The sequence below is a fragment of the Lactuca serriola genome, chromosome 3 (assembly GCF_051521515.1).
Source record: "Lactuca serriola cultivar US96UC23 chromosome 3, Lser_US96UC23_V15, whole genome shotgun sequence".
Taxonomy (NCBI): domain Eukaryota; kingdom Viridiplantae; phylum Streptophyta; class Magnoliopsida; order Asterales; family Asteraceae; genus Lactuca; species Lactuca serriola.
The window spans coordinates 35,515,480-35,587,568 of NC_136410.1; the positions used below are offsets into that span (position 1 = coordinate 35,515,480).

At 40.9% G+C, this 72,089-nt stretch overlaps 3 protein-coding genes and 1 non-coding gene across 4 annotated transcripts; 2 read left to right on the top strand and 2 right to left on the bottom strand.

Annotated features, from left to right (window-relative positions):
* The first annotated feature begins 19,255 nt into the window (after window positions 1–19,255).
* LOC145091874 (uncharacterized) lies at window positions 19,256–20,795 on the top strand. Its single transcript, XM_079029695.1, has one exon. The coding sequence runs from the start codon at window positions 19,335–19,337 to the stop codon at window positions 20,616–20,618; it is 1,284 nt and encodes a 427-aa protein (XP_078885821.1). The 5' UTR covers window positions 19,256–19,334; the 3' UTR covers window positions 20,619–20,795.
* A 1,403-nt stretch (window positions 20,796–22,198) lies between these two features.
* Window positions 22,199–25,119, bottom strand: LOC145091873 (putative serine/threonine-protein kinase At1g54610). Its single transcript, XM_079029694.1, has 7 exons — window positions 24,210–25,119; window positions 23,830–24,114; window positions 23,432–23,749; window positions 23,107–23,334; window positions 22,923–23,023; window positions 22,725–22,842; window positions 22,199–22,657 (listed from the first exon to the last, which is right to left on the bottom strand). The coding sequence occupies exons 1-7, from the start codon at window positions 24,591–24,593 to the stop codon at window positions 22,397–22,399; spliced, it is 1,695 nt and encodes a 564-aa protein (XP_078885820.1). The 5' UTR covers window positions 24,594–25,119; the 3' UTR covers window positions 22,199–22,396.
* Window positions 25,120–30,264: 5,145 nt separating this feature from the next.
* LOC145091875 (CASP-like protein 1E2) lies at window positions 30,265–32,110 on the bottom strand. The gene is made up of 2 exons (XM_079029696.1): window positions 31,693–32,110; window positions 30,265–30,752 (listed from the first exon to the last, which is right to left on the bottom strand). The coding sequence occupies exons 1-2, from the start codon at window positions 31,929–31,931 to the stop codon at window positions 30,416–30,418; spliced, it is 576 nt and encodes a 191-aa protein (XP_078885822.1). The 5' UTR covers window positions 31,932–32,110; the 3' UTR covers window positions 30,265–30,415.
* Window positions 32,111–69,549: 37,439 nt separating this feature from the next.
* Window positions 69,550–69,656, top strand: LOC145096581 (small nucleolar RNA R71). The gene has a single exon (XR_013703956.1). It is a non-coding gene; the product is annotated as a small nucleolar RNA R71 (small nucleolar RNA).
* The last annotated feature ends 2,433 nt before the right edge of the window (window positions 69,657–72,089 follow it).

Below are 72,089 nucleotides of genomic sequence, written 5' to 3' on the forward strand. Positions count from 1 at the left end.
ACTCACGATGACATCTTTCCATAAGCTATCTTTTTCATTTATCAACCTCCACCACCATTTGATTAAAAAACTTACAAATATAGCCAAAACCGTTGATTACTTTGTAGAAAATAGCAAAAAAAAACCCAAATTACAAAAATAGTCATCAAAATCGCAGATGGATTAAGCCTATCTGTGATTTGACAAAGCCATCTGCAAACGTACAAGTCGCTAAAGCACATTTGTGCTTTATCGACTTGTATGTTCGCAGATGGACTAGTCCATCTGCGATTTCACCTTTTTTGCAGGTATAAAAACGTAATTTATTTTTGTTTCATTTTTCACACTTTTCATTGGAGAACTCTCTCTCTAGAAATGTCACACCCCCAAACCGAAATAGCGGAAACGTTCGGGGGTGGAGGACATCATGTATAGTATCACAACAATTGCATCATAGTAATCAAAGTAGACACAACCATTACATTGAATAAGTAAAATATTTACATCTATTGGATACATAATTTGTATTCATCAAAAGTATAACAAAAGTATAAAAGACGAAACACTATAAGCTCCGTCTTCTCAAAAGCCTGCGGGAGTACTTGTCTACTGATTTCCTGAGAATACAAGCGATTTTGAAAGAGTATCAGCATTAAAGCTGGTGAGTTCATAAGTATGTTTTTGAAAAGAAAACCTGTCTGTGAATCTGTAAAAAATGTTTACATGCTCTCAAGAAAATCCAATATTCTCTTTAGTTTTGAAAAGTAGTCTTTAACCCTAAGACCGAAGTGTATGTTCATTATTGTGTACTATAATTATATATGAAAGTGTTAGTATATATGTCTGAATGCCACCAGACGTATCATATAGTATTGTTTTACATGAAAACTATATTATGAAATCCATGGCTATCACAGTAATGTATAGTATGTTACGAAAACCCTGGAATCCTCTAGTATGTATAGTAGTTCTATTACTTTTAAAATAAAACTAATTGAAGTTGTTACCATTCATACATTAATCGTATTATTTAGTACCAAATTTATGAGTTGTTATAACCATACTTGATCATTGAATTGCCAGAACGATGTTCTTCAGGTGTCAGAATCGAAATGAATTTGTCACCCAAGCCTGCCGGCCTAACTGTAGCTAACAGTTGTGGTGCAGGATTGTCAATCCCGTATAGATCTATACACAAACTCACATTCTCCCTCAAGGAGACTTTGGTTATAATCTCAGGACTTTTGTTAGTACTTAAGTACGTGAAGATGCTCACTCATAAAATGTTATACTAACGATTAGGTGTAGAATAAAATGAATCTCTTGAATTTAAATGACTGTCTATATGACCCATAAACTATACCCTATATAGCTTATATGTTCGTTCACATTGAATCTATGTTTCGTGCATTGATAAGGTAAATGTTCCATAAACTATATCTACTATAGTTTATATGTTTGTTAATGTATTCAATTCGTGTTTTACATTGAAAACTCTACAATTATGTTGAAATCTTCCCTTATGCTCAACATTTTACAAAAGGGATAAATATCTAAATGTTTTATAAAATGTAATAATCTTTGGTTTGAATCAACCGCATAAGTTTTAATCCTCTTTAAATCCTTTATATAAATCACAAAATTTATTTGTGTCTTGCTTGTATCCTCCCCCTAAAAACGTTAAAAACAGTAAAGGTATATGGGTATGAACTCATAGTTGGTTGCGTGTATGTGCCGGACAACGAGACTGGAAATGAGGACCCTCAAGTTGATGCACGCGGAAATTAACGGAATCCTAATGATAATTAAACACATATTTGTGTTTAAATTAGCGAGCCCGTTAGTTTAAGTGTTAGAAAAACACTTGCTTTTGGTTAAGGAATGTTACCGAGACTCGATCGAAGAGGAAAAGTGGGTTCGCAGCCAAGATTCACAGTGTAGGGCTGATTGCGGCCGTGAAGGAATTACGACCGTGAACTGTTCTCGCCCGTGAACGGTTCTCTGCCTTTGAAGGGTTTACGGTCTTTGAATGGTTTACAGCCTGTTCTTGGTGTTCTTGGTGAAATATGAAGATTTAAAGGGTTTACGGTTGTGAACTCAAGAACAACCAGGCTTGATTTGATGAAAAGACGGGTGTTTGATGCTCCTAAAACGAATTCCAAGGCGGATTAAGTGATAGATGAAGAGAAAACTTGGGATTTTGGGTGATGGTTTTTAGAGAGAGAAAGTGTGTTTGCAGTCAGAAAAGTATAAATGAGGGTAGGAACACATATATATAGGCTGGATGCATGGTCGGTGGTGGGGTCCACCAGCCGTGAACGATTTACGGTCGTGATCGGGTTCATGGCCGTGAACACCAATCAGACCGGATTTTGCTGATTTTCGAAGAAAAACTCGGGTTTTCGCGTTAATTTGGTTCCAACTCTTATATAAAATTTATTTATATAAATAAAACAATTTTCTAATCCATAAGAATTTAATGGAACAAATAAAATTCGAAATTATATTTAACGAAATTTGATTAACGTTGACGAAAAAAGGTTCGGGTTGTCACAGAAAGCACTATGGACGATTTCATGAGCAATCCCGAGAATACGTAAACCAAATATTCATTCATTCTATTAGAGATGTTTTAAACAATTTTTCCAAAGAAATAATAACAAAAGTGATAAATTTTTGCAAGATACTATATATAATATGGTTATTTCGTAGTTAAACCCTATCAATTTCGTAGTAAAAAAAATTACAAAATCGCAGATGAACTGAGAGGAAATCGTAGATGAACTTAGTTCATTTGTGATTTTAGTCACTTGTATCCCTATTTATACCATAAAAAATCAATATATATATATATATATATATATATATATATATATATATATATATATATATATATATATATATATATCTGCGAACATACAAGTTGTTAAAACACGTATGTGTTTTAGCAATTTGTACATTCGCAGATGGCTTGGTGAAATCGCAGATGGACTTAATCCATTTGTGATTTTGATGGCTATTTTTGTAATTTGAGTTTTTTTTGGACAAAATTGTAACAATGGTCCCTGTGGTATGTCAAACTAGCATGTTTTGGCCAAAATGGTTTGGGCTAGCATCAATAGTCCAAAAGTTTCATTTTCTTGCAAGTTTGGTCTAATTTATTTTGATTTTTTTGTAAAGACGATTTTGCCCTTATTATTTAATTTTCCATTTTGTTTTATTACTAGTAATTAAAAATAAAACAAAATAAATTACTCTCTCTCTCTCTCTCTCTCTCTCTCCCTCTCTGTTTAATATTACCACAAACAAAATTAACACATGTCTAAAAGTGGATTTGCAAAACGAAGAACCTTCACTTTTATCGATTTTGTTCAATTTATTAGATTAAGTTTACAAATGTTCCAGAATCTAAACACACACATACATAGTTACACATACATCAAGATTAATTTGATTTAAACAAAGAAAACAAAGCTCACTCTCATTAGTTGTGAAGTCAATTAGAACTAAAAACATACACACACAAATATGAATATGAATCTCAAGGACACTCATTTTTTCTTGAGTTCAAGAACAAGAACATCACATTCATAAACCCATAAATCATCCACAAACCCATAAATCATTTTTTTCTAAAATGATTGAACTGCCCTTCACCACCACTTGAATCGATATCAAGAAATATTTAAAACCAAACAACAACAATCGAGATAGACGAAGAAAAAGGAAAGAAACATAAAAAACACAAGAATAACAATCTCAACCCTAGATCACGATTTCAGTTGTTTTCTATGGCACATTCACTCAAAACAGTCACTAGAGGAACAAAGTAGGGGATTTCCTACCCTCTTAGAAAAAGAAAACTTAGGAGATAGATGAGCAATCGATGAAATCCGTAAGGATAGTTATGGCTCTAGAAATCGCCGCCTGAAGCACCACCACCACCACCTGAAGCCTGGAGGAGGGATTTGAAGAGACACAGGCGAAGATGAAAAGAGATAGAAACGTAGATCGAATATTGGTGCTACAACCATTCACAAATGTAGATCAAACAAATATGGCATCGTCAAAAAACCCTTCGTTGACCAGCCCTTCATTGGAGAAGGCGGAGGGACGTCTCTAGTGGTGGGCAACGCCATCGTCTTCGTCGGATGAACAAATCTGGATTCCACCTTGATCGTTTAGGACAACTCCGATAGAAATGGTAGATTTAAGGGTAATAAGTGATTGGTGGGCAAAGACGGAGATGGAATATTTAAGGGTAAGAGACGTTTCTCCGGTGGATTTGCGATTTTCCGGTGAATAAAGATTGAGCACATCTGAGAGAAAATGGAAGAAGATGAATAGGGAGAGAGAGAGAGAGAGAGAGAGAGAGAGTAAGTGAGGTATTGTAAAATCCCAAAATTCAAGGCAAAAAATTTCATTTTTAAATAAGTTATTATATAAAACCATCAATATAAAAACATTCATTATAATATCTCGTGACAAACCAAAGTGTCGGTAATCAAAACATATTATCATAATACCATATCAGAGTGTAATCCCAAAGATCTCATGTGCGGAAAACATAGTGTGATGTGCTACGATCGAGCCGACTCCTTTCCTTCTTGAAAACAAAGTACCTGAAACCAAAACTGAAAACCGTAAGCACGAAGCTAAGTGAGTTCCCCAGATACCACATACCATACAAACCAACTGATCCATACATGCCATACATAGCCAAGAGCCATACATAACCAACATATCCATAATCAAGTAAGGTGCTATGTGCCAAACATAGTCTTGCTAAGGTGCTATGTGCCAAACATAGTCTTGTGGTTATGCCACAGGCCGCACGTGGTCTTCCTGGTCAAGACTAAGGCCACTCCCTGGGTCTTATAGACAAGTGCCAAGGGCCACCTCCTGGTCTTTCATGAAAGTATCACAAAGACAACTATACATACTACTCTACTAGGCTACTCCACATATAGTGTTCCAAGAGCCACCTCCTGGTCTTTCATACATAATGACATACAGTGGGACAGGAGCCACCTACTGGTCTTTCATACATATTGCCTAGGGCTAACCCCCGAGTCTTCCTATCATACATAATAATATATTGTGTGCCAGGAGCCGCCTCCTGGTCTTTCATGCATTATGCCTAGGGCTAACCCCTGGGTCTTCCTATTATACATAACATACTGTGTGCCAGGAGCCGCCTCCTAGTCTTTCATGCATAATGCCTAAGGCTAACCCCCGGGTCTTCCTATCATACGTAATAACTAAATGGGCCGGCATTGTGGCTGTAGACCCATACAAACAGTGAGGAGACTCACCTCGCACTGCTGAACTTTGCTGATAATCCTCTGGCTGCTGTCCAACAACTCTCTGAACCGCTGCTCCACTAGCTCCTCGAGCTACTAATATCAATATAACACTTAGTTCCAAACTGAAATCTAGAAGTCAAACTAATTCAACTCTGGTTAAAGTCAAAGTCTTGGTCAAAGTCAACCTTCCATTTGACTCGACTTGCCGAGTCAACCCGCAGACTCGTCGAGTCCTTAAACTTAGAAGCTCTCAAAATACGAACCAACTCGCCGAGTCACCCCAGGACTTGTCGATTTCAACGATCTCTGAGTCCCATCCTGTCCAACTCACTGAGTCACCACTCAACTCACAGATCTGGGTCTTAACCAGAAGAGGTTGGGGGTTCTGCGACCTGACTCGTCGAGTCCAAGAACAGACTCGCCGAGTTGTTCTTCCAACTCGCCGAGTCCATGCACATATTCATACAACTCGTCAAGTACACCCATGTGACTCGCCGAGTCTCTCCAGTTCTCAATCCAGACAATGGCTTTACGAGCCATGCAGGGGCTCCAATCCATAGATCCACTCTTCTACAGTCTAACCCTCACATAAAGTTGCAAAATTTACGTGAAACCAAGGAGATATAGGCCCAAAACACTCTAGGACTAGGGTTTAAGATAAAGGGGCTTCACCAATCACTCATTGACTGCTGCTTTAAGACATTCTGGACCATCACAACCCTAGATTTGAAGTAGAAACCTCAGATCTAAGCCCCAAACCCGAAATAGACCTTAATCTTGCCAAAATAGCCCCAAATCTCATTCAAGAATAGATCTAGATGCAAAAAGGGTGAAAGTAACAACTTATTACATCCAAGATGACCTCCTACTGAAGAATAATCCAAATCTCTGTAAACCCCCTTGATCCAAGCTTCTTGATCTTCGAGATCTCTTCACAAAAACCACTTATCTAAGCTCCAAATTGCTTCCAAGGACTCTCACTCATGATTTAGGGTTTATGGATCTCAAAAGGGTAGTAAAGAGGCTGGGGAAGGGATATAACGTTCTTTAAATAGGGCACAACCCCCAGGATTAGGGTTTTTCTCGTCCAGACCAGACTCGCCGAGCCGGTCACTTACTCTATGCCCCGGATCCCGCTCCGACTCGTCGAGTTCCACCCTGGACTCGACGAGTTGACTCTTGACTTAGAGCCTTTCCTTTCTTTTCTTGGTCTTTCTGATTCTGGGTGTTACAGGTATTTTATTTTTGTTATATTTTTAATTGTTTTTTTTATGTGCATGAAAGTACCCACTAATTTTATAATTTATAACCTAACTAACTAACTAACTAAAATGCACCCAGGCAGTGTACCTAGTCGAATTATAGAATAGTTTGGTAAGTCGGGTGTCGATCATAGGGAACGGTGTTGACTATTAATTTATTTACTACTAAACTAACCTAATTACTAATGAGATAAAAAGGGGTTTTTATCTGATTTTACAAGATCAGACTAACTTAATTATTTAACAAAAACTCAATCAATAACAAAACACTTCTGTTAGTTCGAATCCGCTTTCACTCAATGGTTATACATTAGCTAGGACTATTAATGTTGGTTACCAATTAAAGAAGTATTAGCAATTTAGTTCTAAATCTACTAATTATTAATCAATTCATGTAAATCAATGTATGGTCACACAATAGTTAACACATAATCAATTATTAAATAAGATTGGAGCCATGAAAGATTGATTAATCAAAACACAATTACAGTCATAATATGAGTTCTCTAACACGGCTTAATTCAATGATTCAATTACTTATCTAAGATTGGTTTGATCTTAGCTCTAATAAAATAGTGTTCACTATATTATTAGGTATTCAAATTCATCCAGATTTGTGTTCACTAACTACACAGAACAAGAATTTAAAACAATTAAATAATTAATTAAAGCATGCTAGGTAAAATCAATCAACACAAGCGTATCACCAACAAGTAAAGTCAAGTCTAATGCATTAAAACCATGAGTTCCAGCTTCATCTAGCTAACAGAAGCAACTAGATTTAGCTGGACATTCTAACAGCTAAACAAACAAAAACTATAATCAAAGACATGTTTAAGTGTACCAATCTATAAACCAAATTATGAACTTCTTCTTCTTTGGTGTTAAAACCAGCTTCCAATTCTTCTTTTCTTCTGAATTTCACCTCCAGGAACCCTTCTAAGCCAGCCAAAAGTCCCTCCAATTGTAATGGGCAAAGATATTTATATTCTCTTCAAATTTACCGTTCACGTCGTGAGAATTTAAAACTCACGTCGTGAACTCGAGGTAATCGTGATCGGCAAGGATTCCTTCACTCGGATGCTTATCTTCTAACTCTTTCTACTCACGTTGTGAACCATCACCTATTCACGTCGTGAGTACGTATTTTTTTGGGTGTTTTTCTTGTCTTTCAAGCCTTCAACCTCCAAAGTTCCACTCTTTAACGCTTTTAGTCAATTTTCTTCAAAATGTCTTCTTTTTAGCTGCAAAATATAATTTAACCTTATAAGTATCATTATTCTATGCAAATGACCAAAAAATATATAAAAATGTACTTAAATATTGCCTAAAAATATGTATAAATATGATAATATCAAAATACCCCACACTTAGGCTTTGCTTGCCCTCAAGCAAATCTACTTATTTAAACTAAAACCTTCATCACTAGTATTACATAGAACAATCCAATTCCAGCTCAGCCATTATGCCAAGACCTCAACGCAGCATTTGTGTCTAATTTTTTTTCCCTAAATGACCCCCATACTTTAAATACTCACAATCTTCATAAACAATTACCTACTTCTTTCGAACAATGCTCATTTTATGCAACCCTCTGAATCCATCCTCAAAAAGCTTTCTAACTTCAAGATATTTTTGTAAAGCGACCCAAGCGTACATAAACTAGAGAATTACAACTTTTTAGAAGATACCACAATGGAGCTCTCTTGGAATTCTTCACTTCTTTGATTGCTTTGGATTCACCACTTTTTTGTGTGATTTTTGGTATCTTCAACTTTTGATTTTTTGGAATTTTGATCTTTTGATCTTCATAATTTGATAGCTCCAAAATTCTTCAAGAATTTTTTCGGTAATTTCTCTCTCTCTTTTTTTTACATGTATAACTCACTTCTTTATATATATATATATATATATATATATATATATATATATATATATATATATATATATATAAACCTACATGCTTAAGCAGGGGCGCTTAACTTCAACCTTTATTGGTTAAGACATATCTTTCCTGGATACATTTCAGGTTCGGGCGGCTAAACATTTTGCACTCCTCAAATTAAGCAGAGTCATGTTTTTGTTCCATGATTTCACTAAAATAAGGGAGGCCACAAATGCACTATAACGTGTATTGGCTCAACTAAACATTCGAGCTCTTATCGGATCATTCCATATAACACTAGCAACTACAGTCCAAATTATTATTACTAGATTTAATTATTAAAAATTTCAAAATTTACCAAATTATCTAGCAATTTACTTTTTCTACCCCCTACCCCACACTTATTTCATACAATGCCCTCATTGTATGCTTAAAATAATATAAAAATTAAGAGAAGGGAGAAAAAGGAACAGACCCTGGGATAGTGACGTGATCATCTCCAAAAGTGCGGATAGAATGTGCATCTTGAATACAAACTTTGAGAAATAGAAACTTGGATATAGAACACGCGAGATAAGTAATGTATCGGCAAAATATGGAATCGAGTCTTCAATCTTCAACAAATGTGGTGTAGAAAAATGTGCAAAATGGACAAAACAATGTGGGAAAACATACGCCACATAGCATGGTAGAGAAAATGAGCCATGATTATCTTCATAATAATTCCAAAAAGAATGGTGGTGAACCACATAATAAATATGGAAAAATAAGACTCCTTTTGTGAAAATTACAAAGTCACGACGTGAGTTGTAACGTCCCAAAATTCAAGACTAAAAATTTCATTTGATAAAACATTACGTTAAGCAAATTCATCATTTTCAAACATAAACAAAGTGTTAGTTTCCAAAATACATATTCGTTATCAGAGTAAACATTCCCAGACTGTCTAAGCTATGGTGTGTGCCATGCGATCATCCCGAGCTCCATCATCCGCTACCGGAGGTACCTGAAACCAAAACTGAAAACCGTAAGCACGAAGCTTAGTGAGTTCCCCACCCTACCACATACCATGCATAACCACATACTTCACATACTGGGCCGCGCCCGCTATCCTGGGCCTCGCCCGCTACAACGGCCCCGCCGCTCCAGGCCCCGCCTGGCTTCAAGCCCCGCTCGGATACATATCTGTTTCACTTAGGCCTCGCCTGTCACAGGGCCCCGCCCACTAACATATAATAGCACATAAACATCTCACATAAGCTAAACACATACTAACGGATCTTGTCCTAAGGCCTCGCCTATCTCTGGGCCCCGCCCCTGACCTGCTACTGATGAGTCACGGAACCCTGTCCATGCTCCTACTGGTAGTGAGATACGGGCCCAACCCACACTCACTCCCTTCCTGACTTGGGCCTCGCCCCTGCTCTGCTGCTACTGAGATGTGGAACACCATCCACACTCTGCTATTGGTGAGATACGGGACCTCGCCCACACCCACCTCCCTACCAGGCACATACAAGTATCACACAGACAACAAGTATAAACTATCACATAAACCATTCCTTGGGCACCCGCCCGCTAACATTGGACCTCGTCCTGGACAACATTCTAGCATACGATGCCTAGGGCTAACCCCCGGGTCTTCTACTCATGTCTACATGGGCCGGCATTGTGGCCGTAGACCCATTCACACAAAGGGAAACTCACCTGATACTGCTGAACTGCTGCTGCTAATCCCTTTGACCGCTACCTGACCACTGACTTCGAACTGCTGCTCCACTAGCTCCCCAAGCTACCAATATCAACATAACACTTAGTCTAACTGACCTTCAAAGGTCAACCAAGTCAACTCTTTCCAAAGTCAAAGTCCTGGTCAAAGTCAACCTTCCAAGTCAACCCTACTCGTCGAGTCCACTTACTGACTCGCCGAGTCCCTATGCTCAAATTCCTTCCAATCACGACTTGACTCGCCGAGTTAGCCCCTGACTCGCCGAGTCTACAGATTCCTGAATCATGTCCTGACCAACTCACTGAGTCCTTGCTCGGCTCGCTGACTCGAGTCTTAACTCGAAGGGTTTGGGGACTACGCGACCTGACTCGCCGAGTCTAAGAACAGACTCGCCGAGCACACGACAATCTTCATCCAACTCGCCGAGTTGTTCATCCAACTCGTCGAGTTCATGCCTATCTTCATCCGACTCGACGAGCTGTTCATCCCACTCGTCGAGTTCCTCCTCATCTTCAAGCTACTCGTCGAGTCCACTCGAAGGACTCGCCGAGTCCATTCGGATCTACTTACATGCAGAGGACTTTCGAGTCATGCATGGACTCCAAACTGTAGATCTATCCTTCCCAAGCCTATTCCCCACGTAAAGTTGCAAACTTTACGTGTAGAGAAGGAGATCTAGGCACAATCCACCATAAACTAGGGTTTAAGACCAAGAGGCTCCAAAATCCACCCAATGGATGATACTTTACGGGATTCTAAACCAAAACAAGCATGGATCTGAGGTAGCAACCTCAGATCTGGACCCCAAGCTTGAACTTGATCTTAGACATGGCTTAAAAGCCCCAAAACTCATAACCAAAGAAGATCTAAAGGAGGGAAACGAATTAATACCTTCAAATGCTCATAAATGTTCCCCAAACTTCGGATCCAAGGCCACTCCTTGATGCTTCAACAATTCCCACTTCTTCTTCTTCCTCAAAACCACTCAAAAATGGCTAAAAGCTTGAATGAGCACAATGGAGGCTTAGGGTGCGGCGTTCTGGGAGTGAGAGGCAGTAAAGGAGCCCTAGGAAGAAGAATAAGGCAATTAAATAGGCTCCAAGCCCAGGATTTAGGGTTTTCCTTGCACAGACCAGACTCGCCGAGTCACCTTAGCCAACTCGCCGAGTCGGTCACTTACTCCTCGACTCGGATCCCGCTCGGACGCGCCGAGTCCTTCCTTGGACTCGCCGAGTCCCTCCTTGGACTCGCCGAGTCGACCCCTAAACTTAGGGTTTTCTTTCCTTTCTTGGCCTTCAAAACTTTGGGTGTTACAACTCTCTCCCACTTAAATTAAACTTCGTCCTCGAAGTTTGCCATGGCCCACCGCCTGCGATCTCCCTCTAATACCCAACCAATTATTCCAATACCAGCTGCCTACCCTCGCTGGCCTCTCGCTTGGTCATTCCGACTAACATTAGTCCTTGCAGACAATCATCTCGGGTCAACCCTGACCCTGAACATCCTGGAAACACAACTTACTCAACCGGAAATCCTTCTGGTACCCTCTGATTACTGCGCTGAACCCATAGGGGTTCTCCACTTCCTTCCTTGCGTGATTTCCTTGCCTCCCCAAGGCAATGCTCCATAACCAACTATCCTCTCTGCCACTGTGAAGACCCTGTCTTCACCGATTCTATTACTCCCGCTACTTCCAATACGGGTCATTATCGCCAGTATCCACTGGGCATTTCTTTCTACTACAATTTGGTGTCGAGCACCACATGATCAGCTAACTGAATTCCACCATATGCTGCATACTCGCACTGCCACTGACTGGCAATTCTACTATTCCTCGTCTGACTTCCGGATGAACTGAGACCACCCTGGCCCCTACCAACCTATCAATGACTGGATTACCAGCCCCCACCGGTAGCTAGTCCCAACACCACCACTAGTCGCTCCCAGCGACTTCCAAAGAACTTCAACCACCTATAACTGCTCAATCTACCCTGCCATTTGGGCACTACACACCTGGGATTCTCGATCCCCTAACTTGACACTAAGGTCCCTACCAGGTCCCACCTATGCTGCTAAAACTCACAGGCCTCGCCCACGGGTCCCACCCGCATCTATCCTTCTATTCCCACTAGTCTAATCACTCTCGCTCGGGCCTCGCCCACGGGTCTCACCCAACCATACTACTGAGCAACCCTGCTCCCAGGTCTCATCTACACTGCTAATCTCATACGGGCCTCGCCCACGGGTCTCACCCAACTATATCCTGGAGCGGCCTCTCCCAATGTCTCACCTCTCTAGGGCTATACAGGCAAACTCCATATCATTCTCGTCCACAACCCATTTCTGATCCCTATCTGATCACTAGGAGATAAGGGCCTCGCCACAACTCCGCTAACAAAACTACTAAGGAATGCTACGGCTTACCCATAGTCTTATATCACCATCCATTGCTGACTGCTAGAACGAAGGCACCCATGTGCCATTAGCTATCAAGATCCTCATTCCGACTCCCTCGAGTCCTACGGGCGATCCACAACCTGAATTCTCAACCATAACTAACCATTACCATCACACGCACTAGCTGATGGGGAGTTTCTCAAACTCCCAACCCTGAAATCCTTAATCCATCAAACGCTGAACTACTTCTCTTCCTTCTCGGAGGTCACGTACTCATTCTGGGTCTGCGTGCTCCTCTCTGGGCACACCCGGAGGATTCTCCCCCACTTCGATCCTGCTTACCCCTTGCTGCTCAATACTCAAAAGAGATCCCGATCTTTGCTACCATTCCATAACCCATCTACTGAGGAACCCAAGCCCGCCATAGCTAGGGATTTAGCCAATCCATCACATTCGCTGTACCACTCCGAACTTAGCGAGACGTACCAAATCTCTCCCAAGCATGCTACAGTTACTGCATCCTTCGAAACCTTCTTCATTAGAGAACATCCCCTAACTACCATACAATATCCAAGGTATGCTGATGGCATATAACTCGATCACAATCAACCACTCAAAATAAAATACTTTTACCGATAATGATGCAGAACCATAACAATAAAATCATGCACAAATAAAAGAACTGAAAATGGGAAATTGCATACCTGCAACGTCCGGCGTTGCTCGCGTCTCCAAGGTCGTCATTTGAAAAGCCCTGCTCCCTGCCGCAGGTGCCTCTACTCGGCCCTGACGGCCATCCGTGATCCTCAAAGTTGCAGGAGCAGGTGCCATCACCCGTCCTGCTGAAAACAAACTGGGGCACTGAGCCTTCTTGTGGCCCCGCTGGTTGCAATGAAAACATAATAGGTCTGATCCCTGTGAGGTGGTAACAGTACAATCCCTGCTGAAATGACCAGTCCGACCGCACTTGAAACAACCAGACTCACCACCGCTACCACTCCTGCACGCGCCCCCGTGCGCCCTGCCACACTTTCCGTACCGACTGCGGTCCTGATGATCCCTCGATCTCGAATCCGATCCCTTGGGCCTTTTTCCCGAACCCGCAACTACCTGAACCTCATCCGGCTTCCTCTTCCGGATTTGCTCCAAATCAATTTCCCTCTCTCTAGCCCGAGAAATCATATCTTCCAGCGTCTTACAGCTGGATCTGCTCACGAACTCCCTGATGTCATCCCTCAACATCTCATGGTATCGGGCCTTCTTCATCTCCTCATCCGCGACATATTGTGGTACAAGAAGAGCCCTCTCCCTGAACTTAGCGGTGATCTCCGCCACAATCTCAGTGGTCTGCGTCAAATCCTGAAACTCTCGTGCCAACTGCTGCACCTCAATAATTGGCGAAAACTCCGCCCTGAACCTGGCCGAGAAATTGATCCAAGTCATCGCGTCCAACGCGGCATCATCCCCCAAAGCATGGCCAATCTCCTCTCACCAATCCCTCGCTCTGTCCTTCAGAAGACAGGAAGCGAGTCTGACCTTGTCCCCCTCAGGACACCGGCTCGTACGGAATGCGTTGGCAACATCAGCCAACCATCTGCTGCTAGTGATGGGGTCCCTAGCCCCATGATAATCTGGTGCCCCGCAAGCCCTGAACTCCCGAAATGTCAAGGTACGCGCTCCCATCAAAGCCATCATCTCAGTACGGAAGGCTCCCAGCCTCTCATCCAAAATCTCCAATATACCCTCCTTGACTGTGCCAAAGATCACAGGAGTCTGACTCAAAATACTGCGCGTAACCTCGGCGGATATCAACTTCCTCATTCGCTCCTCGAGCTGCTCGGCCCCTGAACCCGAGCCTGATCCCTCTCTGGCGCCTGATCCGCCCGCTGGTCTCTCTCGCCACGTCACCATACTGAAAATATAATACATCCACTATCAGAAAACTCATCACTGCTGCGAGACCAAACACACTCCCTACTAGGTTCCCGGTCTTGTCTTGGCCCCTCCCGAATCAAGTACGGATCCTCTGCTTTCAGTAATACGGGCCCATACTACCTTCCACATCTATCCGTACTTTCCTCAGGAATTGCTTTGACTCCACCAGGTCCCTTATCCACTACTACTGCTCCCAACACTATCTCATCCTAGGCTTACCCTAGGGAAACCTCTGACTCAACTCAACCAGTCCTCAGCTGTTGAAGGTCTCCTTGTGATGCCAATTAGCCATCACCTGGATACAATCACATGTGACGAGGCTCAGATAATCCTTCAAGTAAAAGACTCGTCCCTACAACGGTTGGACTCAAACAAGAGCTGCGCAATAGGGCCAAATCCAGCACTCCGAGATTATTCAACCCTGATCACATGTGACGTGACATATCCACCTAATGGCTAACTCCCATCACTCAAAATCCCACAATGCACAAAGCAAGCAACATTCGGACAAGGGGAAAATCTAACCACAACATACTCAAGCAATCATATCCAAACAACAAGAATCTGAACTAGCATGCAACACAAACTCATAAACTCAGGCATAACCTAAACAGGCTATCATACTACTGTCTAATCAGCACTTTCATGCAGCTCAAACACGTATAATAGGCACATAAGGCATCATTCCTAGATCCTTAGTCCTAATCTAGCATGCTGTTCTATCAACTGTTAATCGTAACATAAACTTGTATGAGTATTTTGTGGTACTTACTTGAGCTCGGTTGATTGCATGCACCACACCCTTTTTCTCTTTTCAAAGTTCTTTTCTTTCTGAATTGTTTTTGCCTTTCTAAAACTGTTTTCTTTCCCAAAACTCTCTTTTTACAAAACTGTCTTTTCATTTTGAAAACTTCTATACCAATCCCTCAGTTTGAGTTCAGACACGCTCGAGAGCATGTCCGAATCCCTCAAACCAAGACTCTGATACCAACTTGTAACGTCCCAAAATTCAAGACTAAAAATTTCATTTGATAAAACATTACGTTAAGCAAATTCATCGTTTTCAAACATAAACAAAGTGTTAGTTTCCAAAATACATATTCGTTATCAGAGTAAACATTCCCAAGCTGTCTAAGCTATGGTGTGTGCCATGCGATCATCACGAGCTCCATCATCTGCTACCGGAGGTACCTGAAACCAAAACTGAAAACCGTAAGCACGAAGCTTAGTGAGTTCCCCACCCTACCACATACCATGCATAACCACATACTTCACATACTGGGCCGCGCCCGCTATCCTGGGCCTCGCCCCCTACCTCGGGCCTCGCCTGCTACAACGACCCCGCCGCTCCAGGCCCCGCCTGGCTTCGAGCCCCGCTCGGATACATATCTGTTTCACTTAGGCCTCGCCTGTCATAGGGCCCCGCCCACTAACATATAATAGCACATAAACATCTCACATAAGCTAAACACATACTAACGGATCTTGTCCTAAGGCCTCGCCTATCTTTGGGCCCCGCCCCTGACCTGCTACTGATGAGTCACGGAACCCCGTCCATGCTCCTACTGGTAGTGAGATAGGGGCCCAACCCACACTCACTCCCTTCCTGACTTGGGCCTCGCCCCTGCTCTGCTGCTACTGAGATGTGGAACACCATCCACACTCTGCTATTGGTGAGATACGGGACCTCACCCACACCCACCTCCCTACCAGGTACATACAAGTATCACACAGACAACAAGTATAAACTATCACATAAACCATTCCTTGGGCACCCGCCCGCTAACATTGGACCTCGTCCTGGACAACATTCTAGCATACGATGCCTAGGGCTAACCCCCGGGTCTTCTACTCATGTCTACATGGGCCGGCATTGTGGCCGTAGACCCATTCACACAAAGGGAAACTCACCTGATACTGCTGAACTGCTGCTGCTAATCCCTTTGACCGCTACCTGACCACTGACTTCGAACTGCTGCTCCACTAGCTCCCCGAGCTACCAATATCAACATAACACTTAGTCTAACTGACCTTCAAAGGTCAACCAAGTCAAATCTTGCCAAAGTCAAAGTCCTGGTCAAAGTCAACCTTCCAGGTCAACCCTACTCGCCGAGTCCACTTACTGACTCGCCGAGTCCCTATGCTCAAAGTCCTTCCAATCACGACTTGACTCGCCGAGTCAGCCCCTGACTCGCCGAGTCTACAAATTCCCGAATCCTGTCCTGACCAACTCACTGAGTCCTTGCTCGGCTCGCTGACTCGAGTCTTAACTCGAAGGGTTTGGGGACTACGCGACCTGACTCGCCGAGTCTAAGAACAGACTCGCCGAGCACACGACAATCTTCATCCAACTCGCCGAGTTCATGCCTATCTTCATCCGACTCGACGAGCTGTTCATCCCACTCGTCGAGTTCCTCCTCATCTTCAAGCTACTCGTCGAGTCCACTCGAAGGACTCGCCGAGTCCATTCGGATCTACTTACATGCAGAGGACTTTCGAGTCATGCATGGACTCCAAAATGTAGATCTATCCTTCCCAAGCCTATTCCCCACGTAAAGTTGCAAACTTTACGTGTAGAGAAGGAGATCTAGGCACAATCCACCATAAACTAGGGTTTAAGACCAAGAGGCTCCAAAATCCACCCAATGGATGATACTTTACGGGATTCTAAACCAAAACAAGCATGGATCTGAGGTAGCAACCTCAGATCTGGACCTCAAGCTTGAAATTGATCTTAGACATGGCTTAAAAGCCCCAAAACTCATAACCAAAGAAGATCTGAAGGAGGGAAACGAATTAATACCTTCCAATGCTCTGAAATGTTCCCCAAACTTCGGATCCAAGGCCACTCCTTGATGCTTCAAAGATTCCCACTTCTTCTTCTTCTTCTAAATCACTCAAAAATGGCTAGAAGCTTGAATGAGCACAATGGAGGCTTAGGGTGCGGCGTTCTGGGAGTGAGAGGCAGTAAAGGAGCCCTAGGAAGAAGAATAAGGCGATTAAATAGGCTCCAAGCCCAGGATTTAGGGTTTTCCTTGCACAGACCAGACTCGCCGAGTCACCTTGGCCGACTCGCCGAGTCGGTCACTTACTCCTCGACTCGGATCCCGCTCGGACTCGTCGAGTCCCTCCTTGGACTCGCCGAGTCGACCCCTAAACTTAGGGTTTTCTTTCCTTTCTTGGCCTTCAAAACTTTGAGTGTTACATGAGTGCATCAAAATTCACGACGTGAATTCAATGTGAAGCGGGTTCTGAAAAATCACCATATACTGACTCACAAGGTGAATAACAAAAGAGTCACGACGTGAAAACTGGAATCCCAGAAATATATTTCTTCTAACCTTTCTTTCAATTCTTATATTCAACCCCATGTCTTAATGGATTAAGACTCTTCTAACCCTATTAATTTTGACTCTTCTCTCTAACTTTCTTCTCACTTGACTCACCCCACACTTAATTTAAATTATGGGTCTCGACTCTCGACTTTAAACACTCCCGGCTAAACACATACGCACTCATATCTCGACATCCTTTGTATGCGCTCCTAGCAATTCTGAAAAATAACTACCAAAGAAGAAAAATAACATAATATCTTAATAGTTTTACAATCCCAAACAAAATAAAACCAAACCAAACAAAACTAAAATAAACGATCAGTCATCCTCATCATCCTCGTTCACCCCGCTAGTGCCCTCCCCGTCGCCTCTTGGCATCTACAATTCCTCCCACGTAGGAATATAAGGGCATTGAGGTGCCATGGTGGGTGGTCTCACCACATTCGTATGAGAGAACATGGCTTCAATCATTTGGGTGTTATAAGTCATCCCACCACGTAAATTATCCAAGTAAGAACCCACCCGGCTTTGGAACGGGTCGGTGGGTATTCCACCCTCATATGGTTGGGATCGCCCCATCTCCCCCTGGGCTCTCACGTTCCTTCTTCGAGGCCTCGGTTGTTGTTCGGGCTCTTCGGTCGGTTGGTCCTCACCCTCACTATCGTTGTGCGGTATCACATAATGCGTCCCATATGGTCTCAAGATATCCCATAGAAAATCCGTTCCCTTGTTTACACGTAAGTGTCCGTGTAACCGTAGGGACGAGCACGCCATAAGACTTGGCTAAGCGGGTAACAAAATGGCCACCACAGATTGGGCTCCCGGGTCGTGAAATTACTGCATATTCTGCCAAGTAACGAGCTAAAAAGCAAGGAAGATTGCAACAAAACCCCAGTTGCTAAAAAGCAGGGAAGACTGCATATCCTGGTGACCTTATCTCCAAATTTTTTATGGTGGATGGAGAATGTGATCAGCCTGTGCAGCAAACGGTGAATGAGTGATTTGATGCTGCTTTCTGGTGACACACCGGAGTTGAAAACACCAAAAGCGATATTGCTCCAAAACTCATATCCCGTCATTCCCACGGAATAAGTACGGGTAGCCTCCCGTAAGAACATAGAAAACTCGGGGGTCACGGTCTCGTGGGCCTCGTATAAACTCATCCTCCATGAGAATTCTACCAAACTGCACTCTCTATATTCTCCATCCAAACAAAAGACCAATATTGTGTACGAATCATTTTCCATTTTTTAAAACCTTTTTTAGAAACCACTAAGATAACCCGAATCAATTTTGGAAAACTTTGGACTCAAATAAATGTAAACAACAAAGACCAAAATTTTACTTTACTCTGCTATAAAATATAACCAGATAATTTTTTTGTTTTTTACACCATTTTTAAAATAGAAAAAGAAAATCCTCCACTCGCAAGCAAAGGAGCGGTAATTGTCAAATCTCTGATTTCTGTTCAAAACCCCACCTCCACCTCTGCCACTCCATTTCGCCATGAATTTCTTCCAATCCGTGTTCTCCGACGATCCAGACTCTTCCGATCTGGATGCAACCGAAGCTCACAGCCCGCAGTCTCTTCCTCAAAACCCTGGACCGAGCATCCCAACCATCACTTCCGCATGGACCTTCGGTAGTAGCTTGATGAAAACCCTAGCCTCCAAATCCGAGTCCGTCATTGAAACATACCGCCGTGATCTAGAGGAATTCAGTTCCGGGATCAAGAAAGAAACGGCCGTAATCCGAGAAGCAGCCGCCAAAGCCGTAAAGGACCTGCCGACCTCACTCGAAGCTGGTGCTGGCTTGGCTCAGGAGTCGCTCGAGTCGGTCGGCCAAGCCATCGACGATCTAGGTACTACCGTTACCGAAATCATAGCTCAAGGTAAAGATACGCTGCTGGCCGTTGATTATTCTGATAGCGATAGTGATCTCACCGATGCTAATATTAGTCAGAGAATCACCAGTAGCGAGAATCTGCGGTTTTCCAAACCTTATAGTAGACTCGATGCTCAAATTCTAACGATTCAAAGTGATATGAACACGTATTTGAATGATCCTGAGGACCTTATGGAATATAATGAATGGAAACTAGGGTTTAAATTTGATGAAAAGGCGGAGGAGATTAATGATATCATGAATGCATACAATGGGGTAGTTGGGGAGATCTACAAAGAGATTGTTCCCGCAAGAGTTGATGAAGATTCTTTCTGGAGTCGATATTTTTATAGGGTTTATAAGATTAAGAAGACAGAAGAGGCGAGGGTTAAGCTTGTGAACAGAGCAATTTCAGGGGAGGAAGATGAAGACTTGAGTTGGGATGTGGATGAAGATGATTATGAAGAAAACGCAGAGTCTGGTTTGAAGGTTGAAGAGAAGGAATCTGTAGAAAACTCACAAATCGAAGATGATGATAATGAGAAGATATGTGTTTCTGAAACAAAAACTGAGGATCAAAATGAAACAAAAACTGAGGATCAAAATGAATCAAAAGCTGATAGCATGGAAGCCAAATCTGATGTGAAAACAGGATCAGAGGGGAAGACGGATAGAGATAGTGATATTTCTATTGTTTCTAGTCAACCATCACCTGAAGAAGATGGGTGGGATGAGATTGAAGATATAGGGAGCAGTGATGAGAACAAGGAAAAGGTGGTCACCCATGGCAATGCCAGCCCTGTTAGAGAGGAGTTGCGAAAACGATTGAGCATTGCTGAGGAAGAAGAAGATCTTACATGGGATATTGAAGATGATGATGATGATGATGTGCCTGTTAAAGCATAAGAACCCTAAAGTAATTTCAAATTTGATTCATCAATATTGTCTTACCCCTCCTTTGGGGGGAGATTTATCTGGTAAGTATTTGGATCATGTTCCTTAGTTCTCATGTTCTTTATTGCGTGTGTTGTACAAATCATGATTTTATCTTTTAAAGAAAGCAGATTGCAATTTATTACCTCACTTTATAGTACTAGTAGTACACAACTCTTGCAAATTTACATTTTGGTGTCAAAATCAACTTGATTCGATCTTAGGCATAACACAGTTACGATTTGTTTGGTAAAATTAGTGTATATGCTCAAATCAGATCTTTGATATATTTGTTTGGTTGTTTCCACTATCAGCTTTATATATTGAACATTTGAGGGTTGTTTACATTGTACTGGACTAGATTGAATCAGTTGTTTTTAGTGTTTGATAAGACTAAGGGATTGTTTGTCTGTTTTTTCTTATGAAGTCGTGTATAAATGAATTGTTTAATGGAATGTATGTTTGGATAAAATGTTTCATAAAAAGTCTTTCTATTTTTTACCCTGAATAAACTCTTTGAATGTGATTTAATGATCATTTTTTGGTTCTCTTCAAATCATTTAACAGTTTGAACAAATTTCAGCAAAACCAGTTATCAACATGAGTATTAGAAGATAGTTATGACTTATGATGGTATAAAGCCTAACCTCAATTCCGTAACAATTAACAGATGGAATATGACAAACTGATTTCATCTTTTTGCATAAACACCAACTTTAATTGCAAAAGGGAGGAAATATAAGAAACATATTGAGATCAATATGTTGGTTTTCTATAGAAATATGGTCGAAGAGAAAAGAAAAAGAAAATAACAAAATGATACCCATGTCATTAACTCATCTTTCGAGTAGCTTGGTTCACCAGAGGCTTTATATAATATACATAAAAAAAAATGAGATTAATTCCATCATTCAACAATTTACTTAATAATACATCGGACGTTAGAAAATTAATTTTGCAAGTTGGACTTCATATATAGAAGATACTATTGCAAAATTCAAAGATATGTTAAGAATTGGGTTAAAAAACAAGATACCACTAATAAGTATTTAAAATTTTGAAGCCCTTATGTCTTTCTAGATTTGGATGTACATGTTATTATGTGGAATTCAATAGTTTTTGAGCTTGATAATATGTTTATACAACTCAATATACATAAAGAAACTTAAATACATTTTTTGCATACATTGGGCCTACATGTGGACAAATTAAAGGAATAGTTGGTCTTTGTTGACCACCCAAACAGTCTCGGAAAAACCAACAGCATAGCTTTTTCTTTTATACAAAAAAAAAAAAAAAAAAAAAAAAAAAAAAAAAACTATTTATGGACCCATACCAAAACTGATAAATGGATAACAATTGATGACCTTGGTCTATACCATGCATCAAATAGTGTATGCAATACATGTCAAATTATTTATTCCCAATTATACATAAACCTCCAAAACCTACTGAATCGAAACTAAAATTAGCATTAAGAATCAAAATAAACATGCACATAAACAAAGCATGAAATGGAGGTATTGCTATCAGCAGATGTTGACACCAAAAAAGAAAGAAAGAGTTTTGAATAATAATAATAATGTTTATTTAAAAGTAGGCCGACTTGAGAGTATCATTTACAATGCTTTCGAGACTAAGGAACGAGCTTCTTCTCACCATTCCAAAAAAAAAAAAAAAAAAACAATGCAACAACAATATAAAATAACAACAAAATCCTTTACCTTTTTTGGGTTTCCAAATTCCAAATATCACTTTTCCTTGCTCTTGTTCTTGGATGATTTTGATGTATTCTTTCTTGATGAATCAACCAATGGTCCAGACCATGTCTGAATAGGAGCTTTCCCATATGAAAAATTAGAACTGAATGGCACGTCTGGAGGGTCAAAAGCTGGATCCATATGCATGTGATGTGAGGATCCCAACGGGTACCCGAGTGTCCCATCTTGATGAGGTGGCGGAAACTTCTCACTCTTGCTCTTTGCATTTGCATGTGTGATCAACCGTCGTCTCTGCCAACCAAATCAAATCTTTGTTAAAACAAACAAATCTATTAAAAAAAAAAAACGTATTTCATACATCAAGATTCATTTGCATCTCAGCATTTGCTTCAGGTGCAGGAATTGCCCTTGCAGGTCTTTCACGTGTGCGTGTCTTCTTCACACCATCAGCATTTGATTTACCAGCAGCTCTCAATCTACAAAAAAATAAAAATAAAAACAATTTCATATAATACTCTCATAAATTGTGACTCGGTGGAAAGTTCACAACACACACCTTCTAGCTTCTTCATCGCGTAATTTAGCATCCATCTCTTTGCTTGGTGGATATTTTGGAAGGCTTGAAGGATCACAAGCGTAAGGTTTTGTTGTAAAGAACTAAAAAAAACGAAAAAATTAACATTAAGAACGCACAACACAACGGATAATAAGAAATTTTGATATAAACATGAAACACTCACTTCACTTCCCAAAGCATCCGTTGCAGTTAGACGCTGAGCTGGATCAATAGAAAGAAGGGTATCAATTAATGGTAAAGAAGATGCTGGAAATTCTTTAAATGTCTCTGCAATGCATCTTCTATACGACTGTTGCGGCTTAAATATCGTTGCATGTGGAAGCTTAGATTTTTTCCAATATTCATCAGAAGGAGAACCACATAGCTTAAAAATCTTATGAAGCTGCTCCACCTATTTACAAAGGATCAAACAGTCATTTCACATCCCACAAACTCAAAATAAATAAATAAATAAAATAATTATATTTTATCATTAACTAATTAATTACCTCTGTTCGACCAGGCATGATAGGTTTCCCAGCCAATAACTCTGCTAAAATGCAGCCTGCACTCCATAGATCAATACCCACACCATAATCAGTAGCCCCAAGAAGAAGCTCTGGTGGTCTATACCACAATGTAACCACCCGACTTGTCATTGGTTGCTTGTGATTAGGATCAAAAAAGGAAGCCAAACCAAAATCAGCAATCTTTAAAACGCCACCATTGTCAAGAAGAAGATTTGACCCTTTAATATCGCGATGTAACACATGGCGATTGTGACAGTGTTCAAGGCCTGACAATAGTTGATTCATGTAACACTTCACCTACAACATCCATAAATGCAATTCTGTGAATCCAATTTTTGTGAGGAAAGTAATACTAGAATGATTAGAAAGAATCTAACCTGGGGTTCTGTGAATTTGATTGTGGGACTTGCTGCAAGTCCAGCTAAATCATGCTCCATGTACTCAAAAACAAGGTATAAACTACATGACATTCTTGATGTCACTAATCCTTCTAATTTCACAACATTTGGATGATCTAGTCTGCGTAGTATCAAAATCTCACGCGCCATGAATTTCACACTTTCAGGCTCCAAATTGTCGAATCTAACCTTCTTCAATGCAACGATTTTTCCTGTCATTGTGTCCTTAGCTTTGTAGACATTACTGTATGTACCTTGTCCAATCTAAATCACAACATCAAAGAAAAACCGATCAAAACCATCGATTTTGTAGAAAAGATTCAAAGAAAACTGATTGGAGGGTGTTCATGGTTACTTGCCTTGTCGATTTTCTCAAAGGTATCAGCTCTCCGGGGTGTCCAGCCGTTGATAGCTTCTCCGGCGACTGCAGATAGCCAAGCTGGCCAGCCGGCGGCGACTTGTTCACCATGGATGTTCTTCGGTGGGTTACTCAGTCTGGGATTAGGCTTTGAGCGTCTTCTCTCACCTCTTGGTTTCGCAGCGCCGTCTTTTTGATCCACCCCATTTTGAGCCTCCCCACCACCGGCAGTGGCGGCGTCGGGATTTGCGGTTACTTCTGCTCTACCGGAATGAATATGTAAGCCGGTGTCTCTGTTTCGCCTCTTGTCTGCAACGATCTCAGAACTTGCAGGTCCGGAAGACGAAATCTCTTTCGCAAATACACACCCCATTCTTCGGCACATTAAAAACCCTAACCCTCATTCCGAGTCAATTCCCTTCATACACACCTGAATAATTATGGCGGAGAACATATTCCAACAGCAATGAATGAACTGGAATAATGGGTTTTGATTAAGATGCGGTGGTTGAAGAGATGAACCCTAGATTTCTTTTTTCCTTTTCTTTTTTCTTTCTTGTTTGCCCAACAAAGCAAGGGCAGCAATGATTTAGAGGTATAAAGCCCACAATTTATGGCGGTCAAATATGAGGAAAAACAAAAAGTTGATGGAACTGTAGTAGCTTTAATTGCTGTTTTGTTAGCTTTTAACAATTAAGAATGGGGTGCTATTGAAGAAGATCCATCTAATCTTAATCTAATCTAGGTCACAAAAGTTGTCAATTTTGGGAGCAAAAGACAGATTGTTAACTTACGGACGACTTTCTTCAAGGGTTTGGTGGATTTGCAGAGTGACAGGGAGAGCTGATCTGCTCCCTCGACCTCTTCTACTTTCTCTCTCCTTTAACTTTAACAAAATCGATTACTCAATTCACAATTGTCAATTGGTATATGCGTAATATTCAACTACAACTATTCCAATTTCTACAAAATCTATATCCAATTTTCTATGTTTCACTTCTATACTTTAACATAATTCTTGACCCTTCTTGTAGTGTCCTAGGTTTTAGGCCTAAAATAATGCGTTACATAAACAATTAACGTAAAACCTAAAAATGTTGGGACATAGTAAACGAATTTTCACGTATTCAACTCATTTGACTTGTTTCATTTTGAAATTTAAGGACGTAGTAAACTTCATACACTTGTCATAAAATATTATAACATTTAGGATTTAATCTATTTTATATAAATGAATGGCAATTATCACCTCTAAACTTTATTGTTGGAATGTATTAGGAGAAAGACAAAATTGCAAAAATGGTCCTTGTGATTGGTAAATTTATATGTTTTTTTTTCCAAAACAAAATGTTGGTTCACCACTCATCCAAAATTAGATTTTTTTATTGTTTTTGGTCCTTATACACTTGAAAAGATGATTTTGCCAATATAACTTATATTTTTAATTTTCTTCAACTGCTGAAACACATATGTTAATTTAATTAATTTTTTTTAAACTTAAAAATAAAATAAAAAAAGGTCTACCCACCATTTCTCTTTCCTTATCTCTTAACAAAAACGCATATACACACACTCAAGAACAAACATATCACCACTAGTGGCAGCCACCATCACCAGCGATTGCTACTACCGTTCGCCACCATCATCATTGACTGCCACCATTGTCCACCATAAACATCCAATCTACCCTCACCCCCATCTTTCATTCCTCATGCCCGATAAAACTTCCCCATCAACACTGCCCTTCTAATCGATTAGATTTGTCCCTACCTAAATGTAGCCACCACCATCGCCTTAGCATTGTTCGACAGAGGAGCTCCGCTTTTCATCGGACCACCCAAATCCCCTGTAACACCCGAAATCAGAAAGATCAAGAAAGGAAAAGAGAAACCCTAAGTTAAAGAGGGTTGACTCGGCGAGTCTGTAGCCCGACTCGTCGAGTAGAGACGAGATTTCGAGCATGTGTAAGTCGGCGACTCGACGAGTCCATATTCGGGACTCGGCAAGTCTGCCTGCCAGGAAGAAACCCTAAATCCCCGGGTTTGCTCACTATTTAAGCAATGTTATGTGCCCCCAAACTCGCCTCCTTCACCCTCAGAGAGCTTGTGAGAAACCCTAAACCATCTCTTGTATGATCTAAGTGTTTTTGTGTGGATTCTTGAAGGATTGAAGAAGAAAAGAAGAAAGGACCAAAAAGAGGAAGTGTAGAACAAAGATCCAAGGCCAAAGTCAGAGTTCATTGAGGTATGTCTCGGAATTATCCTGTTTTGTGCTTAAAACCTCCATTAGAACCTCTAAGGCTAGTATAATGTATTTTTTCCAAGCTTTATAGTTGTATGGATGCCTTGTTGGGTCGAGATATCCCTAGATATGTTCATTTAGGAGTGTTAGAGCCCTGATCTAGTGCCTTTTCGAAGTTTCCTTGCTTGAGAACCCTAGATCTAGCCTTTATTGTGCTTTTTAAGCCTTTTAATCTTCATGGGTTCATATGGGCACGTAAAGATAGAATCTTTACGTGTTAATCGAGCTAAGGGAGCCCAGATCTATAAGTTTTATGCGCTGGATTCAAGCAGAATCGAGTTTAGAGTAGCTGCATGCATGCGACTCAGCGAGTCGGAAGAACGACTCGGTGAGTCGAGTCACGAGTCCCCGATTTTTCCCCTTTTGAGTGATGCCGAGTGGGGACCAGTGAGTAGTAGAGTGGACTCAGTGAGTTGGAGGCCAGACTCAGTAATGGAGGGACTCGACGAGTTGTTCATACAACTCGGCGAGTCCAAGGCAATCTTCTTAGCTCAAGAACAACACGTCGAGTTGTTCATACGACTCCGCGAGTCGGATGCAGATAGCCTGAGTTCTAGAATCGAAAGGGAACTCGTCGAGTTGATGCTATACTCGACGAGTAGCCGCAAGTAGGGTTGAGAAGTGAGAGTAGAGACTCGGCGAGTTGGCGGCCCAACTCGGCGAGTCAGGTCAACTGTAGGTTGACTTTGATCGGGAGAGTTGACTTTGACCAGGGGTAAAATAGTCATTTTACCCCAATTCAGTTATTAGTATTTGATTGAGTGTGTTTATGGAATTGTAGCCGGGGAGATACCGGAGCAGCAGCAGATAGCTTCCAGAGCCATACACTCAGCAGCCAGTTCACGAGGTGAGTTTCCTTCCAGTAGGAACGGGTCTAAGGCCACAATGCCGGCCCGTTTAGCTAGCAGTAGTTTCCGGATTTTGATCCGATGCAGTAGTTAATATGTTTGATGCCTTCGTGGCTCAGACATGATTTATGTGTTATGTGTTCCGGGCTACGACCCGATGCAGTATGCAGTATATGTGTGTTCATGCTAGTTGATATGTTTATGTTATGTGATGTTCAGTTAGTCCGTACTTCGGTCCGATGCAGGGGACATGGTCCCAGTCAGTTTCTAGACTTCGGTCTGACGCAAGGGGCAAGGCCCTAGTTAGTCCGGACTTCAGTCCGATGCAGGGGACAAGGTCCCAGTCAGTTAGTTCAGACTTCGGTCCGATGCAGGGGACAAGGTCCCAGTCAGTTTCCGGACTTCGGTCCGATGCAGGGGGCAAGGCCCCAGTTAGTCCGCACTTCGGTCCGATGCAGTGGGCAAGGCCCAGTATGTGCTTTATATGTTATTGTATGGTATGTGGTAGATTGGGGGAGCTCACTAAGCTTCGTGCTTACGGTTTTCAGTTTTGGTTTTAGGTACTCAATTTTCAAAAGAGGAGCTCGGGAAGATTGCAGTGCACACACCATAGTCAGTTAGCCTGGGAATGTTTGACTCTGATAATGAGATTATGTTTTGAATTTAATACTCGAAAGTTATGTTATGACTTATGATACGTTTTTATAAATCTGGTTTTAGTAATGTTTTAAAAAGAAATTTTTAGTCAGGATTTTTGGGTCGTTACATCCCCTATCATGAAACCCTAAATTTTTTCCAACATTACCCTTGTAAACCACTGTTCTTGTCGATGATGATGGTTAGATCGACATCCCCTAGATCGGATACTAGCGATGATGATAGAAGATAGATCGATTTGGCGATGGCGATAAATCGATAATGGTATGAGGGAACTTTAACTTTATCGGTGGTTTTGTGGTTCTCAAAGAAATTAAATTATTTTGTTTTTGTTTTTGTTTTTTATTATAAGAATAAGAACATAAATAAAAGAAATTAAATTATAATTATTTAAGGGGCATATTGGTCATTTTAAGTGGGATGTGGACCAAAAACACAAGAAAATACAACCATAGGGACCAAAACCACACAAGGTATCTAGAATTGGACCGACAGTACACCAACATTTCATTTTGGACTAAAACTATAGAATTTTGCCAACCACAGAGACCATTTTTGCAATTTTGCCCAGGAGAAATGATTGATGTAGCAGGGGGAGTTATTGCTAATATTTATTTTTTGTGTTTTTTGTACACTATTTATATGTGTACTGGTGTCCTTATACATTATTTATATGCTTACTGATGTCCTTTATTTACCTTAAATTTTATCATTAGTTATTTTTGCTCTTTAGTTAATAACCATTGTGTATTGTCCATGATAGTCTGACATTTCATATAAAGAAGATCATCAGACTCGTGTTTTTCTTATGTCGGAGGTTATCAATCGAAGTAGTTTCTTTACCTTAGAGGAGTCCATTGTCTTATATACCTTACTTCGTCTTTACTACACTCTTATTGAACTTGTATATTATTATTGTTGTTGTTGTTGTTGATATATGGAGGGTTTTCATGAAGTGGCGCTTAAAGCTTGGGAGACGTTAATACTGGTTGTTGGGTCTTATGGAGTTTTAGGTATGATATAGCTTTCGTGGGGAACAAATATCGTAAGCAGTTTATCTTTGATTCTGTTAGAGAGTTTTCTTTTATTTTGAGTAAAAGTAGGAATCAGAAAAATGTTCTTTCTTGGGTTAACTAGTTAAAAACCCTAGTCAATGCTTTTTCTATGTAATTTTCAATTTTTTCTTGCTTTAGTGTCTTGTTAGAATTGCTTTTTTCTAATGTCATGTTGCTCTTAAAAAAAACTTGGGAGACGGAGTTATAGTCGGCCGATTGGTTTTCTTATTTGTTTTTCCGGCCCATAGTACAACTCATTGATGATAAAGGGGCTATAAAAATGTTTCGAACCATGATTGAGAGCTAATCACCATGTGTAGTCTATTTGCAAGTACATTGGAGATCATTAATGAAATTGAATTTTCAACCTTATACATCCTATAAGGTCGACCGAGAAGTAATCCTAGAGAGATAGAGGGCCATTTATTTATGGAATAAGTGTGATAAAAGAGGAGTTACAACCTTTATTAAAGTACCTAAAGAGTATAATTCCTCACAAAATTAGATTCCAAGATGCACCAATAAGTTTTTATAAATTTGAAAGTAACATTGTCTGGTTTGGGCACCTTTTCATAAGTAATTCCAAACAACTGTTTTAATTTCTTCAGGAAAGAAGGTAGTATTAAGAAAAGAAATGTAAGTGGGCAACAACGAGTTGAATCCGTTATAGGTAAGACTCGGTCTCAAATTTTTGGATCGGAGAATTTGTTTTTGAGAAAGAAAGAGAAACTCTCCTCGTTAATGGAGGATGGACTCGCAATTCATATCGCTGATAGAAAACCCATTAATTATATAGTCAGAGTTATTGAGTTTATGATCTCTTCAAAGAAATTAGACATCTCAATCAAACACCCAAATTTAACTCTCTTTTTGTTTTAAGGACGCATCATTTGACCGTTCCAATTCTAATAATGTTTTCCTCCAACTTGATCTGTTTTGTAAGTCATCGATAGATGAGAAATGTCTTGATTCGAACCAACCTCTTGCAATTCACTTTCACTTAATACATATTGGAACCAAATTTAAACAAAGAATCAAAATATGAATTTTGGTATTGTGTGAAAAGTAAGATCCAAAATTTTGTTTTTGTCAAAAAAAGATCAAACTCACAAACCCAAAAAAAACAAATTGATGGAGATACCAAGTTATATAACGGTTGTGTAGTTGAAAATCACACAAAAAATAAAAACACATGTAAAATAAATGAAAATTGTATTAATCAAAACGTCTCAACTACTACACTCATAACATATTAGATCGGCATACATCAATATTGGAAAAACAAACAAGACAAATGATTTATAAGTCGTTAACGTCGAGTAACCAACATTGAGTACTTGGTCTCCTTAAAACTTCTTGTAGACATTGATAGTGGCTAACACAACGAGTAGAAGATAGCATATGGAGCCATTGAAAGACAAGATCATTGCAGCAGCAGTCTGGTGACAAAATTTATCGAACACATTACACACTTTTCCCCATTGTAGGTGTGAGTTGCCTTTGAGGCCAATAAGACCAACAGCACCCGCTGCACCCATTGCCGAGAAGAGAAGTGCCACCATTACTATATCTAAAATGGTTACAATCAAGGTTACGTTCTTCTTTCCACCCCTAGCTGCTAATGTAAGCACCAACGACATCGTTGCATAAAAGCATGCTATTGCATTTGCGATCACAAGGTACCTACCATACCAAGAAAAAAATCTTATTAAATGAACTGATTATCTTGCTATTAATGTTATGTTATTAAATATAAATATAAACTAGATCCATTCCAATAGCCAAGAAAACTGTTAAATTATATTTCATATGTTTCTTTATTTTAAAAGCGTGTGTGTGATTGCTTTTTATGGAATTAAAATATGTAAAGTAGGTGGGAGTCATAAGTCATGTTTGTGGGAAATTGAATTTGGAAATCTTATAAGTCAACATAATTGATGAACCACAACAACAAGATAATATATATTTTGCTATCTTGAATTTAATGTATCGTATATATATGTTTCTATTTATTAATAGAAGTTGTTATGCCGATCAAAATAATTTAATGAAAACATAAAAATTAAGATGGTTGCCGTGATCCTTAGTGCCCCATCAACTTGTCTCGTGATCTATGTAAAAACAAATATATTAAATTAAAAGTTAACTATATATATGTTTCAAATCAATGCATACTTTTACTAACACCAAATCTTGAACTAATATGTTTAAATATTTATTTAGATACGAGGTTGATCGAAGAATATTGATAATATTTTGTTTAAGCCAAATATTTAAAGAGTAATAAGAATAATTCGTTTAATTTTATTCTAATTGATTTTTTCATACAAGCATCCTAGTCATATTTATTGATCTGTCAGACAAATTTTAAATCACATTAATTCTACAATATGAGTTTATTCTATAAATTGTTGTTGAAAATTTCAGTTAGATAATTTAATTAATAATAAAAATGAAATGATATATTATACCTAACTACGAGAATACGAACATATGATTAATATTAATAAATATTTGAATATACAAATTAATATATTTGTTTTAAATCAATAATTATAATCGTTTTACTTTACCCGCGTAAACCATGAACATGAAAGCTAGGAGAGAATGAATGAATACATACACAAAGGCAGACATGTAAAGCCACTTAGCGGTGACCGGCAAGTTGACCGGCGGCAGGGAAGGGACAATCTTTACGGATACGGTTGTTGACTGGTTATTCGCTCCGAGAACGACGGCTGCCGCCAGAGTTAGCACCAATGCTAAAAATCTCACAAACAAATCACTTCGCTTCACCTTCCCTTTTCCTACAGGTCTTATACCCACCTCACCATTGATCCCCTCCTTGTACTGCATATCCATATCTGTAAAAATTGGAGTTATGACGAATGAATTGATAAGAGTGGAAGTGAAGAACTGAGTAACTGGAGGTCCAGTGATACATGCATTTATAGGGATACGGGCCTCATCCCAAGACAAAATACAAGTCCTTTCTATATCCGTTTGTCTAAAATAAAGAGTGTGTGTATGTGTGTGTGTTGGAGGGGGGGCTAGAGACATATACCAGTATAAAACTTTTATGAAAATAGGTGATATAATCATTCTTGATTTTGGTTTTTGTGCTTGTCATTCACACGACCATCTCCATCTTTTAATATTCTAGAAATGTGCGAACTTTTTTTTCCTTTATATTCCACATTCGTCTTAATTTGTGATGGAAGCACGTACAACAAATTTGAACTAATAGAAATTATGATCGAAAATAATTAGTAGTTTATAACTAAAAATGTTAGGATTAATAAAATTTTGTATGTATAAGTGATGTGAGATGTAATATTTTTAAATCTATAGTGCTTTTTGCTATTTTAACTTTGCTATCATCATAAAAAGCTTGAAGAATCGGTTTAAGAGAACAACCCTCAAATTGATAAAACTTACAATAATTTTTAGTTGGGGTATTCTAACTTAACCAACTCTTTAAGTTTTTACTCAAATGTGTCCATATTGATTTTTTTTTATATATTTTAGCACCCTAAATTTGTAAGTGACCTATTAAGGCTGAAAGGTTATGTATATCACGGTAATGGTCGTGGTTTCCTTCCACCTCAATTTCCATCTCTTTCCACCTCACCATTATCTTCTTCCACACCAATTGTCATACACTTTGTCAAGGGAGTGCATAACATGATTTAATACGAGTATTAAATTAAAACATTAAATATCTGCTGGAAGTCGTATGTAAATTATGTGGTTGTTGCATGGATTATATGTTAAGATATATATTGTGCCATGTAACGCTCTGTTCCGAATTGACTTCTAGTATGAGGCTATGGGCCGAAGGTTGGTCTTCATAAGGAGTATGACTCTAGAGAAGGTAAGATCTAGGCCCATTTGGGTGCGGGTGATGTATTAGAAGTGTTTCGGGTGCTCGGTTTGTGCTTTGGAGCTTAGGGGTATTTCAGTGATGTGTCAGTTCGGGCTTTTGTGGATAATAGATTTTTGTTCGGAAGGTCTAAAGTAATATATGAGTTGATAGATGTTTAGAGCTTCTCGTTACCTCTCCGTGGATATAAGGATCGTCGAAAACAGATTTATAACGAAGAAGTTATGACTTTCGGAAGTTTAGTGGTTTCAAGCTTAGCCGAGTACGATGGGCGTACACAAGGAGTACGATGGGCATACTGACCAGGTGGATCGCGAATGTTCCTCGGAGTACGTTGGGCGTACCATATGTACGCTGGGGGTACTCCAGTTAGATCAGAACCCTATTTTACGGTCTTGGACCCTATTTAAACTCCTTATCTCATAACCTAACCCTAATATCTTCAGCCTCCACCCCTCTAAACCCTAGAAATCGTCATATATCATCCATGGTGGCATTTTGAGCTTATGGAGTCCATTTTTGGAATGTTTGCCTCATTTTCAAGAAGGTGGAGTTGGATGCAAAGACGAGAATCAAAGAGGAGCTTATGGATTTGGCTTTTAGGACTCATTCACAGCTTGATGAAGGTATAAAGCTTTGAACTTGACCATTGAATGCTTAGATCTATTATGTTGAGTTTTTGGATCTTTTTGGTCCCAAGAATGGAGCTTTATGGTTCTAAATCCGTTTTTAGGCTTGGGGTTGCCACCCTTGATGCTATTTGAGTCCCTAAGGTAGAAAGTTGCCATCTTGATGGTCTTAATGGGTTCATGCTTGAGTTAGGGTCACTTTTATGGAAGTAGAATGTCATTTTTGGAGTTTGGGTTTGTGTGGGGCATGCAAAGTAACCAAGTAAGTGACTTTATGGGTTTAGATGTTAAGTATAGCTCAGATATGTGATTTGGACTTGTTGGATCAAGTATTAAGCACTTAATGGATGTTGTGCATGAGTTGTTTGTACACTGGGTGTACTATGTAGTACGTTGCGCGTACAGTCCATTTGCTCAGTACGCTAAGCGTATAGAAGAGGTACGCTGGGCGTACGCTCTCAGGAGGACTTGGGCCTTTGTGGACTTCGGACCTTTGGGCCCTAATGGTTTTGGGCCTAGATTTGTTGATAGTTGGGCTTGAATGCATCTTTGGGCCAATAATGGAATAGTTGGGCCTATTGGGCCTTGTGGCCCTATATAGAAATGAACTTCGCATTATGGGCCTCGGTTTGGGCCAATTCTTGGACTAGGTTGTTGTGGGCCTTCGTGGGACATTTGGGTTAGGATTATTGACTAAGGAAAGTATTGGCTTTTAGTATAAGGTCCATTAGAAAGGTTTGGGCCCAATTTGGAAAATTAGGCCATTGATGGTTTTATGGACATTATAATGTTGGGCTTTTGTTTTGGGTTCGGGCCCTTAGTTGTGGATCATATTGGGACAGGGGTAAAATGGTCATTTTACCCCATGTATGGATTAAGGATTATGGTATGGGACCCAATTGCTAATCGGGTATATTGATTGGTAGTGACAGCTCGGGTAGCTGGTGGGGCAGCAGCTAAGGATTTCTTCAGGAAGCTTCTGCATTCGAGGTGAGTCTTCTCACCATGACAATGGGTCTAAGGCACCAAGGCCGGCCCATTTTATGTTATGTGGTACACTTGCTGTAGTAGAGATATGTGGTATGATAGTTAGCTTTATGCTAAGTGGTATGCTAGTGATTATATGATATGTGTTATGGTAGTTGTCTTTGTGATACTTGCGTGGAAGACCCCCGGGGGAGCCCGTGGCATTGGATGTAAGACCATGTGGGGTAGCCCATGACATTCTTATAGGTTTATGTATGCATGGCTTATGTGATATATGTAGCTTTTATAGCTAATATGTTATGTGGTATGCGGTAGAGATAACTTTTATAGCTAAGAGGTTATGTATTATGTGTATTGTGTGCGAGGTATGCTCTGGGGGACTCACTAAGCTTTGTGCTTACGGTTTACAGTTTTGGTTTTAGGTATCATCGATTTGGAAACGAAGAGCTCAGAGTGATCGCAGTGCACGCACCTATGATTTCCGCAATAAATGATTTTGGGATAAACTCTGATAAATGTTTTACTTAATGATGATTTGAAATGTTTGGAATAAATGGTATCAATGTTTTCGCTATATTAAAAATGAAATTTTTACCCTTGATTTTTGGGTCGTTACATGCCATGTGCGAACCAAATATGATTCTATTTTATGTTAAGATAATTAGATAATATTATATAATAATAATATAATATTAAAAGTAGAATTGTTGAGAAGATAAATGATTAATAATACCTAATACTCTTATAGAATATATATAAACACTAAGATAGGTTAGTGTCACCCATGAATAGAGTTGGTATTAAAAAGTTGGTTATAGGCACTGTAATCTAGTCTATAGATAAACTTAGACTCATGGAAGATATCCACCTCAAATTAAGTTTGATATTAGATAGTCTCATTAGGAGAATATGTGTAACCTAGGAACAGAGAGTAGAGTTCTGTTCCATTACACTATCAAGTGTCGATGTACGGTAGCTCCGTACGAGACGACTAGAAATGGTAGGTCCCGATCAGGCAACTGTTAGCAGTATGTCTGGTCACCCCACATAGTAGGTGACACCACTTGATCATTCTAGACGGTCTTGTGAATTATGTTGCTAGTGTGAGCTCATTACTCATATACATAGATGAATTGGAAAACCATAGTCATCAAATACTTTGACGGCCCATAAGCCTTTATGACTTACACCGACAAAGGAAGCCCTTAGCTGTGTAGTCAATCTTAATGATTCATCAAGCGAAATAATTTGTATATGATAATCACTGTTTAGGATCTGTGAGGATCAATAGAAATGGATAGTCTAGGATTTGTGAGGATCGGTAGGAATAGATATTGTAACGCTCTAAAAATTTCAACCAATTTAAACTTTTCGAAAACAACCCAGTTTCATAAAGTTATTACAAAAAGGTTTTCAATACAATTATTATCAGAGTCTTCCCAGAACTACAACGTAAAACATAATCATGAGGAACAGTACGATCACGCCTTTGCCTTGCCACGGTCTCCTAAAGAACCTGAAAAACATTAAACCACAACTGTAAGCCCGAAAGCTTAGTGAGATACCCCCAAAATACCAACCACATATACCATACATGTACAACATGCCATTTCATAACAGAACACAAAACATCCATGCACTTCGGGTCTACTGTGAGACTGGTCCACCGCACCGGCCAACAGTCCACCTGGTCCACCCTCCGAGTCTAGCCATATACATCGAGTCTACAGTGTGATTGGTCCACCCGCACCGGGCCTTCAATCCACCTGGTCCACTCTCTGAGTCTACAGTATGACTGGTCCGCCTGCACCGGGCCTTCAGTCGGTCTGGTCGACTCTCCGAGCCTCGGCACGTTTGCTCCGCCCTCTTGGGGCCTACAGCCTATCTGGATTGCTCGTTGGGCCTTCGGGATAACCGGTCCGCCCTAGGTATGTTGGCCTACAACACAAAGCAGGACCCGCCTCAACCCAACCCCAGTCCTGTTGGATATAGTGTCTAAGTCCATAACTATATTTGGTATGTACTTGACCCGACCCGGCATGGTCCATTTGGGTTGCACTTCACCCGAACAATTTATGGATAATATTTGAGAATAGTACAAGTTATGATTTATTAATATATTATAAGTTCTAATATATTAATATAAGATCATATTATTTAATTAATAGTGATCTATAATTAATCTAGGATTAATTTAGAGATCAAAGATATTACTAATTAAATATGGGCTTCTATATTTATATAGTGTGGGCTAGTGCTTATTTGGAATGGGCTAGGCTTGCATGGAAAAGTCCATGGATACTCCATGGAGCGTTAACCCATGGATCTCATGGAAATGAAGAGACATGGGTATTAGGGTTTACATGGATGTAACCCTAATCCATCACACTATATAAAGGAGGCTTTGGTTCTTGAAATCACACTAGTTGACACTTGATGAGGTGAGGGCCGATTTCAAGATAGTAGTGACTATTCTCTCAAAGTTCCAAGTTTGTGGTGATTTGTGATTTCCACTTGAGGCATCCACACTATTGGTGCTAGGCTCTAAAACTCCAAGCAATCAACTACAACTTCAAGGTAAGTATTTCTACTAGCTTTATTTGATTCATGTTCCCCATGCCATGCTAGTTAGGATATGAACCTTGGAAAAATAATTATTTGCATGTATCTTAGACAAACATAGATCCAAGGTTTATTAGGGTTGCATGTACACTTAGGAAGTGTTAGAATGCTCAAAACCCAACAGTCCAACAACCATGTGCACATAAACATTCAATCATAAAACTTAGCAGATCACATAACATATCATCATCCTAACCAGGATACCGACCTAACCGGTCACTAGCATAACATCATCCTATATACCAGGATACCGACCTTAACCAGGTCTGTAACATATACCACCCTAACTACCAGGATGCAAACATATCAAGCAATAACATAACAACGATACCCGGATCACAATCCGATAATGGGTCGGCTTTGGTGCCTTAGACCCTGTTGATATAGTGAGGATAACTCACCTCGCAACTGCCGACTGAAAAGGTAAGACCAAGATGCTCCGACCACTGATACGATCTCCACACTAGCCAACACCAACACTGAACTCAAAACAAATGCCAACAATTACTAAAATGCCCCTGGAAGTCAACTGGTCAACCCTTGGTCAAAGTTAAAGTCAAAGTCAACCTCTTGACTGACTCTACTCGCCGAGTCAACCCGATGACTCGTCGAGTCCCCATGCTCAGAACTTCCCCAATCCGCGACTCAACTCGCCGAGTCACCCCGAGACTCGCCGAGTTTCACAACTTTGAGTCCCCTCGCACTCAACTCACCGAGTCCTCCCTTGACTCGCCGATTCATGGCTCAACCAGAAGAAGGTTAGGACCTCACGACCAGACTCACCGAGTCCAAGAACAGACTCGCCGAGTCCAAGGCTATCTTCAACCTACTCGTCGAGTTGTTCTTCCAACTCGCCGAGTTCCTGCCCATCTTCAAGCAACTCGCCGAGTACACCTTTGTGACTCGCCGAGTGCCTCTAGATCTTCACCCACACAGAAGCCTTCCAGGCCATGCAGTTGATCCAAACCATAGATCTACCCTTCTACAACCCATCCATCACATAAAGTGGCAAACTTTACATGAATCTAAAGAGATCTAGGCATTTTACACTCTAGGGCTAGGGTTTAGGACAAGATGGCTTCACTAAACACTCAAGAACAGGGACTTTAATGCATTCTAGACCTTCTCCATTCCAGATCTGAGGTAGCAACCTCAGATCCATCCTCAACTCAAAATACCACAAGCTAATCATCCCAAATACTCCAAAATGATGAATCTAGATGAATAACAGCCCAAGCAACGAAATAATACCTCAAAAGGAAGCTCCAACGGAAGAGAAATCTGAATCTTAGCAAAGCCCCTTGCTCCAAGCCTCTTAACTCTCCAAGATCTCCTCCAAAATCTCTTCTCCAAGGTTCAAATGCTCTCAAATCCCTCACAAATGTGCCTTAGGGTTTTCTGGACTTCAAGAGAGGGTAAAGAGGCTGGGAAGAGGGTATAATGTACTTTATATAGGGCTCATCCTCCGAAATTAGGGTTTTCCCCACTCAGCACCTACTCGCTGAGTCCAGCCTTCGACTCGCCGAGTTGGCCACTAAACACGCGACCAGAATCGCGACCCTACTCGCCGAGTCCATCCATGGACTCGCCGAGTTGCCCTTCCACATTTACACTTTGAACCCTGAACTTGCACTCCTAAACTCGAGATGTTACAATTCTCCCCCACTTAAATTAGGCTTCGTCCTCGAAGCCTGTAGCAACTCAACTCCAGAACTACTCCCACGATGCACCACCTGGCATTAACCAGACCGGATTCCTCAAAACACAACCCCCGAAACCCAACTCTTCTCTTGCGGCATTCTGACCACCGCCTCAAGCCGGCCACCGACCTCATCCTCAGATAACTCCACTTAACAGCCAAGTACCATTCCATGATACTTCACTCGCTCCAAATCACGCCAAATACCTGACTCATTCGGGCTAGAAATAACCCTGAACCATCGGAATCCTGATCGGAGTCCAACTTTATCCACTCCAGGTTGACAGAAGGACACATCCTTCAGTCTCAGAGCAACTCCCATGAGTTCTCCTCCGCAATCTCATACCCAAGCCGGACTGGTTCTAACATCCTCGGGTTGGGAAAACCCGATGCACTGACGACACCTCCAAACATCCCCTATGATGAATTACCACTACATACACAATTCCTTGATCCAAATCAAGCTGGGAATCTAAGACTCCATCCCTGCATCCCTTCCAAGCCTCTTGGCTCTACACCCTCGGAATTCCTTCTGTGACCTCGGCAGACATCCAATCCGGATGTGATCCCACACCACTGCCGCAAACACGCTGCTCGATGACCACAATTGGAACACTCCAATCATAACTCCACACTACTGCTTTCACTTCCGTGAACTTACACTCCCTCTCGGAGCTACATTCCTTTCCCTTTCCTTACCAAGGAAATCCACTTGGCTGCTTTGACACTATCACAAGTGCCACGGTGTTCGCCCAATATTACACCATTTCTTATAGCATAACCGCTATCCCATGCACTACACATACTCTGAAACTGATCGCAAGGACTCTCGAGTCCATGCACTACCTCCACTAATCGAGATCAATATTCGGGGCCAGACCTTCTGATGTTATCATGTCGCGACATAATCATTCCATATCCTCATACAGATCTATCAACACATGCAGAGTCTTCAGCATGACTGGACCGCCTTACCAGGCCTTCATCCCATCTGGACCACTCTCAGAACCTTCAACAGGCCTGGACCGCCCTCCAGGGCCTTCAGCCTGTCTGGACCATTCTCCGAGCCTTCGGCCTGACTGGTACGCCCACCGGCCTTCAGTCTATCCGGACCGCTCAACTAGCATTCATCATCCCGCGTTATCCCTCCAGAAAACTCTCCCATGCATACCGTTCTAGCCCTCTAGGGGTTCCGAACTCTATCTCCACCCTACATACTCAAACCCGGCCTGATCCCACGCCTTCCACAATCAATCACCCTTGGTCTGCATCCCGCCCTGCCTGTTTGACACTTGCTCATACCAGCCTACGCTCGGCTGTCAGAAACACTGCTGAATCTCAACAGCTAAACAACCTCTCATGTTTATCGATTTTCCGGAGAATTCTCCAATTCTCCCCCACTTAGAGCACTGACTATCAACCACCGGTCGCCATCATCGACCTCCCTCGACAACCCTAATCAACATAAACCCTTACACGCGAACTGATTCCTACCAAATCGAGCAAACTTCACAAATTTACATAACAACATTGATCATCCCGGATCGAAAGAAACCCTATTTTCAGCTAACCACTCCTCAGATTGCAGATGCTACCCGACATTCCGACCAAAGGCTAGATTCCCACTAATAATCCTCGTGAATGACAACCAACGGAATTTCCAACACCAAACCCATAACCATAACACAACCCTCAAGGAACAACGAATACCATACCAAAAATCACACAACGAGACTAGAAAAATAAACAACACTCCACAAGAATCACCAAATAACAAGACATCAAGAAAGAAACATACCCGCAACTGTATCTGGCGCTGCCTTGACCTCCTCCGCTGTAAGCTGAAAAGCACGACCCTGAGCCCTAGGGGGCTCCGCTCCATTCTGACCTACACCCGTAATCCTCAAAGTGGCCGGTGCTAGAGCCTGCACCGGTCCTGCAGCAAGTTGTGGACAGTTGACCCTCAAGTGTCCAACCTGATGGCAATGATAACAAATCCTCAAATCCCGAACCGGGGCTGTCTGCCGACAATCGCTCTCATAGTGCCCCTCCTTTCCGCACTTGCGGCATGCACCACCAGACCTACAAACTCCGGTGTGACCCTTTCCACACTTCCCACAAGTGTGGCTGCTCTGATCTCCCAATCTAGAATCAACGGTCTTGGACCATTTCGGCGTCGGCTGCGACTGCACCGAAGCCTGCCTCAGCTCTCGCAACTGTAACTCAATCTCCAACTCACGCCGCCTGGTGGCCTCCTGTAACTCCAACAAGGTCTCGCACCTATGCATAGACACAAACTGCCTGATATCCCTCTTGAGCATACTCAAATATCGGGACATCTGAGCCTGCTCCGAAGCGAACTTAGGGCAAAACATCGCCCTCTCAGTGAACATCCTGGTGATCTCCGTCACCGACTCCGAATCCTGCTTCAGCTCAAGGAGCTCCTGAGCCAATCTCTCCCTCTCAACCCGCGGAACATAACGAGTGATGAACATCTACCGGAACTGATCCTATGAAACCGCATCTCTCTACGCATCCGAAAATGACCCCGTGGTCAATCTCTACCAATCTTTCGCCCTGAGCCTCAACAGGTTCAGAGCACACCGCACCCTCTGATCAGCAGTGCATGAATATGTGAAGAAACACCCCTCCACGTCCGACAACCATCTCATAGCAACAATCGGGTCCTGAACCCCATCGAAGGTAGGAGGCTTCGTATTATCGAAGTCCCGATACTGAAAACCTCGACCGACTCCTCCCCCTGCCGCTGCTACAGCCGCTGTAGCCACCGCGGCAGCCATCTCTGTGAGAGCCGCATAACGCTCATCAAAATACTCAATCATGGCGGCCTTGATCAACCCGAACAGTTCCGACAACTCGGCCCGGAACAACGCATCAACCTCATCATGCAGGATCTCATGAATCCTAGCATCCAACTCGCCTGTGCTCATCTGACCAATAACCTTGGGCGGTACTGACCCACCCTGACCGCCCTCTCCTGCCCCCGATCCTGACACGGATCCGCTCCCAACATCCCTCGTAACCACCATACTGAAAAACACAAGGTCTCAGATACTTCCCACAAACCCGGGAACCAACTCCCAACCCAACCCTAGAGGTCATGGTTTCTTTGATACACGTATGGGTCCTGTGCTTTCAGTAGTACGGGCCCATACTACCTTCCACACCTACCCATATTTTGTATCAAGTATTACCACAACACCCTAGTGAAAAACATACATAACAAGCGCTCAACCCTCACTCCTAGAGGAACACCAGAAATCTCCCACAGAGGAACCCTAGGCTAGCAGGCATCATAAATCAGGCAACATTATCATGAAATCCTAAAGATCCCTAGCCTAGTACTAGCATGCTGTTCTATCAAAGCTCAAAAACAAATATTATGTATGGTATTTTGGGGTTACTTTCTGGCTCCGGCTGATCGTACCTTCGCGTCCTCCTTTACTCATTTTGAAAACCATTTTAAATTCTCTTTTGAAAACTCTCCCTGATTTGAGACTGGATTCACACGAATGTTCCTCCAATTCACTCAAACCAAGGCTCTGATACCAACTTGTAACGCTCTAAAAATTTCAACCAATTTAAACTTTTCGAAAACAACCCAGTTTCATAAAGTTATTACAAAAAGGTTTTCAATACAATTATTATCAGAGTCTTCCCAGAACCATAACATAAAACATAATCATGAGGAACGGTACGATCACGCCTTTGCCTTGCCACGGTCTCCTGAAGAACCTGAAAAACATTAAACCACAACTGTAAGCCCGAAAGCTTAGTGAGATACCCCCAAATACCAACCACATATACCATACACGTACAACATGCCATTTCATAACAGAACACAGAACAGCCATGCACTTCGGGTCTACTGTGAGACTGGTCCGCCGCACCGGCCAACAGTCCACCTGGTCCACCCTCCGAGTCTAGCCATATACATCGAGTCTACAATGTGATTGGTACAATGTGATTGGTCCGTCCGCATCGGGCCTTCAATCCACCTGGTCCACTCTCTGAGTCTACAGTATGACTGGTCCGCCTGCACCGGGCCTTCAGTCGGTCTGGTCCACTCTCCGAGCCTCGGCACGTCTGGTCCGCCCTCTTGGGGCCTACAGCCTATCTGGACCACTCACTGGGCCTTCGGGATAACCGGTCCGCCCTGGGTAAAGGATGTCACATGATTGCAGTGAAAACACATCAGACTCGAACCCTGAGGATAATCCATGCTAAAATGACTAGCCAGGCCGCAATTGAAACATCCCCTTCCTTTTTCACGACAACTCCCCTCATGAGTCCTCCCATACTTGGTATAACGACCCCGACCCTGATGGCCTCCCGATCGTAAATCCCGAGTCTTGGGCTTCTTGGCCTGGCCCACCGCGGTCTAAACCTACTCCGACCCGTGCTTCAACCTAAGCCATAACTCAATCTCCCAGTCCCGGGCTCTAGCAATCATATCTTCCAAAGTCTTGTAGCTCGATAGGCTCACAAACTCCCGAATATGATCCCTCAACATATCATAGTACATTGCCTTCTTCATCTCCTCATCTACAACGTATTGTGGAACCAACAAATCCCTCTCCCTGAACTTCGCGATGATCTCCGCTACACTCCCTGTCGTCTGGAGAAGGTCCTGAAACTCTCTCGCCATTACGCCAACTACTGCACCTCAATAGCTGGTGCAAACTCAGCCTTGAACCTTGACACAAAATCATCCCAATCATGGCCACTATGGCCACAACTCCTCAAGAGTGGCCAACCTCTTCTAACCAATCACGGGCTCCATCCCTCAGAAGGCATGATGCAAACCTATCTTCATTCCCTCCGAGCAGAAACTAGTCCGCTGAGCATTTTCAATGTCAGCAATTGTAACATCTCGTTTATTAAAATAAATAAATGGATAAAATTAATAAACGAATAGTTGCCTTAAATGCGGAATAATTTAGGAAGGCGTTGTTATTGGGGGTTAAAATGTAATTCATGGATTAGTTTGTAAAGGATTTTAAAGATTGAGGTTGGTTTGGTAAATTTTGGATTTAAATTGAAATAAAATCTTGAGGGAAGGGACTGAATGGTAAATATCGGATTAAGGTTTAAAAGCTTTTATGGAGGCAGGGGCTAAAGTGTAAGTTTCAGATTTCAATCGAAAACAGTATTATGGGGAGGGACTAATATTGGTTAAATAATTATAAGTTTGAATGGACACGAGATGAGACCAGATGCCATCCTTCCCTCATGTTCTCATTATACAAACCCTAAACCTAATTTTCTCCGGCCGCCACCATGAGAGCAGGCCGCCGCTGCCAGTCGAGTCGAACTCCACCGTCCCCGTGTCGCTTCGCCGATGGGCACCACCACCACCAACCCAGCTGTCGGAGACGCCATGGACAACCGAGTGAACCACCGAGACAAGTATTGAAGTTGTGTTCGTCACAATGTTGGGTGTGAGTGAAAGGGAAGCTGCCGGTAAGTCTAATGCCACCCATATCCTCTCTCTTTTGTTCTTTGATGCGAGTACGACGTCGTAAACGTCGGTTGTGGTCGCCGGTGACCTTAGGCCGCCGTTCCTATGCTTCTGGTCATCGTTTGCCACCTAAGGTGGCTGAGTTGGAGGTGTTTTCGTGTTTGGATTTTATTTCTGAGTGTGTACGTGGGTTTGCTCAGCTGGAAACCAAGGAAAGCCCGCCACCACCACCGTAAGGTGGTGGCTGCCACCCACTGTTGTCATTCTGCCACCATTAGCCACCATTTTCGGTGGCCGTGTACATTTGGGTGCGTTTAGACTATGAGTTGGGGTATTTTAGTATTGTCTTGGCCTAAAAACACAACCACCGAGAGGTGGTGGCTGCCGCCACGGACCGCCATTGACCACCACTACCCGAGGTGGTAGTGGATGGTGCCAAACTTAATTAATAATTAATTAACCTAAAGATTTGACAAATGGGTTAATTAGATCGTGATTGGGTTAGAAACCTAATTAGGGTTAGAAACCCTAATTAGGGTTTAGAAAACTTTAATTTTAGGTTTGTTGATATGGACTTATCGGGACCCACGTTTTGGGCCATTGGAATTGAAGTACGAATTTCACCCGATCAAACCGTATGACTTATATAGTAAAGAGATGGACTTAATGGATTAAGTCCTTAATGGGTTAAGTAAGAAACACTTAACCCTAATCGTCATTTCATGTGAGAAACCCTAATTTTGGGTTGGGCCTTGAGTTGGGCCTTTCTGTTGGGTTTTAGTGATTGGGCTCTTGATGGGCCATCCAAGAACAAATATATGGACTAGAATATTTGAATTGGACTTTAGGATAAGACCCATTGGACAGGATTGGGCCCAATTTGGAAAATTGGGACATAGATGGGCCATAGTTAGGCCTTGATGATTATGAGACATTATACCGTTGGATTGCCAAGCGTTTGGACCAGAATAGATGGTTGGGCCTTAAGGCAAGCCCATGTAGAGGTTTGGGCCCAATTTGGAAAATTGGGCCATAGGTGGGCGGTGGCTGAATCTCCATGAGAGTGGGCGGGGCCCGTATCTCCTAGTTGCATGTTATGTGTATGACATATGGTAGTTTGGGGAGACTCACTAAGCTTTGTGCTTATGGTTTTCAGTTTTGGTTTCAGATACTTCGGTTTTCAAAAGAGGAGCTTAGGATGATTGCAGTGCACACACCATTTGTTTAGCCTGGGATGTTTATACTCTGATATATTTGACAGATGTTATGATATTCTTGAGATACACAATTTATGATTTTATATGTTGAAAGATAATTATGGTTTTATTAATGATTTAAAACGAAATTTTTAGACTGTATTTTTGGGATGTTTCAAGCAATCCACCACCTACTCGTGATAGAGTCTTTCTTCCTAATGAACTTTGGGGCTCCGCAAGACTTGAACTCTCGAAAACAGAGAGTCCGTGCCCCAATCTGACCAGACGCAATCTCTGCATGGAAAGCTCCAAAACACTCATCCATCAGCTCCATAATCCCCTCCTTAATGGTACCAAACACCACAGGAGTCGCATCCAAAATACTACGAGTAATCTTAGACGAAATGAACTCGCGAATCTTCTCATCAATTGGCTCAGCACTAGAGCCTGAACCTAAACCAAAACCATAATTAAAATCTCCTCCATAAGTGCTCATCACCATACTATAAAGAAACCAATAAATGATCAGAACATACTCAACGAATCCTCCTTCCACAGGCTTCCTAAAATCTCCATGACTTTTCTTGATTCGATTATGAATCCTGTGCTTTCAATAGTATATGCCTAATAGTACCTTCCACACCTATCCATACTTTCCTCAAGAATCATCCCGAGTCCTTTAAGTCACCTTCTCAAATTGGTATTCCAAAACCCGCTAAAAAGCGCACCATACCCACTAAAGCACTTTGATGTGCACAAAAGTACTCACTAATTTTAATATTTATAAACTAACAAACTTAACTAACTATGCACTTATAGGCTGTGTACCTAGTCAGATTACAGTATAGCTTGGGTAAGTCGGGTGTCGCTCACAGGGAACGGTGTTCTAATTAATTTACTTTCTATTAAATTAACCTAATTTATTAACAAGTTTAAAAAGGGTTTTATCTGGTTTTACAAGATCAGATGAACTTAAATCAAATTCAATAAATAAAAACACACTCTTGTTTAGTTTGAATCCACTTCTCACTAATGGCTAGCTAATGATTACGGATTATTGAGTTGGTTTTTAGTTGTATTAGTAATTTAGTTCTAACTTACCAATAATTAACTAATTCATGTCAAACCATGTATGTTCACACATAATTAAACACATAACTAATTATGAATGTAAATATGCTATGTAAGATTTGTTGTATAAACGCAATTATGATCACAATACACGTTCTCTAGCACAGCTAAGCTTTATTTATTCTAATTACTAACTAAGATTGGTCAATCCTAGCTCTAACAATTCAATGTTCACTAAATCATTAGGTAAACAGGTTCATACAGTTTAATGGTCACTAAGCTACACAGAACATGCAATCAAGCAATTAGATAAACAAATAATAGCATGCTAGGTTATTCAAATCAAACATAAGCAATTTTTACCAACTAAACTTAATCCATAAGCATATAACTATTCATAAGTTTAAAGCTTCATCTAGCTAAACAAGAGTAGCTAGATTCAGCTGCTCATCATAGCAACTAAACCAACACAGCTAAAATTAATGAAAGACATATTCTTATTTAACTCAAATATAAACCTTTACTCCTTTTTAGTGTTGAAAACCCTCTTCCAGAACCTTTCTTTCGCTCTGAATCGTCTCCTGGAACTCTTTTCTTCTGCCAAAAGCTTATTTTCTTCGTAATAATCAGGAACACTTATATAATCTTCAAAAACCCGCGCCACGTCGTGGCCAGATGTGCCACGTCGTGGGCTTCAAGCAATCCGTATCCTCCAAGGAAATCCTCCGCGTCGTGATGTCTATCTTCTGGAACACCCGTGCCACGTCGTGGGCTTCATCGCCACGTCGTGAATTAAGTGTTTATCGTGAATTTATTATTTTCTTGTCTTTCAAGCCTCCCATGTTTCACATTTTGGCACTTTTGGTCCCTTTTTTCGAGAATCCTTTATATTGACTGAAAATAACAATTTAAAATTATAAGTATCATTATTCTAAACATATTACCAATTTATTAATAAAAATGTACTTAAATATTGCCTAAAAATAAGTATAAATATGGCAATATCAAAATACCCCACACTTAGGCTTTGCTTCCCCCCAAGCAAATTTAAACTTAACTCTTAATTACTAACACCACACAAAACAATCCGACTCTAGTTCAGCCATTATGCCAAGTCCTCAACGCATGCTTTTGTGTCTAAAATATTCCTAAATTACCCCCCCATACTTTAAATACTCACAATCTTCATAAACACTCGCTCACTTTTTCCGAACAATGCTCATTTTATGCAACTCTCCGAATCCATCCTCAAAAAACCTCCTTATCCTCAATGTATTTTTAGTTGAGCAACCTAAGCATACATAATCTAGAATTACAATCATTGATACCACTATAGAGCTCTTTTGGAATTCTTCATTTCTTTGACATTTGATCTTTGATTTCTTTGAATTCACCACCTTATTTGATTTGATTTCTGGTATCTTCAACTTTTGAATTTCTTGGAATTTTGATCTTTTGATCTTCACTTTATTTGCTCCAAAATTCTTCACACTTTTCTCGTAATTTTTTTTTATTTAACATGTACCTCACTTTTTTTTTCACTCAAAACCTACATGCTTAAGCAGAGGCGCTCAACCTCAACCTTTATTGGTTAATGATAATAATTTTCCTGGATACATTTCAGGTTTAGGCTGCTAAACATATTGCATCCCTCAAACCAAGCGGGGTTATGTTTTTGTTCTATGATTTCACTAAAATAAGGGATGCCACAAATGCACTATAACGTATATTGGCTCAACTAAACATTTGAACTTTCATCGGATCATCCCACATAATACTAGCAATTATAGCTCAAATTATTATTACTAGATTCAATTATTAAAAATTCAAATTTTCAAAATTTTCAATTTTTACTATCAAATTCTATGATTTTCTATCAATTTACTTTTTCTACCCCTACCCCACACTTATTTCATACAATGCCCTCATTGTATGCATAAAAATAAATCAAAATTAAAGAAAAGGGAGAAAAAGGAACAGACTCCCCTGTGATAGTTGCGTGAGCATCTCCAAAAGTGTGGAAAACGTGCATTTGGACTTCCAAAAATAGAAACTTGGTGTAGAACTGGTTGAATACATAAACAAACCACGAACATGACTTGAAACTTCAATTCTTCAAAGTGGGTATTTGTAAAGAAAAATGTGGGCAATGATAAAATGGGACACGTCATGGCAGGTAATTGGTCACATCGTGATATGGGATGAAAGCGCGAACACCAAAATGCTAAATTTCTTCAAACTGCAAGAACGCCACAACGTGGCGTAAGGATTCCACGTCGTGGAAACTTGGCATCAGCAGAAAATGGCTTATTTGTTTTATTTACTCTAGCAACTTTGGCCAATGGTTGACTGGTTTCAGACGCTTCTATACAAATATATTTCCCAACTGTAACCTCTCTCCTACTAATATACCCCACACTTATCTTGAATTGTGGGTTCCCACTCACGACTCTAAGCTTCCTTGACTAGACAAATACGACTCGAAATTTAAACTTTTATGCTCCTTAGCATTCCAACGCTAATCTGAAAAATGGAACAACCCAAAAGAAATAAAAAGTAACATCATAGTTTAAGAATGTTTTACATTACACACCAAATTCAAACATAAAAAAAAACTACTCAAAAACAATACAAAAGAAATAAAAATAAAATCAATCATCATCTTGATCTTGTGCTCCACTTGGCCCTGCCCCGTCATTCTGCGGACGCCATAGCTCCTCCCATGTTGGAAAATAGGGATACTGTGGTGGCATAGAAGGTGGTCGGGTCACACCCAAATGCGAATAAATACCCTCAGTAAGCTGGGTGTGGTAAATGGCATGCCCCCGTAGATTATCCAAATACGTTCCCACCCGACTCTGAAAAGGGTCGGTGGGCACTCCCTGCACATACTGCGAAGCAACACGTTCTCTCTCGACTTCACCTCTAGCCCACACATTCCGACGCCGTGGTCTGGCTGGTGGTTGTTGTCCTGGCTGCACCTCCTCTTGCTCGTCATCTATCGGTGGTATAACAAAACGACCCCCGATATTCACCACCGCCCGCATAACACCCAAGACTTGAATGGTCAAGTCTGTGTCCGGGAATCGAGTAAGATTCCTCACAAAGTCATGGGTCAAAATATGATATGACCTAGCCAAGCGAGTAACCAAATGCCCCCCAGTAATCGGGCTCCCGGGCCTAGAATTGGCCGCTTTCTTCCCCATGAACCTCGCCAACATATAAGGTAAATCACAGCAAACTCCCGGGGTAATATGTCACACCCCCGAACCAGACGGCGGAAACGTCCGAGGGCTATTGTGACTCAATTGAATACCATCACAATGAATATACATGAAACATAACATCATACATTACCAAGCATTGAAATGTTACAACTGGTAGCGTTTACATTCAGTACATTGATCCATAATATTACATGCCCAAAAGTAAATTGTTCGATACTAATTAAAACAACAGCAAGACGTTACTGAGTACATTTTTCCTTTTCGATTTACCTGTTGCCTGAGAATACAAGTATTTTGAAAAACGTCAACATATGAAATGTTGGTGAGTTCATAAGTAATGTTTGAAATATAGTGGTTTGTATTGTTTTGAAAATCACCAGAAAATCCGATATTTTCTGAAAAGAGCATAGTATAAAAAGTGTGAAGATCCGTAAGTATGCTTTTTGTTTCTATAAATGTAAAAGTACAATTTGTAAACTCGGTATGCATATCGTAGGTGTATTAATTGAAAACCCTAGGAAAACCCGATGTTTTCCTAATACTATGAATCAAGTGTTTTATATTTTGTTATACCGTTACGACGAGTGTATTCGATGAGTCCAGGTGACATTGGATTAATTATGGATTGTGAATTGTTATAAACACGCATTAATGAAAACGACTAGTTTACAACTATACAAACGATCCCTTAGGCGTCGTTCGTACTATTCACTTAATCCAACCACCCTGACTTCTCATAGCCCCACAACCGAGGAGAAAAAGAGGGTGCGAAGCCCCCGGTATTTCCATAAGTCGTTCAAGGCTATCGTGAATGCGAAGGGCCCTTAGCCCGACTCGCATTTGGTGAATTCTCGACTTTACTAGCAGTACCAGAGGACCCTTGGGGCCCAACAACAAATAAGCCATTGAAAGTCCTTTTACACGGAATTAGGTCATATAAGTCCCAACTACATGTAAGCAAGTTTCCTTCGGGCCTAAAGATCATGTCATTGGGCTAGCTAGGCCCAACAAGCACGATTTGAAACTTTCGGGCCCAAAGACGGTGTATCGACGTCTGGTGTATTCCTACGTGTGTATTGACTTCCCGAAATTTCCGCGTGTGTATTGAATTCCCGAGGTTTCCGCGTGTGTATTGAAGTATCGTCGTGTTATTAATTTCGGATTCGTTATTGATTCGAGACCGAATCAATTCGTTTGATAACGAATTTTGGTGTTGAAGGTGTATTATATTTCGCCGATAGTCGAGGTACTAGTATTTCATCATGTCGGATTTATTGTTTAAAACATTAGAGTTTTACTTTTTGCAGCCCCTTTCTTTTGGATCAATTTACACTTTTGACCCTTTGTATAAAAGAATTTCTATTTTAGTCCTTAAACCATTTTTCTTGACACTTTAGTATCAAAACTTTGTAGAAAAGGTATTTTTCAGCTCAAAATTATTTGAAAAACAGTTTTAGTCCCTCAAAATGAAATTTTCTCGGCTGGAACCTTTATTTTCGCAATTTTTACACTTTTGGCCCAAAATAGAAATTTTTTGCATCTTTGGTCCCTTTTAAATATGAAAAGTATTTTTAACCCTTGAAAAGGACTTGGAGCACTAGTAGTCCCCTGTTTTGCAGAAAGATACAGTTTCAGCCCCTCTAATTTGAAAATCTCGTATTTTGGGCCTTATTGGGCCGAAAAGTTCATTTTTGGCCCATTATGCTTAAAATTTCACATTTTGATCCTTCAAAAGAGTATATTTCTAGAAAATACATTGTTGAAACTGTTTTGACTCATCTCAACCATCAGAATTTGTATTTTGTCATTTTGGGCCCTTTAACCTTATATTTTTAACATTTTGAGTCCAAAAATGGGATTTTTAGCCCAAAGAGTTCATATTAACCAACTTGGTTATTTTTCTAGAGTTGATTTGTATGAAATAATATGATTTATACTTATTTCATTAAACCTAAGGTAGATCTTGGTTTTTGAGTTCTTTTTGACTAGATCCAACACCATAATCACATAAGAACATGTAAATAAACATAGAAATCACACAAAGCATACATATACTCATAGATCTACACATTTGCTTGTATTCTCCCCCCACAAAAATTATAAAAACCGAAAAATAGGGGGTATGAAGCTCACCTTGAGTCGTGGTTTCGATTTGAAGAAGAAAAGAGAAGAGTTTGTTGCTATTTCGGCCCTAGCAACCCTTTTCTTGGAAGATCTCGAATTTAAGGGGTTCTAAGATATAAGATTATGATTTCATATGAGTTAAGAAGAGATTTTTGGATAGAAGAAGGAGTCTAAAGTGTGGATCCAAGCATCAACTTACCTAGATGATGATTTTTGTGAAGAAGCCTCCTTGTAAGGCCCTTGAATCTCGAAATTTTTGAAGGGAAAGTGAAGGGATTTGTGGTGTGTTCTTGAGAGTGTTTAGGTGAATGATTGTGTGTGTGTGTGTGTGATACTCTCGGCCGAGAGTAATAGAGGAAGAAGAGAGAGAGAAGTGAGAGGACATGCATGGAAACATGTGAGATAAGCTTGGATATCCCATAGATATTAAGGAGGTGGCTAATCCTCCTTAATTCTCAATTTCTTCTTTTCTTTCCCTTATTTTTTTATTACTTTGGCCGAGAGATAGAGAGGAGAGATGGAGACTTGGGCCTTTGGTGCTTAAATCCAAATCATGGGTCCATAGTGATTGTTTTTCGGCCCATTGGACTCCTAGGGTGCCTCATGGCCCAATTTGGTTGATTATATTTGTTATGGTCCAATAAGGGTATTTTGTTTAATTCTAGGCCCATTATGGCCCAAAATGTTGAAATAAATGAAAGTGGGTCCAATTAGAGCCCATTTAAAGGATTCTAAGCCCAAGATAGTCAAACTGGAAGCTTATTGGTCCATTGGGCCCAATAAGGAAGTTCTAGTCCAAAATGGACCTAATCAAGAACTTCTAGGGTTTCCCAATTGCTTGTTGACTATTTGTAATGCTTGTATGGTGTATTTGATTGCAAATTTTGATGTCATAAAGTAAGCATCATACATGCTCTTAAGTTTTTGATTCAAAATTTTACTTATGTGTTGTAGTTACAAGGCACAAAATTTCTAGTTGTGACATCATCCCCCCGTTAGAGGGAATTTCGTCCCGAAATTCTGTTTGAAAGCTAGATTTGAGAATGCTAGAATAGGTGTGGATACTTTTGCTTCATTTGATCTTCGCGTTCCCACGTGAATTCTGGCCCACGCTTCGCGTTCCACCGTACTTTCACGATCGGGATGCGACTTTGCTTAGTACGCTTCACCTCCCTGTCCATGATTTCAACCGATTCTTCAATGAACAGGAGATTCTCGTTGATTTCGATCTCGTCAAGGGGAATGACGAGTGTTTCATCCGACAGGCACTTCTTTAAATTGGAGACATGGAACACGGGGTGTACACTGTTTAGCTCCGCGGGTAGTTGCAGTTTGTATGCCGCTGGACCTATTCGGGCGACGATTTCGAAAGGTCCAATGTATCGTGGGTTCAATTTTCCCTGTTTTCCGAAACGAATAACTCCATTCCAGGGTGAGACTTTTAACAGTACTCGATCCCCGACCTGAAATTCTAAGGGCTTTCGCCGTTTATCGGCGTAGCTCTTTTGTCGGTCGCGCGATGCTTGTAATCGAGCTCTGATTTGAACGATCTTTTCCGTGGTTTCACGAATGATTTCCGGTCCCGTTAGCGCCTTGTCCGACATATGTGCTTTTGCTAGTTGGGTATCACCCACCTCAGCCCAACATAACGGTGATCTACACTTACGCCTGTATAGTGCTTCGAAAGGAGCAACCTTGATGCTCGAATGGTAACTGTTGTTATACGAGAATTCGACTAAGGGTAAGTGGGTATCCCAAGACTTCCCAAAGTCTATCACACATGCACAAAGCATGTCTTCGAGCGTTTGAATGGTTCGTTCACTTTGACCATCCGTTTGTGGATGATAAGCGGTGCTCATGTCGAGATGAGTTCCCAGTGCCTTCTGGAGTGATTGCCACAAACGTGAAGTGAACCTACTGTCCCTATCCGAGATAATAGACACTGGTACTACGTGGAGTCTCACGATTTCTCGAATGTATAAACGTGTCAATCTCTCCATCTTGTAGGATTCCTTTATTGGCAGGAAATGGGCAGATTTCGTCAGTCGGTCGACTATTACCCATATGGTGTCTAGTCCATCCGACGTTTTAGGTAGTTTGGTCACGAAATCCATAGAAATTCCTTCCCATTTCCACTCAGGGATTATCGGTTGCTGCAATAATCCTGAGGGCTTCTGGTACTCCACCTTTACCTTGGCACACGTAAGGCACTTACTAACATGGGTGGCGATTTCCGCCTTCATGTTAGGCCACCAATAGTGTTGTTTAATATCCAAATACATCTTGTCTGAGCCAGGATGAATGGAGTATCGCGTCTTGTGGGCTTCCTTCATAACTGCCTCCCTAAATCCTCCGAGTTTAGGGACCCAAATACGGTTCATGAAATAGTATACTCCATTCTCCTTTGCCTCTAAGTTCTTCTCCATTCCGCGCAATGCTTCGCTTGCTCTATTTTCCGTCTTCATGGCCTCTGACTGGGCTACTGCAATTTGAGTGGCTAGGTGAGATTGAATGGTTATTGAGAGAGTTTTCGTACGACGATTAGAGTACTCCTTCCGACTTAATGCGTCGGTTACCACGTTGGCCTTGCCTGGGTGGTACTTGATCTCACACTCGTAATCGTTTAATAATTCAACCCATCTTCGTTGCCTCATGTTCAACTCTTTCTGGTTCAAGATGTGCTGGAGACTCTTGTGGTCCGTGAAGATGGTGCACTTCGTACCGTACAGGTAATGCCTCCAAATTTTCAGGGCAAACACCATGGCTCCCAATTCTAGGTCATGGGTCGTATAATTTACTTCGTGCGTCTTTAGTTGGCGGGATGCGTAAGCTATCACCCTTCCACGCTGCATGAGAACGCAACCTAAGCCCTGATTTGACGCGTCACAATAGACCACGAAATCTTCCGTTCCCTCCGGTAGTGATAGTACCGGGGCACTATAGAGAGGTTGTTTCAGGGTTCGAAATGAGACTTCTTGTTTGTCCGTCCATTTGAATGGTACGCCCTTTTGTGTAAGCGAGGTAAGTGGCTTGGCGATCTTAGAGAAGTTTTGAATGAATCTCCTATAGTAGCCTGCTAGACCCAAGAATTGACGGATTTCCGTAGGTGTTGTCGGGACTGCCCATCCTTCAACAGCTTTGACCTTAGAGGGATCCACATGAATTCCATCTTGGCTAACTACATGACCTAAGAAGTTCACACTCCGGAACCAGAACTCACACTTGGAGAGTTTTGCGTATAGCTTTTCCGATCGCAGAGTTTCTAGGATTTGTCGGAGATGTTGGCCATGCTCTTCTTCGCTTCGGGAATAGACGAGAATGTCGTCGATGAAGACAATAACAAAGTTGTCGAGGAATGGTCGACAGATCCGGTTCATCAGATCCATAAATGCGGCAGGGGCATTTGTTAGACCGAAGGGCATTACGACAAATTCATAATGTCCGTAACGAGTTCGGAAAGCGGTTTTTGGAATATCCTCTTCCCGGACTTTAAGTTGGTGGTACCCGGACTGTAGATCTATCTTAGAAAAATAATTGGCTCCTTGGAGCTGGTCAAATAGATCGTCGATTCGTGGGGGTGGGTAGCGATTTTTAACAGTGAGTTTATTTAACTCTCTGTAATCGATGCACATTCTAAAAGATCCGTCCTTCTTTTTGACAAAGAGGACTAGAGCTCCCCATGGCGAGTAACTAGGGCGGATGAATCCCTTGTCCAAGAGCTCACTGAGTTGGCTGGACAATTCCTGCATTTCAGCAGGAGCTAGCCGATAGGGTGATTTAACGAGAGGAGTTGCTCTTGGAACGAGGTCAATTCGAAACTCTACTTGTCTCTCTGGGGGTACTCCAGGAATATCTTCAGGAAACACGTCTGGGAACTCACATGCTATGGGAATGTCTTGAACGTTAACCTCTTCCTTGGTTTTATCCACTATGTGAGCCAGGAACGCCAAATTGTTCTTTCGTAGATGTTTTTGTGCCTGGATGCACGAGATGAGGCGAAGGTTCATGCTAGGTTTGTCTCTGTAAATTATTAGGGTTTCGTGATTGGGAAGGTAAAGGCGAACGGCCTTCTCGTGACACATAATTTCAGCATGGTGGGGGCTTAACCAGTCCATGCCAATAATCACATCGAAACTCCTAATGGACACAGGCATTAAGTCTATTCGAAAGACGTGTTGGTTTAGGGTTAGGGTACATCCGATGTAGATTTCCCCGGTGGATTTGGTTTTCCCATTGGCCATTTCCACCGTAAAGGTTTCATTGAGTTTCTGGGGTTGTTGTTTTAATAATTGCTTAAATCTATTGCTCACGAAACTTCGCTCTGCTTCGGTGTCAAATAGGATGCATGCATAAGTGTGGTTTAGGAGAAACGTACCGGTAACAACAGCGGGGTCCTGAATCGCCTCTCCCTGACCCATGGTCAGCATCCTTCCTGTTCCCCCATTTCCGGGATTGTTTTTGTTAGGGAATCTCGGCGGAAATGCCCAGTCCTCCCACACCCGTAGCAGGTGTGGCTAGGCCCTGCATTGTTGCCGCCGGTGGTGACGTTGTTGTTGTTGTTGTTGCTGTTTCCTTGTTGTTGGTTCTGGGGAGGGTAAGTCCTGCAGTACCTCGCCGTGTGTCCCCTTCAATTACAACTGGTGCACTGCAACTCCTTGCATTCTCCATTGTGATGGAAACCGCACTTGTTGCACTTGGGAAGATTACCGGAATAAGGTCTGGGAGCATTTGAAGCAGCTGAGGCTGGAGCATGTGGTGTGGCTGGAACCGGTGCGGTGACAGCATTAACTGCCACTGTCTGCTGCTTTTTAGAGGTCTCGGGGCCCTGACGCCTCTTCCTCTTGTTGTTCTTCCCTTTCTTGCCATCACCTTCCTTCTTGCCTTCATTTTCTAAATCTCACCTCGTGGGCAGTATTCAACCATCAACATTTCTTTCATTTCCGACCACGGCATGGAGTTGGCTACAGGGAGTGTCATGGCTTCCACGTGTCCGTTCCACCAAGTGAGCGCTTGATCAACAAAAGTGCAGGCTGCGAACTTCACTTTCATCTCCTCAGGACAATCGCATATCTCGAATACCGATTCCACCTTCTCGATCCATCGCTTCAGAGTGATCACTCCTCCAGTGTCGTTAAAAGTTCGTGGTTTGGCGTTTGTGAAGTCCTTGTAGGTACATGTTTTGGTGGGTCCTTGATTCATCCCGTTGTTCGAACTCCCGGCCCCTTGCCCGTTGCCTCCTCCGTTATTCCCTTGGTGAAGTTGTGCCATAGCTGCGGTGACCGCAGCAGAGACCGCTGCCTGGAATGCGGCTGAGTCAACTTCGGGTGGGGTTGGTCCAGGGTTTCTGCGAGTAGGTCGGTGAGGCATCTTCTTGTCACGAAACGGAAAGATGTTTAGTGTACGTGGTTTCCGTGAGGTTGTGGTCCTACTGACTAGGTGTATGGCACGAACTTAAGTACTTCTATCATTTAGCATACAATCATAGATTCGCAACACATAGCAAAGCACGTAAAAGTTCACTAATATTATCCTATGCCTCTTCCACTATTGCAGACTAAACAGACGTTCTCTTTTTGGTGATAAAGGGGTTTGTTTTTAAGTTCCCTAGCTCGCGATCTCATCAGAACATGTGTTAGTTATACCTTGGAGGGAATGTAGTTGATCAGGCTACATCCGCTTCTTGATACCACTAAGAACAGTCCTGAGTTAACCGGGATACTAGCGTTATCTTGTTTGGTTCGGCGTTATGTTCTTATTCCTAATACAAGCAAGGGTGTTTTATTGTTATGTTTTACTTGTTTTGCTCAGAGTTGGGTTAGTCCCTCTTTTGGTTTATAGTTGCATATCAATGTGTGGTTAGACATGCTAGTTCACTATAAACAGAGCTCTGATACCAACCTGTCACACCCCCGAACCAGACGGCGAAAACGTCCGAGGGCTATTGTGACTCAATTGAATACCATCACAATGAATATACATGAAACATAACATCATACATTACCAAGAATTGAAATGTTACAACTAGTAGCGTTTACATTCAGTACATTGATCCATAATATTACATGCCCAAAAGTAAATTGTTCGATACTAATTAAAACAACAATAAGACGTTACTGAGTACATTTTTCCTTTTCGATTTACCTGTTGCCTGAGAATACAAGTATTTTGAAAAACGTCAACATATGAAATGTTGGTGAGTTCATAAGTAATGTTTGAAATATAGTGGTTTGTATTGTTTTGAAAATCACCAGAAAATCCGATATTTTCTGAAAAGAGCATAGTATAAAAAGTGTGAAAATCCGTAAGTATCCTTGTTTGTTTCTATAAATGTAAAAGTACAATTTGTAAACTCGGTATGCATATCGTAGGTGTATTAATTGAAAACCCTAGGAAAACCCGATGTTTTCCTAATACTATGAATCAAGTGTTTTATATTTTGTTATACCATTACGACGAGTGTATTCGATGAGTCCAGGTGACATTGGATTAATTATGGATTGTGAATTGTTATAAACACGCATTAATGAAAACGACTAGCTTACAACTATACAAACGATCCCTTAGGCGTCGTTCGTACTATTCACTTAATCCAACCACCCTGACTTCTCATAGCCCCACAACCGAGGAGAAAAAGAGGGTGCGAAACCCCCGGTATTTCCATAAGTCGTTCAAGGCTATCGTGAATGCGAAGGGCCCTTAGCCCGACTCGCATTTGGTGAATTCTCGACTTTACTAGCAGTACCAGAGGACCTTTGGGGCCCAACAACACATAAGCCATTGAAAGTCCTTTTACACGGAATTAGGTCATATAAGGCCCAACTACATGTAAGCGAGTTTCCTTCGGGCCTAAAGATCATGTCATTGGGCTAGCTAGGCCCAACAAGCACGATTTGAAACTTTCGGGCCCAAAGACGGTGTATCAACGTCTGGTGTATTCCCACGTGTGTATTGACTTCCCGAAATTTCCGCGTGTGTATTGAATTCCCGAGGTTTCCGCGTGTGTGTTGAAGTATCGTCGTGTTATTAATTTCGGATTCGTTATTGATTCGAGACCGAATCAATTCGTTTGATAACGAACTTTGGTGTTGAAGGTGTATTATATTTCGCCGATAGTCGAGGTACTAGTATTTCATCATGTCGGATTTATTGTTTAAAACATTAGAGTTTTACTTTTTGCAGCCTCTTTCTTTTGGATCAATTTACACTTTTGACCCTTTGTATAAAAGAATTTCTATTTTAGTCTTTAAACCATTTTTCTTGACACTTTAGTATCAAAACTTTGTAGAAAAGGTATTTTTCAGCTCAAAATTATTTGAAAAACAGTTTTAGTCCCTCAAAATGAAATTTTCTCGGCTGGAACCTTTATTTTCGCAATTTTTACACTTTTGGCCCAAAATAGAAATTTTTTGCATCTTTGGTCCCTTTTAAATATGAAAAGTATTTTTAACCCTTGAAAAGGACTTGGAGCACTAGTAGTCCCCTGTTTTGCAGAAAGATACAGTTTCAGCCCCTCTAATTTGAAAATCTCGTATTTTGGGCCTTATTGGGCCGAAAAGTTCATTTTTGGCCCATTATGCTTAAAATTTCACATTTTGATCCTTCAAAAGAGTATATTTCTAGAAAATACATTGTTGAAACTGTTTTGACTCATCTCAACCATCAGAATTTGTATTTTGTCATTTTGGGCCCTTTAACCTTATATTTTTAACATTTTGAGTCCAAAAATGGGATTTTTAGCCCAAAGAGTTCATATTAACCAACTTGGTTATTTTTCTAGAGTTGATTTGTATGAAATAATATGATTTATACTTATTTCATTAAACCTAAGGTAGATCTCGGTTTTTGAGTTCTTTTTGACTAGATCCAACACCATAATCACATAAGAACATGTAAATAAACATAGAAATCACACAAAGCATACATATACTCATAGATCTACACATTTGCTTGTATTCTCCCCCCACAAAACTTATAAAAACCGAAAAATAGGGGGTATGAAGCTCACCTTGAGTCGTGGTTTCGATTTAAAGAAGAAAAGAGAAGAGTTTGTTGCTATTTCGGCCCTAGCAACCCTTTTCTTGGAAGATCTCGAATTTAAGGGGTTCTAAGATACAAGATTATGATTTCATATGAGTTAAGAAGAGATTTTTGGATAGAAGAAGGAGTCTAAAGTGTGGATCCAAGCATCAACTTACCTAGATGATGATTTTTGTGAAGAATCCTACTTGCAAGGCCCTTGAATCTCGAAATTTTTGAAGGGAAAGTGAAGGGATTTGTGGTGTGTTCTTGAGAGTGTTTAGGTGAATGATTGTGTGTGTGTGTGATACTCTCGGCCGAGAGTAATAGAGGAAGAAGAGAGAGAGAAGTGAGAAGATATGCATGGAAAAATGTGAGATAAGCTTGGATATCCCATAGATATTAAGGAGGTGGCTAATCCTCCTTAATTCTCAATTTCTTCTTTTCTTTCCCTTTTTTTTCTTTTTTTTATTACTTGGGCCGAGAGATAGAGAGGAGAGATGGAGACTTGGGCCTTTGGTGCTTAAATCCAAATCATGGGTCCATAGTGATTGTTTTTCGGCCCATTGGACTCCTAGGGTGCCTCATGGCCCAATTTGGTTGATTATATTTGTTATGGTCCAATAACGGTATTTTGTTTAATTCTAGGCCCATTATGGCCCAAAATGTTGAAATAAATGAAAGTGGGTCCAATTAGAGCCCATTTAAAGGATTCTAAGCCCAAGATAGTCAAACTGGAAGCTTATTGGTCCATTGGGCCCAATAAGGAAGTTCTAGTCCAAAATGGACCTAATCAAGAACTTCTAGGGTTTCCCAATTGCTTGTTGACTATTTGTAATGCTTGTATGGTGTATTTGATTGCAAATTTTGATGTCATAAAGTAAGCATCATACATGCTCTTAAGTTTTTGATTCAAAATTTTACTTATGTGTTGTAGTTACAAGGAACAAAATTTCTAGTTGTGACATAATAAGAGTCCATAAATAAAACAGATTCTGAATGGGGACTTTATCACCATGATTCTTGTGATTTATTGAAAAAGTGATAATACGGTGCAAAAATCGGAAAACAGGATTCTGAATTTATGACTCACTCGAGTCACGAGTGTTGTACTCATGGCTAGAAATGCTCCTCCAGAACTGAACATCCAAAACACCGGGGTTAAAATCCCGAACACATCCAAGCAAGAACGGAATGAAAAACGGAGATTGCGTCTCCACTTCTGTATAGAGCCCCATACGCCAAGCAAATTCCCGAAGAGTACACTCTCTATACACACCACCCAAACGAAACACAAGTGCCCGGTTGTAGGTGAAATCAAGGGTGCGTTCCTCTAAGCATACGGTAGAGAAAAACTCTATCGACAATTCCCGGTACACGGGTTCTTGAATGGCAAATAAATTCCTCCACCCGTGACAAGTGAAAGAAAACTGATCTCCAACATAAGTCTTCGACAAATAATGTCCCAACTTAGCTACCATTCCCACTCCACCAAGCCATCCCCAATCGATAATTGGGGCTATTGCAAACTCCCTATTATACAACCATCCAAGCCGATTCTCGTAAGTAGTTAGCAACGGTCGGGGAATGTTTTGAGGAAATTGGTATAAGAGATGTATGCTTGTGTGACATCCCCAATTTCACGGCCAGAAAAGACCGATTTGTTTATGCTTTGTTTTTAAAATCAGAGTAATCGTTTAAAGAAAACTGTTGCGGAAACAAAAATATGATAACCATTTATCCAAACATTTCTCAAAGAGAATGTATTTTCATTAAATAATAAAACCTTGGGATGTCATGTTCGATACAGACCAAAAGCATAAACAATATGAAATAGACCTTACAATAGTTATTTATAACTACTGATCTATAATCCAAAATCTCTCGTCAAGTCCGCCAACTTATACCCTTGTGCCATTACCTGTAATGAAAAGAAAACTGAGTGGGTCAGGCTTGGAAGCCTGGTGAGCATATAGGGTTTTCAACCCACAATAATATAATTATTATATTTAATCAACAAACAATCAACCCAATTACCCATCCCCATTATCTTCTTAAGGTTTTACCCTAAGAACCAACTATCCTTCATTCATTTATTCGTAAGGAATTGGCACGAATTCCATTGCTGCCAAAGTTTATTTATCAAGTACTAAATCCATAGTTATCAGGCGCTAACTCCATAGTCACCAAGGTTCACTTAACAAGCGCTAACTCCATAGTCGCCAAGGTTTACTCAACAAGCGCTAACTCCATAGTCGCCAAGGTTTACTCAACAAGCGCTAACTCCATAGTCGCCAAGGTTCATCAAATAGGCACGAAGTCACATCGTCGCCAAGGTTTATACAATAGGCGCTAACTCCATAGTCACCAACTATTCCATCTACCTATGTTCTACCCAATAATTTTGTAGATATAAATACTTACACAGTTTAAATCATTTAACACCTGTATAAAACTCCAATTTCCATGCTCATCTCAAATAGACAAATAACATATAAACACATAGCACATATTTCATAGCAAATACCTCATATTTATGTGTTAGAAGAAAGTAACTACACACTCACACATATAAACAACAATATACTTAATACACTCAACCCATACTTGTATTATTATTGTGTTTATGAAAGGTAGTATACACTCACTTGATCAGAAGATGATCAGACAACACTACGGCTTGCAGAAGTAGTATATCTCCGCAGATCTGGAAGATCTTCACAAAAATTGAACTTCTCGCGGGCAGAGCTTCGGCTCGGGAATCACGCTCTTCGGGATTCTCGGGGCTTCGGATCTTGCTTCGGGACTCGGGATTGAGACCGGGGCTTCGGGACACTTCGGGCACGCAAAACGATGCAAAACGGGAGAGAGAAGAGAGAAAAAGAGCAAATAAGCCGGCTGCCCTCGCATCCTATTCATAGGAGGCTGGAGCCTCAGAGTACGCGGGGCGTACAGGCGTACGCGGGGCGTACGCGTCCGAAACGTCACTGCATGCGTCATCCGAAAAACTCGAGTGCGAAGTTCGTCATGCTTCGCTGTACGCGGGGCGTACTTCGGATGAGTCCGATGACTCGTCTTCGGATAATACCGGGGTTTAAAATTAAATTTAAATATTAAATATTTAATAAACTTCGGAAATTCATATCTTCTTCATACGAACTCCGTTTTCGACGTTCTTTATATCCACGCGTAGGTGAGACTACGATATACGACTTTCGTTTAGACTCTATCGGCTAATTTTGACTTTTAATTTTATTATTTATTTTTAATAGGTCGGGACAGAAAATTTCGTTATAAATTCATAACTTCTTCGTTTGACGTCCGTTCTTGCCTAACTTTTCGTCGTTTCGTTACTAACAACGAGATCTTCGATTCTCGTTTAGATCGCTAAGGCTAAATATCACTCTAACGTAAATTTACTTTTTACGTCATTCAGCGTTGTGTTGGTTCTGTCGCGAAACTTCAACAAGTCATAACTTCTTCGTTATAACTCGGATTTTGGCGTTCTTTTTATGCACGGAAACCTTGTAACATATACTACAACTTAGTTAGGATTATTCATACTAAATAATCTTCTATCAAAAAGTCATTTTTGACGCTTATCGTCTCTAAATTGACTAGCCCTGATCTACGGGCGTTACAATTATCTCCCCCTTAGGATGATTACGTCCCGGAATCATCAACGAAATAGGATTCGTATACTGACTCCATAAGTTATCTCTCCATCCTAAGTAATAACCTTGATGCTCAATCCTGCATCTGCTCTTCGTACTACGTTGGACTTTCGCTCGACATCTTTAAGTTACAAAATAAATCCTTATTGTGGACTCCTTCTTCTTCTAAGGATAAATACATTCATTTATCTATTATAACTAACCGATGGGTCGTGTCCCGATGACCTCTCATCGTAGTCGGACTCAATTGATATGACCACTAGGGTCGGAATAACCATCATCCTACTAGTCATTACCGAAACAATGGTAATGACATGCTTGAATAAAATGGAAACAATTTCTAGCTCCTTGGTAACCTTGTGACTTTCCCTGATCCAAGTGCGAGTCCTGTGCTTCCGGTAGTATAGATCTCTACTACCATTCACACCTACTCATACTCGTCCCAAGCATTGTCTCGCAGTTAACCAAGTCACCATACATAAATCATATAATCATTCAACACATCAGATAACAAAACCAAGGTTTATATTAATTCTTGAAACTATTACACAAAAGTTCAAGTTCACCCTATACTATGCCTCTAACAGGCTATGCTTCCTGATACAGACTTTATATATTAATATGAAGTTTTCATCTTTTAATCCTCCCATCCTTTTCTGCCTCGTTGAGGAACATGTTGAATGCCCTTGGCTGTGGAGGTGTGTCTTTCTTTGGGCAGTCTTTAGAAATATGCCCTTCTTCGTTACACCTATAGCACACCTTCTTGAGGGGTGCGCACTTGTTGGTGTAGTGCCCTGTCTTCCGCATTTGTAACAAGTCATCTCCTCGCTACATTTCCCGAAGTGTTTCTTCTTACACTTCTCACACCACTTAGCTTCATCTCTTCCCCCAAATTTCGAGAATTTGCTTTCTTTGTCGATTATTGAAGATCCTTCACGCTTCCTTTTCTCTCCAACTTCAGCTCTTTCCAGACCCTTTTCTTTTATTTGGGTCTCAACATTCTTGGCTGCCCAGATGGCGGCTTTTAGAGTGGTTGCTTGCTTGACTATCGGACCAAAGTCTGCTGGTAATCCATTGGCAAACTTGTTGACCTTGGAAAGTTCAGTTGGAATTAGGTATGGAATAAGCTTCATCTTCTCTGTAAAGCTCGTAGCGTATTCAGTGACACTCAATTTTCCTTTCTTCAAATTCTGGAACTCATTGTTTATTTCCAGAAGATCTTGCTCAGAGCAGTATTGCATTTTCAGTTGCACCACGAACTCTTCCCAAGACATCTTGCTAGCTTCCCCCTTGGGCATCGAACCGGCCAGTAACTTCCACCAGCTCAGTACTCCAGATTTTAACAGAGGGATTGCAAGAGCGGTCTTCTGTCTGTTGCTACACTCGTAACTTTCAAACATTGTCTCCATTTCGGAGATCCAGTCCATGACTTGCACCGGTGTCGGGCTCCCAGAAAGACATGGTGGTTTGGATGCCATGAAATCCTTGTACTTGCATCCACATACGCCATTTCCTCCATCCTGGTTGTTTTGGCGAACTATTGGTGGGTTGGCTTGACCAACGATCCCACTGTAGTTTCCTCCTTCAGACTGCCCTCCATTTACTTCGGGCTCTTCAACTTGGATTGACAATTCTTCGCGATTCTGCCTGATCAGACGCCTGGTTTCTTCCATCTGATTATTCAACATTGCCTGGATCATCACTTGAACTCCGGCCATTATCATTGGTTCAGGCGCTGCTGCTACAACAGGTATTTGTTCAATCACTGGTATTTGATTCCTGTTTTCATCAGCATTTCCAACTCCACTCCTCATTCTCACCATTTTTGATCTATACACCGAATAAGGTGAAATTAGATCCTTATTCACGATAGATATTCAAATCATCATTATCACTCCGAAACGTTTACATGCTAGTTCTAATATCGTAGACGTACGCTTAGAATCCTACACACATAAGGTTTCTAGATCCGATCGGCAACAGACCATAGATCCGAACAAATAATATCATATATGGCAACATATAACACTTAGCACATAAAAGCATTTTAGGCATCGCTCCTAAAATAAACTAGTGCTTGTGTCAATTTAGGTGTAATACCTAAAATATAATGGACACACTCAACTCACAATCATCGCTTAGCATTCTAAGTTTAAGTCTAGAAATAAATCCATATTCCTAGTTCGCTTAAACTAATGCTCTGATACCAACTGTGACATCCCCAATTTCACGGCCAGAAAAGACCGATTTGTTTATGCTTTGTTTTTAAAATCAGAGTAATCGTTTAAAGAAAACTGTTGTGGAATTTGTTCCCAAAAACAAAAATATGATAACCATTTATCCAAACATTTCTCAAAGAGAATGTATTTTCATTAAATAATAAAACCTTGGGATGTCATGTTCGATACAGACCAAAAGCATAAACAATATGAAATAGACCTTACAATAGTTATTTATAACTACTGATCTATAATCCAAAATCTCTCGTCAAGTCCGCCAACTTATACCCTTGTGCCATTACCTGTAATGAAAAGAAAACTGAGTGGGTCAGGCTTGGAAGCCTGGTGAGCATATAGGGTTTTCAACCCACAATAATATAATTATTATATTTAATCAACAAACAATCAACCCAATTACCCATCCCCATTATCTTCTTAAGGTTTTACCCTAAGAACCAACTATCCTTCATTCATTTATTCGTAAGGAATTGGCACGAATTCCATTGCTGCCAAAGTTTATTTATCAAGTACTAAATCCATAGTTATCAGGCGCTAACTCCATAGTCACCAAGGTTCACTTAACAAGCGCTAACTCCATAGTCGCCAAGGTTTACTCAACAAGCGCTAACTCCATAGTCGCCAAGGTTTACTCAACAAGCGCTAACTCCATAGTCGCCAAGGTTTACTCAACAAGAGCTAACTCCATAGTCGCCAAGGTTCATCAAATAGACACGAAGTCATATCGTCGCCAAGGTTTATACAATAGGCGCTAACTCCATAGTCACCAACTATTCCATCTACCTATGTTCTACCCAAAAATTTTGTAGATATAAATACTTACACAGTTTAAATCATTTAACACCTGTATAAAACTCCAATTTCCATGCCCATCTCAAATAGACAAATAACATATAAACACATAGCCAGACTATGCCACGTCGTGGCCAGACTATGCCACGTCGTGGGCCGCGATCGGTCACAGTTTTCAGATCGGTCCATGTGCATGCCGTATCTACCAAAATTAGTGCTTGGGGTTTGTTCCTATGGACATTTAAGGGATATTCAACCTAAAATCAACCACTAGATTCAACCAATTTCGTGAATCATACAAACCCTAACCATGAAAACTTGAAATTGGAAGAACTAACTACAAAATAATGAGTAAAACACATACCAAGTAGATTAATTGGCAAGATCTTGCAAAGAAATTTGAAGTAGATTAAGAAATTGGCTGTGGGGTTATGCTGTTCCCGTTCATGCGGCAGTCTTCAAGTGTGATTGGGGCTTATTGGTCAAAGGGTTTTAAGGAAATGGTCCCCCCTGAATTTTTAAAGGCCACGACGTGGCTGGCTATGCCCACGTCGTGGACCTTAAATCTGCTTTTTAGTCCCGTGTTTCCATTTCGACCCACGACGTGGCTGGCTATGCCCACGTCGTGGAAACTGCGCAAATACAAAATTTTAATAAAGTCTAACATATTGACTAATTACTTTGCATTTCATTCATTATTTAAAGTTCCCTACAGCTAATTCTTTACTAATTATCAGTTATTAGATGATGAATTGATGTCTTTCCTAATTTCAAAAAAAAATTAAAAGAAAAGAAAAGAAAATGCAAACCAAACTCGGGTTGCCTCCCGAGAAGCGCTTCTTTTTCTTGGAGTCTTGAGCTGGACTCCGTGCCTTCTACGTTGAATCTTTAGAAGAGTCCACCATTAAGATCTTTTGTTCCTTGAACCGCCGTTTGTAAGCTTGAACTCGTCTTTTATATGCCTTCTTTGAATTCTCCTTTTTTGCCTTGCCCTCTTCTTCAAGCTTGTGTTTTGTGCCCTTAGTTTGATCCTTGCACTCCATAGCATCTTCCTCTTCTTTCACCACCAGCTTTGTTACTCTTGAAGTGACCTCCTCTTCATCACTTGTCATTTCCTCATCCTCTTTGCTCACCCAAGAAGGCGGACTCTTGTAAGCTATGAATTTAATCAAATACGGAACAGATGCCCTCGGTTTTGTCCTTTTGAGTTGATGAACTGCCTTTATCTCTTCTTCCATAAGCTTTTCCAGTTCTTTCAGTTCATTCTTCAATAATTATGAACACCTCTTCTTTATCTTCTTAAAAGTCATCTTTTATCCCAAAGACTTCTTGTTCATCTCCAACCCTCAAAGTGAGCTTAGACTCGTGGATATCAACAAGGGCTCCAGCAGTGTTAAGCAATGGCCGATCAAGGATTATTGGAACATCCGGATCTTCTTTCATGTCCAAGACTACAAAGTCTATTGGAAAAACAAATTTTCCAATTTTCACCAAAATATCCTCCACGATGCTACGGGGTTGTGTCACCGAACGATTCACCATGTGAATCTTCATTTTTGTAGTCTTCATCTTCTGAATCTCCAATTTTTGATAAAATGAAAAAGGCATCAGATTAATGCTAGGCCTAGAATCGGCTAAAGCATTAACCTTCATTTTATTCCCAAACTCACATGGAAGAGTGAGGCGTCCAGGATCCTCCATCTTTTCTGGTGTTTCTCCTAACATAGCTTTTGAAGTTTGTTCACTTAGAATCACTGTAGACTGCTTCTTTAATTGCCTTTGAGTGTCTATCAAGTCTTGCAGTAATTTCTGGTTCTCGGGGGTTTTGGATAAGGACTCAACAAAGGGGGTATTAATTGGGATCCCCTTCACATGCTTTACAAACTCTAAATGCTCCTTCTCCAGTTGATTGAGTGTAGCTCGGGTGGGAAATGGCAAAGGTGGATGATAAGCTGGAACGGGCTCAAAGTATTTTTGATCAGACATGCGCCACGTCGTGGCGAGCCTGGTTCAGCAATTTTTCCACTTTCGATCCTTGATTTCTTGGGCTGCTGCGGTTCTTCTTCCAATGCCTCCAGGAACTCAGATATTGCATCTTCTTCAGTATCGATGACCATTACATGAGGTTGGGTCTTTACTTCGGGATTCTTCGGGGACAATTTTTCATGAACTAGAGTGGCTAGTTGACCAAATTGTACTTCAAGGTTATGGATGGAGGCTTGCTGGTTCTTTATCAAAGTTTGTTGTTCCAAAATGGCGGAATCAGTGGCATCGTGTCTCTTTTCCGAAGCCTCCATAAACTTCATCAAAATGGTCTCTAGGTCGGGTTTCTTCTCGGCCGGCGGCTGCTCCTTTTGATAAAGGCCTCGACCTGTCTGCCTATATTTCTCTTCTTTTTGCTTCTTATACTCTTCATATGGCAGCCAATCCTTCTTCGGTTTCCTCCAGTCCTCATCAAACTTATCCCCACTAGAGTAGCACACTTGAGCTTTCCTGTTCCCAAACTCATCTACATTGCAGTCCTTGGTCAAGTGTGGACCACTGTATCTCTCGCACCCCACTCTTATGGCATGTATCGACTGGTCCATTTGTGTTATCCCGTGATCCATGTTATTCATCATGGCCATGACAACTGTAATTTCTTCAGTTTGGGCCCCTCCACCGCCTTTGATTCCATCTTGCCTTGGGTTGTCGTATTCGCGAGAGTGCTTCGCGAATTCTTCAATTAGCTCCTTGACCTCCCTTGGATTTTTCTTTGTCAACGGTCCTTGAGAATCAAGGAGTTGTCTTTTCATCACATTGACCCCATCATAAAAGATTGACATCTCTTGCTGCACATTTAGGTCATGTTGAGGGCAATTTCTGAGCAAACCATTGTACCGCTCCCATGCTTCGTATAGTGACTCCCCCGGCTGTTGTTCAAAGTTGGATATTGCCTTCTTGAGTTTGGCTATCTTGGATGGCGGGCAAAACTAGTCCAGGAATTGCTCACGCATTTGAGCCCAAGTGGTGATTGTACCCGGTGGGAGTGCTTTCCACCACTCCTTAGCAGCTCCTTTGAAAGTGATGTGAAGCATCCTAAGCAAGATTGTGTTTCTGATGACATTTGGGACATTGAAGTTATCCGCAATGTCGTTGACTTCATCTAGATGCTTAAAAGCATCCTCATGATCTTTCCCGAAAAATGGGATGTCCTTCAGTGCGCTCAATATGTGTCCCTTCAGCTCGAATGTGGCAGTGGCAGGTATTGCGGGTTGGACTAAACCGGGACCCACATCTTCTAGGATCTGCTTCTTGTAAGCTCCCATGGACATTTCTTCAATCGCTGCCATCTCGTTCCTTGGCTCGTTCTCGGGTTCACTCGTGTGTTCTTCAAATTCTGGCTCGGTATCGCTTTCGGACTCGGTTTGGACGGGTGTATGATCCAAATGCTCAAGATTTCTCTTGTGCCTCGCTGATGAACTTGACTCTCCTGTCTTCTTTCCCGACTTCCTAGAAAAAGCTGACTTCAATTCTTGCAAGGGCGTCTTTTTCTTGTGAAGTGCAGACTCGGGGTCTTCAAGTGGTGGCACCAAGTGTGTGTTTGAGCTTCTGGTCATGAACTCCTGCAACTTGCTAAACTAAAAACTAAAAATTGAACTAAAATAATAAAAACTAACTAAAAACTAAAAATTTAGTTTTCTATCTGTCCACGTCGCGGCAGGTATTACGCCACGTCGTGGACTCTGTGTCTGACAGAAAATTTTTATTTTGCTGAAAAATTAACTTTTTGTGGTTTTATTCCACAAAAAAGGATCGATCAATTTAATGCAAATAAATAAGCTAAAAACTAAGCCGTTCCCTGGCAACGGCGCCAAAAACTTGATGTGCACAAAAGTACTCACTAATTTTAATATTTATAACCTAACAAACTTAACTAACTATGCACTTATAGGCAATGTACCTAGTCAGATTACAGTATAGCTTGGGTAAGTCGGGTGTCGATCACAGGGAACGGTGTTCTAATTAATTTATTTACTATTAAATTAACCTAATTTATTAACAAGTTTAAAAAGGGTTTTATCTGGTTTTACAAGATCAGATGAACTTAAATCAAATTCAATAAATAAAAACACACTCTTGTTTAGTTTGAATCCACTTCTCCCTAATGGCTAGCTAATGATTACGGATTATTGAGTTGGTTTTTAGTTGTATTAGTAATTTAGTTCTAACTTACCAATAATTAACTAATTCATGTCAAACCATGTATGTTCACACATAATTAAACACATAACTAGTTATGAATGTAAATATGCTATGTAAGATTTGTTGTATAAACGCAATTATGATCACAATACATGTTCTCTAGCACAGCTAAGCTTTATTTATTCTAATTACTAACTAAGATTGGTCAATCCTAGCTCTAACAATTCAATGTTCACTAAATCATTAGGTAAACAGGTTCATACAGTTTAATGGTCACTAAGCTACACAGAACATGCAATCAAGCAATTAGATAAACAAATAATAGCATGCTAGGTTATTCAAATCAAACATAAGCAATTTTTACCAACTAAACTTAATCCATAAGCATATAACTATTCATAAGTTTAAAGCTTCATCTAGCTAAACAAGAGTAGCTAGATTTAGCTGCTCATCATAGCAACTAAACCAACACAGCTAAAAATAATGAAAGACACATTCTTATTTAACTAAAATATAAACCTTTACTCCTTTTTGGTGTTGAAAACCCTCTTCCAGAACCTTTCTTTCGCTCTGAATCGTCTCCTGGAACTCTTTTCTTCTGCCAAAAGCTTCTTTTCTTTGTAATAATCAGGAACACTTATATAATCTTCAAAAACCCGTGCCACGTCGTGGCCAGATGTGCCATGTCGTGGGCTTCAAGTAATCTGTATCCTCCAAGGAAATCCTCCGCGTCGCGATGTCTATCTTCTGGACCACCCGTGCCACATCGTGGGCTTCATCGCCACGTCGTGAATTAAGTGTTTATCGTGAATTTATTATTTTCTTGTCTTTCAAGCCTCCCATGTTCCACATTTTGGCACTTTTGGTCCCTCTCTTCGAGAATCCTTTATATTGACTGAAAATAACAATTTAAAATTATAAGTATCATTATTCTAAACAAAATACCAATTTATTAATAAAAATGTACTTAAATATTGCCTAAAAATAAGTATAAATATGGCAATATCACACTTCCTAGGCTCTCCTAGGATCCCAACCTCACCCTACCATCAGCTGTTGAAGAACTCCCACTAATGCCAGCTAACTAATTCATGAATACAATTACATGCAACAAAGTTTTGATAATCCTTAGACTAAAAGACTCAAACATACAACGGTTGGACTCAGACAAGAGCTGCACACTAGGGACAAATCAA

Bases quoted from the DNA above. Each gene is read 5' to 3' on its own strand.
- LOC145091874 (XM_079029695.1), top strand. From the start codon at position 19,335: ATGAATTTCTTCCAATCCGTGTTCTCCGACGATCCAGACTCTTCCGAT.
- LOC145091873 (XM_079029694.1), bottom strand. From the start codon at position 24,593: ATGTGCCGAAGAATGGGGTGTGTATTTGCGAAAGAGATTTCGTCTTCC. The intron at 23,750-23,829 runs GTTAGATTCTTT...TGGATGTTGTAG, and splicing joins TCAAATTCACAGAACCCCAG to GTGAAGTGTTACATGAATCA. The intron at 22,658-22,724 runs GTATGAAATACG...TTTGGTTGGCAG, and splicing joins AGATGCAAATGAATCTTGAT to AGACGACGGTTGATCACACA.
- LOC145091875 (XM_079029696.1), bottom strand. From the start codon at position 31,931: ATGGATATGCAGTACAAGGAGGGGATCAATGGTGAGGTGGGTATAAGA. The intron at 30,753-31,692 runs GTATGTATTCAT...TTGGTATGGTAG, and splicing joins CTTTACATGTCTGCCTTTGT to GTACCTTGTGATCGCAAATG.